This window comes from Tachysurus fulvidraco, chromosome 8, assembly GCF_022655615.1.
Source record: "Tachysurus fulvidraco isolate hzauxx_2018 chromosome 8, HZAU_PFXX_2.0, whole genome shotgun sequence".
Lineage (NCBI taxonomy): Eukaryota > Metazoa > Chordata > Actinopteri > Siluriformes > Bagridae > Tachysurus > Tachysurus fulvidraco.
In genome coordinates, this window is record NC_062525.1 from 19,052,657 (window position 1) to 19,113,604 (window position 60,948).

The window sequence follows — 60,948 nt, forward strand, 5'->3', positions numbered from 1 at the left end:
ATCTCCTGGGCTTTGAGCCTATCTCTACTAAATTAAGTCCCCTCTCAGGATGTATTAACACTCTTGGACTGGACCTAATTCAGTTTCACATTGAACTATATATTCTCTCTCTCTCTCTCTCTCTCTCTCTCTCTCTCTCTCTCTCTCTCTCTCTCTCTCTCTCTCTCTCTCTCTCTCTCTTCCTTAGGGAGGAGCCCAGGGAGGTTTGCCTGTCTTTTCAAATCACACATCCATCACTCTGGCACTCAAGCAGAGAAGGGAGGGTCTGGATGACTGGATGAGATGAGGGTTGTGTGTGTGTGTGTGTGTGTGTGTGTGTGTGTGTGTGTGTGTGTGTGTGTGTGTGTGTGTGTGTGTGTGTGTGTGTGTGTGTGTGTGTGTGAGTTTGTGTGTGTGTGTGTGTTTGTGTGTTAGTGAGTTTAATACCATGGACTGTGGTCCCTAGGCTGATTCACACCCACGTCAGAAAAGGAACCATCTGCTCTCTTCAGAGGATTTGCTTCAGGTCAGGCTAACCAAGAACAAAGACAAAACGCTTCCGGCAAGCAAAGCGAACCTCCTTTGAATTCTCTGAAACACAGGTCTATCTTGTTCAAGTATGAAGTTTTTACCTAATGAACAGTCTACTGGTTTTATCTGTTAATCTGGGCAGAGTGTAGTACAAAAGGACTGTGACGTGTCATGTATCAGTGGCTTTATACAGCTTATGTCTCAAAGGATATGCATCTCTCAACCCGTCTGTGTTAAGAACTCACTGCTTATATTCTGTCAGTCCATCAGTCCTAACCAGACTAGGACACTGTGCCCCAACTGCTCTCATCCTTCACAACCCTGACAATCAATCCCATCCTTGACTGGCCTGTCATTCACAGGAAAATGGACAAATGGCTGCCATCAGGCTCTAAAGGAACTAAGGCAAGTAATTCATAGGTACAGTCTTGCCTTCAGCACCTGATGATGAGTTTTATAGAGATATTAATACAGAGGTATATATGTGCCAGGACAACACATCTAGAAAAACATGTACAAGAAGACTGAAGACAAGAAGTTCACTAGAAAACTAAAGGGACTTCTTCAATCATATAAACTAATTTAATCAGATGAAATACAATAGGTCTCTTGTTTTATCTCCTAGAGCATCTTTTCATTTATTGATATAAGCGTGATGGCATTTGGTTTCAGTATAATCCACTGTGTTTATTAAACTGTAGAGTAGACAACATATTTAAATTATGTGCATAATACGAATTAAATTTAATATCAGGGATGAATATATAGTATTGTGTGTGTGTGTATGTGTGTGTGTGTGTGTGTACATATGTGCATTTGAGCATGTATGTCATTGCTGCACTGCAATGTATTTAACTAACTAGATGAAATTCTTCATCCATCATTCATCATTGATGAGCAAGCAGGTCTCACATCAGTTTTTATTTTTAATCAGTGTTGTTATTTGAGTTGTTCCAGAAAAAATGTTTGTCTGTGGATTTTGTGTATCGTGTATTAACTGGTCTCTGTCCAAACTTGTCAATATTCTGGACATAAACAGTGGATGTCACCTTGATGCTGCCTTTGTTGTTTGACTGAGAGAAAACAAATAATCCAGTGCAAACGCCACACATCACGAACACAGTTTGAACGGACAAACAAAATACAACAGTTTGGTTTGTCTCACATGTACAGGTCCAAAATCTGAATGATACATTACATTAAATTCCATCATTTTTGAAGTTGTAGATTTCATATTGTAAATAACCTTTGTGAATTATAAATTTAGTTATATATATATATACACACACATAAAACAAAATAAATAAATAAAGCAAATAAACTCACAAGGAGGGGGGCACGGTGGCTTAGTGATTAGCATGTGCCTCACACCTCCAGGGTTGGGGGTTCGATTCCCGCCTCCGCCTCGTGTGTGTGGAGTTTGCATGTTCTCCCCGTGCCTTGGGGGTTTCCTCCGGGTACTCCGGTTTCCTCCCCTGGTCCAAAGACATTTTGGCATCTCTGGGAAAATTGTCCGTAGTGTGTGATTGCGTGAGTGAATGAGAGTGTGTGTGTGTGTGTGTGGCCTGCGATGGGTTGGCACTCCGTCCAGGGTGTATCCTGCCTCGATGCCCGATGACGCCTGAGATAGGCACAGGTTCCCCGTGACCCGAGTAATTCAGATAAGCGGTAGAAAATGAATGAATGAATGAACTCACAAGGCTTGAAAAAGATAACTAGTAGTCAATAATCAAACTTGATGATTAAAGAGTGGCTCAGGGAAACTTCATTAATGCAGTGTGTTTATGAGTCTCACTTCTAAGGAAATGCTATCAAGGGCACATTAAGTCAACAGTGATAATTACAGACCCACTGTGAGTTATTTTTTGAGAATCTAAAGAGCACTGAAATTTAGTGCGATTCCTCTGATGGTGACGTTGATGTTGTTGATGATGATGATGATGATGATTATGGGATTTTTAATTACAACTAATAGCTAAGGGGAGCAAAAAAACAAGATAAATGTTGTCTTCCTGCAACACAGCTACAGATATAAATTTACATATCACATGCGTACATAACCAATGATCTTTGGATGTTTACGCAAACCCTAAATATTTGTAAGCAGATCTCTATTCATGGTGGGGAATATGTGAAAATGATTAAAAACTGCAAAACCAGAGTTAAATCTCTAGGAGGAAACATCACATACTGTAGCACCACACATTAACTTGTATGAACAGCTTTGACCTACAACAAATGTGAGGTCGGTTGAGTCTTTTAATATGTTTAATTAAATCAGTGGACCACCTGATACATTACTTAGGCAGATACGTTGGTTCATAAAGAGATAGATGGGAATGGCATTTGGCATCATAGGACCTGCTCCAGTCCAATATTCTACAAACGAGCAGTGAGGATGTTGTGGATAGTCAAACATTATGGTCATTATGAACTCATAGTTAATATAGACACTCTATAGTTTACTTGGTTTTAAATATGATTATGTTCTGGACAATTACAAATGGCCCAGCTTTCAGTGTTTTAATGCATAATATAACACATCACATATGATGTTCTATTGACAGCTATTGATTTAAAGCCCTGATTTGAAACTTCATTCAAATTTCTATATGACATTAGCTGCAGCCAAGTGTGTGTGTGTGTGTGTGTGTGTGTGTGTGTGTGTGTGTGTGTGTGTGTGTGTGTGTGTGTGTGTGTGTGTGTGTGTTTTATGGGAAGGTGACATGTGGCTCAGTTCTGTAATCTTATTCTTAGATGTGAGCAAGACAGACTAAAGTATGCCTTCAGCATCTCCTAATCACTAGGGACAAAGGAAACACTGTGTGACAAATGTACTGTGTCACATTCTTTCCCCAATACAAGTCTTTTCTCCCTGAGTTTGACCCAGGCACTGGCAATGCTTCTGAGATGCCTTCAAAATAAAGCTTCTGACAAGCAGCGAGCGAGCGAGCGAGCGAGCGAGCGAGCGAGCGAGCGAGCGAGCGAGCGAGCGAGCGAGCGAGCGAGCGAGCGAGCGAGCGAGCGAGCGAGCGAGCGAGCCAGCCACCCACCCACAAACCCACCCACCCACCCACCCACCCAGCGAGCGAGCGAGCGAGCGAGCGAGCGAGCGAGCGAGCGAGCGAGCGAGCGAGCGAGCGAGCGAGCGAGCGAGCGAGCGAGCCAGCCACCAGGCGAGCGAGCGAGCGAGCGAGCGAGCGAGCGAGCGAGCGAGCGAGCGAGCGAGCGAGCGAGCGAGCGAGCGAGCGAGCGAGCGAGCGAGCGAGCGAGCGAGCGAGCCAGCCAGCCAGCCAGCCAGCCAGCCAGCCACCCACCCACCCACCCACCCAGCGAGCGAGCGAGCGAGCGAGCGAGCGAGCGAGCGAGCGAGCGAGCGAGCGAGCGAGCGAGCGAGCGAGCGAGCGAGCGAGCGAGCGATGCCACCAGGCGAGCGAGCGAGCGAGCGAGCGAGCGAGCGAGCGAGCGAGCGAGCTGAGAGAGCCAGCCAGCCAGCCACCCACCCACCCACCCACCCATGCGAGCGAGCGATCGAGCGAGCTAGCGAGCGAGCGCTAGCGATCGATCGAGCGAGCGAGCGATCTATCTATCTATCTATCTATCTATCTATCTATCTATCTATCCATCCATCCACCATTCTATCTATCTATCTATCTATCTATCTATCTATCTATCTATCTATCTATCTATCTATCTATCTATCTATCTATCTATCTATCTTCAGGCAAATTTATAGCTGATGCAAAAGAGTAAAAAGAAAATGAACCTATTGACATAAAGTGCATGTGTGCAGCCTTGTGTAAACAGTGCAAGACAAAAGATAACCAGACAGATACATAAAGATAGCACCGACCAGTATACAGTCTGTTGGTATGCAAAAAAAGTCGTAGCAGCATTTAATTAATTAATTTATTTATCGTCATGAATTTTGGTACCAGATGAGCCGCTTGAAGGCAGAAGACAGCTGAAGATTAGTAAAAATCTTTCCACATGCTCTTTCTTCCAGTCTTCCACATTTGATTGGCTTACAGTATAACAGCCATAGATTCATAAGGAGCGATTTTGTGGACAGTATTAAAAAGGAATTGCAAATTATATTTGCCATTGCGTGCGTTTGCTACTAGTCGTTACGCGAGCGCACACTGTACGCCATATTTCATGCCTTTTGCGATTGAATTTCCCATGTCTCTGAGGGTCTTTCGAGTTACGACCCTGCCATATTTTAATTTGAATAGCAATCCACTATTTGCTATTTCACCTCGTCTGGCGTCACGGGCAGAGCCTGCCAAAACTCAAATGTAATCGCAACTCCTTCTGCATTTGCGTTTCCAATGTCTGCATGTAAACCTGTCAATCATTGTTGAGGGGTGGGATTATATTAAGAGGTGTGTTTGCATCTGTAAGTGACGTCAGTAAGGAATTTTGCTTTTCCATTTGAAATTTGCCATACATTGTGAGTTCGCTTAAACACAAATGCAAAATGGCTTGGTGAATCCACCCTCATTGTATTTTATTTTTTGCACTATTTAGTGTAAACCCTGGAAGCTGTTGTATGTGAGATTCTCAGGAGACTAATACATTAACATCCATTCAGTGATCAATACTGTAGCTTCTTGGACACACTGATGTTTCTTTTGGACCCAAACAAAACATCAGTGAACCCAGAGGTTCTAGCCCTTATTCCTGACCTAATATTCCACTTGTCTAGTCAGTACATTTGGCCAGTTTATGTTTCTAGATTTTGACATTTACGGCATTTAGCAGACACCCTTATCCAGAGTGACTTACAACTGAGCGTTAAGGGCCTTGCTCAGTGGCCCAGCAGTGGCAGCTTGGTGGACCTGGGGTTCAAACCCATGACCTTCCGATCAGTATTAGCTCAAGATTAGCTCAAAACCTTAACCACTGAGCTACCATATCCCTAGATGTTCCACTGTCTGCGGTTATGGGTTAATCAATGAGTGTAACACTGCACGGGTATCAATTTCTTCTCTTGGACCATATTTTCTTATTATTCAAGCTCATAGTGTCATAGCTCATGTGTCAGTCTAAGCTCCTAGTCTATTATCAGTGTCTGTTCTGTTTGTACTACTCACTCAGTCTTTGTCTCTGATCCTGCCCCTGTTTTTGACCCAGTGATTGCCCCAGCTAGCTCTGATTTAGTCTGTGGTCACTTGTCTGTTTTAACAACCATCTATTTTATGACTATTTTTTCTTCTGTTTTAAGCCCTGCCTTCACTCTAGTTATTGATTTTTCTTGAAGTGCTAGACTTATTCCGTGTCTTTTCCATGCTTATTCCCATGCCCACCTCAGACTCAGGCTCTGATCCTCTGTCTGTTTTGGCTCCTGTTTCTGATCCTTGAGTCAAGCATATCCTTGTGTCAGACCTTCATGTATAACCTTAGAATCTTCCAAAGTGTTCACAGGCTTATCTTGTGAGGATTCACCTTCCCCAGATGCAGCGCTCAAACCCAAATCCTTCCAGTTTCTAGCCACATTCTACTTAGAATTCCACTCACATGCCCTGTTTTCTCCCCAAAGTCAGCTTTGGTCATCAAAGATTCAATTCATACCTTATCTCAGTGCATGACCGCAGCCCAGTAACATGTCCTGCTCTGCTTTGCTTTTTTATGTCTTAATAATTTAATCATGTTTTGAACCATATGGCTATCCAAACACATCCTTTACATACCAATTCAGTTTCTGACATTCCATATTTGTACATTGTTCCAGATCTTTTTAGCATCTCACGTAATGCAATTTATCATTATCTTCATAATTCATGATGCTGTTTATCCTTATCTGCTTCCTGCTGTACCTTTTTTTATGTGTCCTTTGTCTTTTTTGTAAACTGTTTATCATTGTTTTTTTGGTTCTTTCTAGATTTCTACTCGTTCCATCTTTACGTTGTGATGATTTGCTTTCGACTCTAACCCCTGTTAGATTACTGAGTGTACATTTGCTTGTGTGTCTGTACCATGTTTGTCTTATCTCTTATCTTGAGTATGCACACAATGAATTATTGTAGAATAGACCGAATAGATAACACGGTTCTCCACAGTCCTTTTTTAGACAGATGAGGGTCACCTCTGAGAGCAGGTATATGATGTGTAATGTTTGAGAGGTCATTTATTATACTTATACCGTATGTGGCATTTGATTCTCAGTTGGAAAGCAGAAATCATCGTACCCGAGGGTGTAGCTTTCCTCTGTTGCATTTGTCTTCATCCATGCCAAAGGCAAACAAGACGATAGCAAACTAGTTTAACAAAGACAAAAAAAAAAAGAAGACTAAATTAATAATGTACAAAACACAAGAAATAATAAAATATCTGCCTTAAGGATAAGATGGTTCATTTAAATAACTCCTTAAGATAATTAGCTTGAAAGAGAACACAGTTCCTTCAGTTCATCCCATGAGTTATACTACACAGTCGCAGTGAGCTCAAGCTCTGCTTTACTAACTTTAAAGTCATGCTCTGCTCAATTTTTTTTGGGAATGTGTGTCCAGTTGGTTGATTAAAGTCCTTGCTAAATCTATAGAGACTGTCTAGTTCATAAGGGACCATCCACTGTGGTCTCGCTTTAATTAACTCAATACTCAACACCACAGATGCTCAGATCCACAACTGTGTCCTGATAAATTTAAATGAACCTCAGTGACAGATGAACTGGGTGGAAAAGAATTTTCTTCTCGCTAATGATGATTTTCCATCTATTTAACTGGTGTAGTTGTGCCCTTGTCAAAAATACGGCTAAGGGTTGCTATGAGTGAATGTGTTATTTTTAGATTTAAGAAGCTTGTATTGTTCTTAAATAAGAAAAAAGGGAGAATTAGGAGACCATTTATACCCAATTGTAGCCATTTTCTCTAATCTGTCACTGCCACATATAATGATACGTCTAGTGAGTATTCAGACTTTATCCACTTTTTTCACATTTTGTTAGAAAAAAACATGAATTATTAATAATTTCTATCCTTTTTTTTAAGTAAATGGTATTTTAGTGTTACTAATATGGTTTCTAATCAGTTTCAAAATCATACTACACAATTCATCCATTTTCTACCGCTTAGGGTCACGGAGAGCCTGTGCCTATCTCAGGCGTCATCGGGCATCGAGGCAGGATACACGATGGATGGAGTGCCAACCCATCACAGGGCACACACACTCTCATTCACTCACACACACAACGGACAATTTTCCAGAGATGCCAATCAACCTACCATGAATGTCTTTGGACCGGGGGAGGAAACTGGAGTACCCAGAGGAAACCCCCGAGGCACAGGGGGAACATGCAAACCGCGGACACACACAAGGCGGAGGCGGGAATCGAACCCCCAACCCTGGAGGTGTGAGGCGATTGTGCTAACCACTAAGCCACCGTGCCCCACCATACTACAGAATAAAAAGAATAAATAGATTTTACAAATTATGGAAAATATATTAACAACAAAGGTAAATAATGTAAATGTAAAGGTAAATAAAAAAGTAAATAATTATTTAACAATAAACAAATTAAACTATTAATTATATAATGTTCTAATATTCTGCTTACAATGTTTACATGCATTCATGTTTCATAACATTAAAAACAAGTATAAATGGTTAAATGTATGATATCATCATCAGCAAGAAAATTATTAGCAAACTACTGTGGTATTAGAGAAATAAATCACTGTGGGAAATTCTGTTTTAGGAAAACGTTCCATATTGTGCTAGTAACAAATCACATCGTTGATGAATATTAAGCAAGCCGTGATGTGTTTTACACTTTTCATATCTCAGATAAATTCATCACAGATAAAGCTAAGTTTTGAAAGAACCTTAACTAGCTTCCTTAAGGTGTAAGGAAGGCTTAAATCCAAGCTCCTCTGAGACTATGTATTGCAACACACGCAGGGATTTGGGATAAAAGGGTGCCTGAGCTTATTACAGATCTGTGAGGCTTTTGGGTCCAAATTAAAAGCACCCCACTGTCCACAGATGGTTTGGCTCCACAGACATGACATCGAACAGAGCAGTACATGTTTTCTGGTTAAACCTTTAACACATTACTTACAAGTTCTTATAAGCCATCTGTTGGATATATTTCTCATACTGTACTCTTTTAAATTGTTACACTACAAATGTGAAAACTCCTTCAAATGTGGGTCCAAGGAAGTTGGAAGAGGTTTTTCATACTATTTGTGGTTTTTATATATTATATATATTATATATCATATATATATATATGAAAAAAATATCCTTGTGTACTGTTACTTTTTTTCACCAATGATATAGCGATTTTCTTTACATCACAATTTCTAAACAAGACAAAAACATAAACAAACTGTTTAGACTGGCTTCATTATTTGCATGGATTATTTATGTGATTCAGGTTTGTAAAAGTGGCCTTGTTGTGCTATAATGTGACTTTAATTGGCCCTTTATTCTGGATGTGTGACATCCATCAGACACGGCCATCTCAGGGCAGTTCAGCTCACTCCCAGTTTCACAGGTGGCTGTGTTTATTGCGCCCACCTATTTGCTTCCAATCTGTCAGCAGCAGGGCAATGCGTAAGAGGAAAAGGGCATTTGGCAAGCCATCTTTCACATGACACCCAAACGCTGCGTCCCATCTGCCAGACAGGCGTCCAGGCAGGGACCAGCATTTGGCAAAGTCTTATCTGAGACACTAAGACTCTTCCCTGTTTCCCTTGCTGTTTTTTTTCTTCCTCCTTGGTCATCTGTTCTGCCATAGCATTGTCCTTTCCCAGTTTCAGATGGAATCTTTAGTAGTTCAGATTTTGGGTTTAATTTAATTTACCCTCTTAGGCAAAGATTCAATTGATACCTTGTCTCTGTGCATGACTCCAGCCCAGTAACATGTCCTGCTCAGGGGACTGGATGTCGTCTAGACTATTAAGGGATCTAGACTCTTGAGATCAAATGCAAGCATGTTGGAAAGAATTTGATGCATTTATTATTTTTTTTATTTTCAGCCCTCAGGTTCTATTTTCTAGTTTAAACAGAAAACAAAATGGTTGAAACAATTCTATTTAGAAATTATATTGTGTGGCTTTGTGGTTCTGTTTTTCTTTAAAAACGAGAAGAACAAACACATGTGACACTCACGCCTAAAGCAAAATAAGAAAACCACTTTATTTTTAATTTATTTATGTGTGACCAGAATGGACTTCATTTTCAATTTGCTTGTCAGGTTGCTAAACACAACCAGTCATGAGCCTCTACAGGCCAGGGGATGGAAGTGGCCTAATTTGGGGCAGTGATTATCAGCCTGTCAGCTAGCCTTATTAAAGGTGCGAGTGACCTGCCTGCCCACCACTGCTTCGTTGACTCATTCACTCACTCACAGTCAGCAGGTGTTAGTGTCTAGTGCACAGTTTATTTTCAAACATCCACACCTCCATTTCTGTGATTTCCAACATGTGAATTTGTCATGTATATATAACCTAACATGCCAGACTGTTCGACATGACTTTCTTTAAGGCTTACTGAGCCATCTTAATAAGTGCAATATATATCTGAACAATGTGGTTTTGATCATTTAGTGCATATGCATGAATGTAGATATGTCTGAAGAGCATTTCTGATAGCGAGCTAAGCAGTATTACATTATTATTTTATATACTGTACCAACAGGATTAGTTGCCATGAAGATAGTGAACATTAGACCAACTCTAAAATGGCGTAATGACACTGTGTGAAACAAATAATAAAATTTTTTTAACATGTTTTTAATCTATTTCAATAATATTCAATCCAAATATCTTATTATTTTACACGCCATAGATTATATATTTAAGTTAATGAATATATATAAAAAATGTATTGTACAATTTAAAATAAAAATAAATCAATCAATCAAAAACCGATTATTTGGCTCAAAAACCACGACATATAAAGCTAAATATATTAAAAAAATGTTTTTAGTACATGCAACATAAAAATATCAATTACAAAGTGAACTTAAGTGTATGCATTAAGTGAATGAAAAACATAAGTCACGTCAACTATCAATTTGGTTTAATTTATGTAAATTTAACATAAAGTTTAAGCCACTTAGGCAACTTTGAGCCACTTGATATGCAAATGTTCTCCCATCAAAGAATTGGAGTTATTTTTGAAAACGCAATGTAAAGAAGGTGAAAGCTACGTCAGGTAAACCTTCTTAAAATAAACAAAGTTAAATAGTAAAGTTTGACTTTTTAACATTCGTTAAACACACATTTATTGTGTTAGTTACGTGTATTCCTAAAGTGGTGCATTATGTTGTTTAATATGATGTTTCTTCTTCATTCATATTTTCATTTGGCATTGCAAACAAAGTATGGGAGGTAACTTTTCTCACATAATTTTAGTTAAATTAAATTAAATTCATTCATTCATTCATTCATTCATTCATTCATTCATTCATTCATTCATTCATTCATTGTCTACCACTTATCTGAACTTCTCGGGTCACAGGGAACCTGTGCCTATCTCAGGTGTCATCGGGCATCCAGGCAGGACGATGGGTTGGCGGTGTATCCTGCCTTGATGCCCGATGACGCCTGAGACAGACACAGGCTCCCCGTGACCCGAGACGTTCGGATAAGCGTTAGACAATGAATGAATTAATAATAATAATAATAATAATAATAATAATAATAATAATAATAATAATATGCTATGTAAGGAATACAAGATAATGGATTGACACATAGCCTTGTCTTTCAGCTTTAGAGCCACGCTGATATAGAAAATTAAGCAATGCTTTCTGAACCATTCAAGAGCTTTGTGTTATGTAAGGGACCTTTATTTATACTAATAAATGAGTTATTACTATAAAAACAATAACTTATCAAAGCAAGCACATTAATATAAACCTGCTGTTTCAATGGCATCTGGAACTACTATCAGACCTGTGCTATTATACAACATGAACATATATTATTATACATAATGAAGAGCTTCTCATTCTCTTCAGTGCAGCATTATGGTAGCAATACACACATACTGTATAAGAGGAAAAGACATAAACCACATCTACATAAACTAGCAGAGTTTTCAAACAGGATAAAGCAATGAATGACTGCAGGTAGATTCTTTAAATTATACATCAGAGGAGACATCTGTAAGATCATGATGGAGGGACTATTTTACATAATTGGTGTGAGGAATTCTCTACTGATAATAAGCTACCTGTAAGATGTGCTTGTGTGCAGGGACTTAAGGTGCTAATTGGGTTCTGTGTATACACTCCCCTTCATTTTTTTTATACCTGATGAAGATCTACACCAAATCTGGTGGGAGCATCGGATGAAGATCTATGATTACAAAACACGTCGTGCATCTTATTGATTTTCAAACCAGAAAAATGAAGCCTTTCATCAGAACCTGAGCAGTAACATGAGCTATTGATTTTCAGTAAACAATGATCAGTCTACTTATTGAAGGTGCTGTAAAATATCATCCAATCATAAATGCATTTTTTTGATATTTATTTTGATTTTTTTTTTGTACTCCTGTAAGAAACCTTGGTAGCACAATGATAATGGATCACATTCAGAATTAAAACAAATACTTCTGTCTGTGTTTGTTTTCTCAATAACAGACAACCTTGGTCATGGAGGGGAAAACTAAGGTAAACGCTTGAGTCAGCCCATTCTGTATGAATTTACTGATATAAAGAGTATTATGTGGAAAGTACAAAATATTACCTCTAAAATCCAGGCTGTTCCCTTGTGCCCATTTCCTGTCACATAGAATACAAATAGCAACACAGAAACAAAATAACCCTCTCCTGTGCACTGTCCCTCAGTTTAATGTCCATGTATTTGACAGTGTGCAATGCCCTTGGAGAATGTATTGCCCCATCTGATCACCCATTAACTTTTAGACCCACACCTCATTTAATCCTATTTGTCTCAACATAAAGGTCTCAGCCTGGCTTCACCCAGTTTGAATCCAATGCATTGTGAACATGTCAGCTCATTTGACATGAAGGGCAGGATGCACAGTCTGGTGATGTTGTGCTCTGCTTACCGCTGTTAGCACATGTTTCTCAACAATTTAATCTAGTTTGCTATAAGACCCCCCAAGACAGCTCATCTGTATTAATGGCTGCTAGAAAATGTCTCCCGAACAATGTTGGGTAAATTAGGCAGTGCACTTTTGGAAAAAGTGCACTCTTTTTTTGGGCCAATATCTGGGAAAGACCCAGTGTGCATACGTATATGGAAGGATTAAGTGTGAAACTGTGGACTGATGTGTGAGACGGTGAATATTTGCTGAGAGAGAGATGGCATCGTGTCAGAAGGGTGTAATAGAATAGCTAATGTGAGAAATTTCCTGGTGTTTCTTTAAGGGAATTGAGATGATGCTTATATCACATCAGAGAACTTTCACTTAAGTGCCACAGTGGTATACCAAAGACCATCAGAGCATATCTGACCCTCTGCACAGGAAAGATTGAATTCCTCTCTGCTATTATTATTATTGCATGGGGATGTAGAACAGTCGAATGCCTGGTTCATGTGTTTAGTGGGAATAACCACCATGCAGAAGGTGGTAGTAAAATGTCTTTATAATTGATAATATAATAACATATGTGATTATAAAAGTCAATTTTAGAAGTTTGTGCAGCTTTAACTGTGCAGTGTTATACTTTTCTCATACCACATGCCATATTTTTTCTGTGTTATGACAGAGCAACACATCATACCGTTTGTGAGTACTGATCGGTTTGGGTAACGATTTCCTGTGTTGTTGTAAACTTTTCATAAGCTTGAAATGTCTGCAATGTAGGGTGCAAAATATCAAACGTTATTTAAATATGCATAGCATTTAACAGACAGTCAATTTTTCTCTCTTTGCTGAAAGAGCATGCACCTTGGTTATTTATAATTTGTTTAAACTTGATTAAACCTTAGGCAGTGAATACACAGAGAGAGCAGGACTTCTTGTTCTGTAAGTCTGATATGTCTGTAGACTTTTTAAATCACAACTTTTGGGTTGGTATCAATCATGTATCTGAAGAGGACAAAAATGACAGATTAACTTCAGTATATTCCTTTAGGGACTGACGATGATTTAAATTGGTAATTAGAAGCTTTTTAAATACAGAGGAATAGTGAATTTTGTGTCAAGTTGCATCAAACTTTTAACTTCACAGTAAATCCGCTTTGCCTTTGAGAGCTTTTCTTTGACCATGTTACATCTGCACACAGGTTGTATCCGTCATTTGCAATGCTCCCCAGGTAAAAGATTCAGGCTGTCCATTCAGCTTTCTAACAGCTCCTGTCTGTCCTGGCTCCATCATTCACAATGTCTCCACTGCCTTGTCTACTGTTCTATCATGTCAAATTTAAAAAATTGATCGTTGACTGATGTTGTCAACATTAATTGGTCCCGATGAGGCACACTCATGTACACATCACCCTCCATCCGGCATTAATCCTGGTACAAGCTGGGCCACACAAGAACACCTAGCTTATCAAAGCATATGTGATTCTTCCATGCATCAGTAAACACCCAGATTGCTCACAAAAGCCCAAACTGACTAAATTGTGATTTTAAAAATTCTAAAAACAACATATTGCAAAACCCTTAAAATTTGACACAGTATTAATGTGCACTGGTGTGACTTAGTGTGTTTCTTTCCAACAGAGCTTCGCTGCATACTAACAGCACGGCATCATCAGTGCAAAACAAATTTATTAAAACTTTAAACCCAGTGACAGGTCCTGACTCTATAACTACCTATGTATCTTTCCTAGCTAGAATTTTAAAAGGCTTAATTCTCTCTTGGGTCTCCAGCCCATCTTTACATGATCCCTAAACATGTTTTTTCAATTCACTGCTCATCCTTGACTTTGATCCTCTGACTTTATGAAGCCTCTCTAAAAGTAAAAAAGAAAATCTTTTTTAAATGACAACGTTTTAAGATATACACTTGAGGATGAGGGTCAAAATCATTCAAGTCCTATTGTAGTACACATACCTCGATACGTACAGTAACTAACGGAACTAACATAACATAATTTATGTTAGTCCCTGTCATTTGTGTTAGGTATCATGTTGTTCCACTCATTACTGCTCTACTCCCTGGCTTACATGTAAAATGACTGAAAACATGAATTTGAAACATATCATGATTGTTCTTATGCAACAATTAAAACTAATAATATACTCTATTTGGGTATACTTCTTATTTCTGAAAAATGTATATGTTTTATTTATTATAATCTTAATACTACTACCACTACTACTACAGTACTACTACTACAGTACTACTACTACTACTACTACTACTACTACTACTACTACTACTACTACTACTACTACTACAGGACTACTACTACTACTACTACTACTACTACTACTACTACTACTACTACTACTACTACTACTACTACCACTACGTCTACACTACTACTACTACTACTACTACTACTACTACCACTACGTCTACTACTACTACTACTACTACTACAGTACTACAACAACAACTACTACTACTACTACTACTACTACTACTACTACCACTACTACTACCACTACGTTTGCTACTACTACTACTACTACTACTACTACTACTACTACTACTACTACTACGTTTGCTACTACTACTACTACTACTACGTCTACTACTACTACTACTACTACTACTACTACTACTACTACTACTACTACTACTACTACTACTACTACTACTACTACTACTACTACTACTACTACTACGTTTACTACTACTACTACTACTACTACTACTACTACTACTACTACTACTACTACGTCTACTACTACTACTACTACTACCACTACGTCTACACTACTACTACTACTACTACTACTACTACTACTACTACTACTACTACTACGTTTACTACTACTACTACTACTACTACGTCTACTACTACTACTACTACTACTACTACTACTACTACCACTACGTCTACTACTACTACTACTACTACTACTACTACTACTACTACGTCTACTACTACTACTACTACTACCACTACGTCTACTACTACTACTACTACTACTACTACCACTACGTCTACTACTACTACTACTACTACTACTACTACTACTACTACCACTACGTCTACTACTACTACTACTACTACTACAGTACTACAACAACAACTACTACTACTACTACTACTACTACTACTACTACCACTACTACTACTACTACGTTTACTACTACTACTACTACTACTACTACTACTACTACTACTACAGTACTACAACAACAACTACTACTACTACTACTACTACTACTACTACTACTACTACTACTACTACTACTACTACTACTACTACCACTACGTTTACTACTACTACTACTACTACTACTACTACTACTACTACTACTACTACTACAGTACTACTACTATTACTACTACCACTACTACTACTACTACTACTACTACTACTACCACTACGTTTACTACTACTACTACTACTACTACTACTACTACCACTATGTCTACTACTACTACTACTACTACATTTACTACTACTACTACTGCTACAACTACTACAGTACTACAACAACTACTACTACTACTACTACCACCACTACAGTACTACTACTACTACTACTACTACTACTACTACTACTACTAATAATAATAATAATTATGTGTTCCATTTATACTCTGTAAAACACCTTATCAGGATTCAGATAAAGTACACACTTCCCAGTCTTAATATAGTTCATGATTATTCATCTGTCCTAAAATTTAATAATTAAATCAACCCTTGAGGCTAACAGAAGGAAGGTGGAACAAAATTAATTATCGGTTCTTCGGTTCTTAGCATAACGTATTTTGTGAAGACATATAAATCTAGTGTAATAGTAATGGTTTAATATGTAATGTATTAGCCATGGTGATGTCTCATACCACTAGGATGGGAAGTAGCACTTTATCAGAGAAATCACAATCATAATTTGTCATATTTAATAAAAAATGACAGAAATTACACACTGGATGGCCTTTTCATGGCATTCTTTTAGACATCCATATTAACCTCTGCATAAGTGAGGTTCAACTCCATCATCTAAACACTGCTGGAATGCTGGATATATCAGAAATGCTGGAAAATATCCAGTCGAACCACCCAGTTGTTTTCTTACCACTTACTATCATTTACAGGTGCACATATTGAACTGAGAACACTTTTTCCTGATTCATGAAACTTAATCATGTAGTAACTAGGACACTTTCTATTACAATTACTAGCATTTTACAGTATACCCCTTTTACTCAAACTTATATTAACTTGATTTTACTGCTCAATAAATTGACCAAACTTTGTCTTTAAAAGTACCATAAAAACTTAAGCGCAATGCATACTTTCAGACTAATATGTAGTTTAAATATAACATGTAGTTTACAAGAAACCTACAATCATTTATATGTATATATCTAGTACTGTATATTAATGCAATTATTCTTCAGGGGATTCTACAATGTAATATGTTTTCAATTGTCTCATATAACCAGAAGCAAGGACAGAACTATGTAGAGCTATGTTTAGGTGTACTTAATGCAATATGAAGCACGCCTTTAAAACATTCAATAGCATATATATTTTCCATAACAGACAGCAAACCTCTCACTGTTGGGAGAAAACCCAACATGTCATTGGGTTCCCTGCAGGGAAGGTGGGCAGGTGATCCTGCACACCTAGACCAGTGAAATAATTTTCTGTACAATTAAATGGGTCTCCATACAGTATAATGTCCCTTTGGACATCTAGTATAGTACAACTTTAAATGATTATTTAATGACTTAAAGCACATATCTAGGTATCTATTCTAATGATAACAATTTTTCAAATTGCTTTGTTTTCCCTCTTCTTACTGCCTAAGGATTTTATACAAACAGGGAAATAGGTTAGATTTGTGGAGCGTGACCAGATCTGAATAGTTTCTGAACCCTACAGCGTTTGTGGTGAAGGTATGGTTAAATGGAGCAGTGAGAGGGATATACTGAAGCTAAGTTGTTATATATAGCATTTGTGTTGGGTGAAAAAAAGGCACAGCATTATTTGTGAACACGATAAGACAAGTTTAGAGACGAAGAGGTTTCCTAGTAAATTTCAGTTCACGGTGTATTTCTTTTGTAGTGACAGCTGTGAAATGCTTGTGGGGGTCCCGAATGTCTACATACATTTTAGCAAGTGTAATTTTATTTACATACATGATTGCCGTTTCCTTCTAACATATCTGGTATGTAATTGCATGTCCTTCACAACCTTCTTTTTGTGACAGCTTTCTGATTCAGCCATGAGAATGATTTCAATTCGTTCTTCTTTGCGAATGCCATTCTTAAAGGTTATCTGAAAAAAATAATCTGTAATTTAATCTAAGCATGATAATCTTTGTAATACTTTTGGGACACCGTACATAATTGGTGCATACCTGAGTAAGATTTTCTAGGCTGAAATAAAGGACAGGTACTGTATTTGCTACTTTAAAATAGGCTAACCTTACATTTAGCAGTTTCTAATAGTATATTTAAAATAAAGAATTTCATTACATGCTTATTTATTTAATGTTTGGCAAGCGAGAAGCTTTGTGTATTATCAGGGCAGGTAATCAACAAATTACTCACAGTATTTGCTGTCATTGAGTCTTTTAATGATAAGCTACAGTATGACTCTTTCTCAGTCTCTCCATTGAGCAGTAATCAAATTCAGTCTAAAAGTAGCCAGCCAAGATGAATGTGACATTACATGTCCTCTATAAACACAAATGAAAAGTGTATTATAATTAAAAAAAAAGGAATAGAGCCAAAAGATGTTGAGCCGCACTAATAGCGGCAGCAGAATTCATGTCTCTTATTTCCATTAACCCTATAGAACTACAGTATGAACCTACTGTACAGTATATGAACCTTTTGTAAGAGAAAGTAAACATTAAACCAGTTATAACCAGTTATATGATACTATAAATTGGTGTCATATATCTCACATTGGTGCAACAGGTAATGTAATGTTACAGCTCTGGTTTTATCCTGAACTCAGGTTATTATATGTGTGGAGTTTTGCACGTGTTACCGATGTCTGGGTTGGTTTACTTTAGATTCTCTGGTTTCCTCCCACCATGCACTGAAAAATATTGTCTATGTGAAATGAGACGGAGCAAGTGTCTGAACGTGTATGTGTGGTATTGACCCCCAGTCCTTCCACTGCACCCCATTACAGTGATTTATTATTATTATTTTTTTTTATATTATAAGCTTTCATCTAAATATTTAAAAATATTTTTTAGCACAAGAATTTGGAACACATTAAAGTATCATATATAACATAAGGTCAGGTCAGTTATACTTAATAACACTGAAAGGTCAGGTCAGTTATACTTAATATCACTGAAACATGTGCAAATTCGGTTTAATTATATTACATACAGTAAATTGCATGGATTTACTGGATCATGGATTTACACTGTTTCTGGATCTATTCTGGCAAAAAATAGCTAGGTTTGAGTCCTCGTCTATGCTATTTATAAATAATAGGTAATAAACTGAGATCAGCTTATTGCTTAATTTAATACTCTATTATAAATAGTTTTCTGTCTTTGAAAAACAAACAAACAAACAAACAAACAACAACAACAACAACAAAAAAACAGAGAACGCAAAACAGAAGGTACAGGAGGGTATTTACAGTATATATAGTCAAGGGCACTGACATTTTGCCCTTGATAGCTCTGGATAATGTCTACAATCGCTGGGAAAGGCCAGGGGATTGTGGAATAATTTTCTTTTGGGAGATCTTTCTCTAAGGTCCCAAAATTGAATGTCCTGTAAACATGCTCTAGGTTCCTCTTTGGAACCTTTGCACTTTTTTCTCTAGACATTGCCTAGTTTATCATGATCACTTTATGCTAACTATCCAAGACAAAAAATGGATGCTGGAAGTAGAGTCTTTATAAATATACAGTAGCACCTACTATAATTATCAAACTGTCACGTAACTACTGTACTGTATGTCTTTGGAAAGACAGTTCATCTAAAGAGCAGTCTTTTGTCCAGACTCGGTGGGTGGCTCAGACTCTTTTTAATTAAAAAGACATTTGTTACCAAGTGCTGACTGGCAAACCTGTAAGTGTGGATTTTCTTTCTTTGGACTGACTGCATGACAACCTGCGGCTTGTTAATTTGCTGCCCTATTATGAGCCAAGGCCAACTGCTGGGACTGTCACCTTGGAAGGACAAATAAAGAGACAATAAACAGTTGCAGGGTTTATTCAGGCAGCTCTTGGCAGTTAATGTCTTATTAGTTTTCACTAGAGAGTCTAATATGATTTGTCAAGAAACTCAGCCAAGAAATGTTACTTTCACAAGAAGAGTGACATAGCAGACTAACCACAGACTATTTCTGCTACTTTTCTGCTACATTTCATGCGGTTTTCTCATTTACTTACCACTAAAGTTTCCACACAAAAGTCTAGTTTTGAGTCTATTGACATCTTCTTCCAAAATGAGCAAGGTGTCTGGACCAATCAGATTTCAGCTTTCATTGTTTAGAAGACTGTGGCCAGAAATGTGTACAAAACCTCACATGAACACACGATCCTTGTGGGTACAACCTTTTACACGATTTTGTATATTTACTCATTACATAATTTGAGCACCTTGTTTTTAATTTGATGATTTACATATTATATGTATGTATATGAATACTACATGAATTGTGTTTGCTTGTTGACAAATGTTAAGAATGATGTAAAGTTCTGTCTCACTACTAAACATTATCCTCTTAACACATAAGAGAAAATATAATTTAAAAGGTATTCCTTTAGAAAATAAGGCCATGGCACTCTGTCATGCAGGAAAGCTGGCTTATTTGTTCCATTCTTTTGTGTTCTTTTGAATTGCTCCTTTGTTTGAGGCAGCCAGAACTGATGATGAATTGCCTATATGTGGCATGAAACCTAACCAGGGCACTGTTGATACATGGTGATATTGGTCACTGCAAACACATCTTGAATTATTTTTGAAATGGAAACCATAAGCTTTGTGTTCTGTTTCATGGTTTGGCTGTAAATATTTAGGCTGAAATAACAATGAAGCATAAAATCTGGGCTGATGATTTGGATTTGTTTAATTAATTATTTGGCACATTGACCTGATAATACAGTATAGACATTAGTATCAACATAACATACTGTATGAAAAGGCAAATCTTAAGAAAGCAGGAATTGTTTCCATTTGACTAGTTTAAAAAAAAAAAGAGAGAGAGAGAGAGAGAGAGAGAGAGAGAGAGAGAGAGAGAGAGAGATCGAGAGAGAGAGAGAGAGAGAGAGTATATAGAATATATATTTCAGTGTGAAACTGTTATTTTGTGTTCAGCATATTTTGGAGAGAGCATGATAATGGAAATAATTTCGATCTGTCTGTCTGTCTGTCTGCTAATTTATTTTGCTGCTATTTCCTCTCAAGGAAAAAAATATACAGCCGAATAAAGTGAATACATACAGTACAGTTTTCATAAACATTACACTGTATAGAACTCCAACACGGGGGGCACAGTGGCTTAGTGGTTAGCATGTTCGCCTCACACCTCCAGGGTTGGGGGTTCGATTCCCTCCTCCGCCTTGTGTGTGTGGAGTTTGCATGTTCTCCCCGTGCCTCGGGGGTTTCCTCCAGGTACTCCAGTTTCCTCCCCCGGTCCAAAGACATGCATGGTAGGTTGATTGGCATCTCTGGAAAATTGTTCGTAGTGTGTGAGTGAATGAGAGAGAGTGTGTGCCCTGCGATGGGTTGGCACTCCATCCAGGGTGTATCCTGCCTTGATGCCCGACGACGCCTGAGATAGGCACAGGCTCCCCGTGACCCGTAGAAAATGAATGAATGCATTTACATTTACATTTACAGCATTTGGCAGACACCCTTATCCAGAGTGACGTACATAAGTGCTTACATAAGTGCTTAAATCTCTAACAATGAATACATTGAATGAATGAATGAATAAATGAAAGAACACTCCAACACAATATACTGCGCTATGTGCACTGTAGCATACTGTAGCTATAGATGTATCGAACACACACACACACACACACACACACACACACACACACACACACACACACACACACACACATATATATACAGTATATATAGTATCTATAGTACCATATACTGTAGATTTGCTATTCATATTATATCTGTGCTATGTATACTTTTTTATATTATAACTTCGTATTTTATCTTCAACAATTTGTGCATTGTCTTTTATTTTTGCTGCTGGAGCACTTTCTCTTCGGATCAGTACAGATTTATCTTATTTTAATTGTTCAAACAAATGATCCTATAATAACAAAATAGTGTGGGATTCAAAAGTCTAACAGTGCTAGTATAAATGATTCTGTTTGTTATTCTTGACATGGACTCGCTATATATGTACAAAACCTCCAATCTGGACCCATCTTTTTTAATAGAAGTATTATCGAAGAGTTCATTTATTTCAATATGGAATTATAGAGTCAATCACGTCTCAGAGTAATTAATCACTAGTAAAAGTTGGTGAAGTTTTCTTTTAAAGCTTTCTTTTCTCTTCTTCCTTTATCCAGCTTGTCTTAACTGAAAGCCCTCGGCTGAAGGTGACCAGCAACAATGACTAGCATTGACATCTGTGGTAATGGATTCCAGGGGACAACGTGAAGAGAATACATGCTGCCCTGTAAGTATCTTTAGTGTACGTGTGTGAGTGCATAAAAGTGTACTTGCATGTATATCCCTTTGTAACGTTTAATATTGGCAGTGACAATTACATGACTAAAAAAAACGATTTCGTGTATTGCTTTCAGGGTAAATTAAGGGAAGAAATGTTAAAAGAACAATATATAAGTGTTATAATGATGTTACTGCAATCTTCGCCCACAATGACCAAACTGGTCTTTTAATGCTTGTGTAAATTATTAATATTTCATAATTTCATAATTTTATCATCTTCACTGCAAATGAATCTCATGGACAATATTGCTTTTGACTTTTAAACGTTGACCATTTGTCTTCTTAGCCACCTGTGGCTTGATATATTGCAGGCAGCTTTGTTCTATGGCCAGTTGCCCACCTCCAGGATGCTTTTAGAGCCAAGAACTGAATCACTTTTACACTCACAAACTGCCTCAACAATGTATTTTTAACACAGAAAACACAACGCTCCATTTTATAGACCTAAAGCATGCTTTGGTTATCTCTTCCTTGCTTCCGTGCCTTCAATAAAACTTAAGTGTTTCTTTCTGCAGACAACTGCTGCTGCAAGTGAAAATTTATGAGGGAAGTATAATTGTTGTGCAGTAAATAAAGGCATCGCTGAACAGTAATGATGAAAGTGGGTTAGTGTACATGCTTCGTATTGTGCTATCATTCATACGGAAGAAAAAAAGCAAACGCTGGTAACAGGAAAATGAAAGTTTCTCAGTGTTTAGATTCTCATATACTGTACACACTCCATGAGAAGAAGGTTCCTTATCGGGTGATAAGAAAAGCTTCACTGCATAATTACCTCAGCGCAGGTCACCTTGGGCTTTGGAGGAACACGTTGAGGTGGAGGCATTGGACATAATGAGGTCCAGGAGTGAAGGACAATTTGGGTAACATTTCATGCACTTTGCATAATCACTGTACGGATTGATTTTAATAAGATATTTATGAAGCTGCTTATAACCTTTAGCATTCACAATGGAAGGCTTTTACTCTGTTCGAAACATTTAAGGGTCTTTTTATTTAGCTCTCCATGTTCATCTTCCTTTCTCTACCACTGAAGGCTTTACATTTAAAATGTAGGCTAATATGGGGATGTTATACTGTACTGTTAATCACCAATAGAGCTCTACAGAGGAAAATACAGAGGAAAAATACTTACAGCTGTAATAAACTATAACTGCAGATTTCATTTTATTTGTTTTAAGTACAGGTACAAATGAGAATGGGAGTGTGAACATGATTGTAGTTATTGTAAAAAATAAAATCTCATGTGAACACAAAAATTACTAAAACATTTAGAAGAGAACTTTTTTACTGGTCAACACGTAAATTTTTATAGTGGTTCTTATATAACGAGGTACATAATAATGGACATTGAAGAACTATATTTTAATCACAATACCTAAAGTATAAAGTAATACTGAATGCAGAAGGTAGCATTCAGACAAGTCTTTTAGTTACCCCTTTTTAAAAAGCCACAAATTATATGGTATCTATTAAATAGGCTTTTGTGATTTATTAAAGCATCGGAGGTACTTGATAATACTAATAATAGAATACCATTTGATTCACCCTACAATGTGTGGGAAGAGAGGGAACATGTGTGTGTGTGTGTGTGTGTGTGTGTGTGTGTGTGTGTGTGTGTGAGGGCTGGAAAATATTTTTGAATGTCTTAAGGGCTTATAAAATTAAGTGTTATAGCTGATTACCTGGATCATTGCCAAATTTATTTCAAATAAAAAAAAGACACTTCACTACATATAATATGAACTATTTATATCACACTAATTGTTTAAAAATTCTTTTACAATCTCTGTATTATTGCACTTTGTTGAATAAAAGAAAGCCCAAAGTTTATCAGTGTGCAGTTCTTTTTGGAAGGAATCACAGATAGTTTTCAAACTGGTTTCTGCAATTCAGTTTCAAAGCTTGGCACTGCAGATAGTTGTGTGGAAAATAAATAATTACGTTTGAACGGTCAAACCTCAGACTCCAGACTAGAGATCCTTCCCCATGTCAGAGGTACACCTGCGGAGCCGACCCTGTAAAGCACCCTGCTGCCTGGAACAGGGAGCAGATGGCCATCCTGCAAGTGTACAGAAGACCTATACCCCCTATACCCACTGTCACTGGGATGGCCCATGCAGGGGAAAATGTTGCACAGTTCTGCTGGTCCATATGGCAGTGGTCTCTGGTAGGCAGGAAGGTCAGGGTAGGAGTATTGTCTATGTACAAAGCTGGAAGCCCTCCTCACACCCATGGCATTATGATGTACTGCTTCCCTGTAAGAGGGCAGATAGGTAGATTGGGAATGCCTTAACTTATGACCCTTTCTTGGCTGACGGCGGTATGAGTGAAGGTAAATGTGTTCCACAGGCAAAGGGTGGTAATTGTTATTTCTCCCTCTTCCATAAACTTCTGTGAAAGGAAAAAGGTCTGGCATGTTAACTCGACATGAGTCTGGGTCAAAAGGCCTTTCATTTGGAAACCGCACTCTTCCTGGGCCCCAGGTGGCTTTAAGGAATGAGGGCCTGCGATGGATTTTTCTCTTTCCTATTAAAGGCATGCCATCCCCATAATCAACATACGTCTTAATGCAGGAATTACAGGAAATATCTCCTGGATGATAAGGGCTTTCCATTGAAGAAGGGTGTACATCATGTGCAAAATGGTTTGCTTGGACTTCTGCTTGACACACATTGTGGCCTTTGTCATCGTGTAATCCTCTAAGATCCACAGACTCCTCAAGACAACTTTGGGCTCTCTTTTTCCATCTGGGTCCTACAAAGGTGTTGCAAGGTTCCTGATGCTCAGCAAATATGTCTGGTGCCTGTAGATCTTTATGTGACATGACACGAGGGGGCATTTTGGCTGACTTTTGGGGATGCATGTCATATGTTGCTAAATGAGGTGTGCTAATGCTAGATATTGGTAGCAGCCCATTATACATGCCACCAGTTCGGGACGGGACGGTGTAGTGTAGCGGAGTTGGGTGTGGTAATAGTCTTTGGGTAGATCCATGTGGTGGACTGGTAGTTTCGGTATAATGTTGTGGGAATTGTGGTGGTAAAGAGCGCTGCCCAAGGGATGAGTGGTTTTCTGTGATGTTAGTAATGTAAGACAGATGAGCTGGCAGGGTCTCAGTGGTGGTCACCTGTGGAATACGGGCAGGCAAGCTTCCACCTTTCCGACCCCAGTTCTCAATGGTTTTTGTTGCCTTGTCCAGAGAATTCTCAACCTTTGCTGAGGATACAATGTCTTTGGCAGTCTGAAGCATTTTAAGCATGTTCGCCTGGGCATAGTTTGCTGTGATGTCAAGATTCTGCAGGTTTCCTGATCTTCCCATGTCTTCAACACCATTAAAGCAGCTGTAAATTCCCTAAGAATGACATGTATAATAAAGACATTAATAAACACTCGAGTGTAATTTTGTGCCAGCTTCACAATGATGAACTTAATATGACCAATTTAATGAAAGCAAACTAATATTTTATATATATATATATATATTGGGTAGGATCTCTACAGATCTGTCTTTATTAATTTTCTTTTAATCTTTGTTAGTCTTTGTCTCTTTGGTCTTCTCCAATGATAATGGTCTCAGTAAACACTTTGATATCTTTTGATAACCTTCTTCAGCTCTGAGAAATGTCGATATTTTCGGTTTTGTGTGTTGTGATAGCTTTTTTCTTAATCCCGCTGACTTTCAACTCGACTGCTCACAGAAAACTGCTTTAGAGTTTAAGCCTGTTTGAACCTTTCATGCCTAAATAAACCTTAACAGAGAAAACATGACAAGTCTAAATCATTAGACACACTAATACAAAAATGCAAACAATTAGAGCATTTCTATGAGGATACACAGATTGAGCTGGTTGTTAAAGATATTGATTCAATACTTAGGCCGTGTGGTAGAAGGATTTTAATGGAAATCTACCATTAAAAATGAAACATAGATATTTTGTGGTATTGAGCAAGACCATACTGTGCTCAATTTACAACCACACATTAATGTAAACTGGGAGACTTGAAACCAACAGTGGTATTTTCACAGCAAAATTGTAAAACATAAACCTAATGCTTCAGTATTTAAAAAAACTTTTCATTTGAGTTTGCTGCCTTAGTATGGGGAAAAAGCTAATTGGTTTTATGAAACAACATGCTGTGGTTTGGCATACACCTACCCTGCTTATGGCCAGAAGGAAGTCTAGACGTTCAGATTTGTGCACACAGTGTCTGATTTTCCAATAAAGCAGATGTTCCCAGGCAAAGACAAGCAGACTAAGACCCATAGCAACCAGTAGCATGTAGAAGACGCCTGCCATGTTGTCTATGTCCAGTTTGGAACTCATCACCTCATTCTTCTCATTCTGGCATATTCCAGACAGCCATACAGTTTCTAGCCTCTGTGTGTCCCCTTCAAAAAAAATGAAAAGTAAGCTACTTACAAAGATACTAACACTGTTCAACATGCGAAATCTACCGTATTAATAAGTCAAATGTAGTTGTCTTTGTGCTGTATTTAAAAACGATACATTGAGAGTTTATTTTCTAACTATAGAAAATGTGTACTGTATAGTCTGTAATTTTTGAAGGCATTTAATCTATGACTTTAATAAACCTTATGACTTCCTGGGTCTTTGATGATATTATAGAAAGCATGAGAGAGGACAGTAACAGCTTCACACTGTGATTGAGGATATTAATTGTGGAACATATCTGATCCCCTGATGATGATTTACCATCTCCCAGGAACTGGAGGAGAGCCAGGTCTATGGGGCGTTTCCAGCGGGAGTCCTTCTGCAGAGCAATGCCATAGCCTGTTGTAGCAAACACCTTCCCACTGCCAATGGTCACCAGCTTGCAGCCCTCGTCCTTGCCAGCCATGTAATTAAGCACTGCAGCATCATATATGAAGGCATCCAACTTCCTGCAGCAAAGACGACGTGACATTTATCTTACTGATAAGCTCACGATACAGTAATGATTACATTGGGTTACATATAATTACATATACTTACATCAAACAAATAATTACTGTCCATTTATTTGACTTAATAGTGGCCTGTTGAAGGTGTATTAAACACCAGCTGCCTTGAATTATTCAAAATCACAATAAAGTTCAGAGAAAAACACACCCTGTTTTGAGACTGTTGAGCGCCTCTTCCACTCCTTTTTGGTTGTATTTGGTCATGTGGCTGTGCATGTCTGGATAATTGCTGCGAATGTTTCTCTCAGTGCTGCCATTTGGGACTGTGCCGAAGCGAAAAGGGGGGTAATGCTCCTGGGGCTTCTGAAACTGCAGGATAAGACAAGCTGTGAACTTTGGTTAGATGTCTGACTGTTAGCTGTAGGCTGTGTCGAATTTTCACCTTTCCGGCTCCCACAAAAGTAAAGCCTACTTTGTCAGTAACGCGTCAGTGCATTTTTCAAAGTCACAGTCACACTTAATGCAGAAAAATGAATGAATTCAATGAATAACAGGTGCATTGAGTTACAGTACCATTCATGAAGGCTACAGCTTCCAGTGAATTTTCCTTCACATCTTATTGACAAATGGTTTTGGCAAATACATGTATGTGTTAGCTATATGGTATACGGGTATATGGGTGTGGAGATATATTGCATTTGAACGGTCTGGACAATCTGGTAATTTCCTTCCAAAGTCGATCTAATCCTTCTAAAGTAGAATAGGATCAGTCTGCAGCGTATAAGGTTTAAGAACAGATTTTTAAATCCATCCCAGCTTTATGCTGAAGCACAGTGCCTGTGAAATCTGCATACATTAAGCCAACTCTGTATCACTGCTGTCAAATCTATTAAATTTGCCTCCTGGGGTTTATTCACTTTTGTAAAAGTGCAGCTCATGAAAGATATTATCTGAAAAAAGTATCTCAATTGTGGTAATTTATTTAACTTTAATTAAATCCGGGAATATATTAACTTCTCTAAGCAGACTTCCTTTGCCTCTATACACATATACAGTATATATATTTCACTATGTGCAATTCAGTGCATTAAACTGTAATCGTAATTCTTTAGAAACCGTTTGAGTGTCTTACCTTTTTGTCACTGAGCCCAGATACAGTGTCAATATACTGCTCTTGGATCATGAAGGCAGCTAAATTTGCAGTGTAACTGGCTAGAAAGATGACAGCAAAGAAGGCCCAAATTAGCACCATAATCTTGCTGGTTGTTCCTTTAGGGTTTTCTATAGGGACAGAGTTATTGAAGACAATTCCCCATAGCAGCCAGACTGACTTTCCAATAGTGAATGTGGGACCCCCGGGCTCTGTGGGGATAGATGGAAAGAGAAAAGAGAAAACCACTCATGCATTACTTCATGTCATGGCTAGTATTCTATGTAGAATTGATATATATATAGAAATGTCAATATGTGTGGTGGTCTGTGAAAACTGGTCGGATCTTGCTGCAGCTGAGATCCAGGAAAACAGCCAAAAATGACAGCAAAAGATCATTATATCATGCCAGTAATATACTTTGAGTGCATGTCTATTTAAAAAAAATCATACATACAGTATATTTTAACTAAAGCAATGTGAAAATAATTTTACTTAGGTTACTGGCTAACCTTTGCTCGTCTGCCTGTCATCATGTTGGTAAGGAGACAGCAAAAAAAAAAAAAGGCAGTACTGTACATGCAGTCAGTCTCCCTAACAATATGTAAAATCGCCCTGTAAAGGCAGTTTTCTGATGATTTGTAAAAATCATTTGAGCATGATCGAATCAGTTTGTTATATCAACCGTTAAAATATCTGTGATGCTCTTCTGCTTTACATCATCATCAAAACAGAGAAGTGTGATTAGCACCTGATCGTACGAGTTTTACGTTTTAAAAGAAGTGTTAACATGTTTATATGACCTAATTTTACTTTATCAATAATAAGAAATTTAGTTGACTGAAAAAATCAGTGATTATTTCCCAAGGAAAAACAGTCATCAGGTGAGTAAAGAGACATCAATAAGGCCGGTGTTCAAATGCAGCAAGTAACAAGAGGATGAGATTGAGACTTGAGCTTTAGAATTTGGTGCTAATGTTTCCTCACAAGTAGATAAGTTAATAATATATATAAAATGTATAAAATGTATTTGCTTCCTTTTGATATTACAGACTTTTGAATAAATATAATAATATATAATATACAGTATATATATATATGTGGTTCAGAGGTTCATCTTTAGTGATGGGAGAACCCTCCCATTATTGCAGGGTTCTACTGAGTCTTAGTGTACGATTAAGAACGCATATACAGTATAGACTAATTAGCCTTGATTTGCCTCATTTCTTAAGTTCTTAACAAAACTTTGACAGAAGAAGAAAAAAATCACTAACCTTTGGCATTGACTAGGCTACGGTTGTACCCAACAGGGCTAAAGTACTCAAAGATGAAGACTGTTACAGCCACAACAGTCAGGCACATAACAAACATCATGACCCACACCGCTGGGCTATAAGGCTCTGTAAGGAAAGAAGCATATTAACCCACATTCCACAACCTCCATGAGAATACAACACAGCATTATTATTAACCACTGCAGTCAGAAATGATGAAATCTGTTACTTGTTTTAAGTCTCTATCGGCCCATTATAGGATGAATAATGGCTTAATAAATGATTAAGTTTAAACACAAAAACAAAACAAAACAAATGGTAAGGCTTGGTATCTAAAAGACCAATGGGATTTGAATGTCCCAATTTTAGTTTAGATCCTTCCACCATTTCTGTAGCTGAACAAAACTTCAATTAGCAGTAAATATTTAGTGCTGCCTGTTAAGTCGATGTGACTGCCAAAGGGGAGAATAATTATGAATAAAACTTTTGTCACCTAAAAAGGCGGATGGGGAGACAGTGCCATTGCTTCTAGCTACCATGACACTAATCCCAGTCTCCACAAATGGCACTGAAAAGTCAATGATCTCTGAACGCTCCTCATTAATAGTGAGTGATCCGATAGCCATATCTGCACGCTTGTAGAAGACCTAGAGATCATTAAAGAGAAAACAGATCATTTGTTATACAATTAATTATTACTAATTAATGGCAGCTTCCTTCATTGCTTAACTGTTTTTTTGTCATCTAGTTGTTGTATGTTTTTTTGCATGGCATACTGCTTAACAGCTAGAACAGCATCACATTTTCCACAGACAGGATAAATGAGGTGAGGTAACATCACTGTGTGAGCTAAGTGTGTAACAGCATAGACATTTGATAGCATTTCCTAAGGAGAAAGACGGAAAGACATGGTCAAACAGTTATGTAGTAGTAATTCAGTTCATTTTATCACTTGCTTTTTCAGCGCACACAAACATTTAAATACTAGGATTATTAAATACTAGGAAATCTTTGCTCATTTTTAATATGGGACATATGGTGAGATGCAGGTGATGGAAATGCTGAAAACATCAGCAGCTGTGGAAGACACTTAAACACCGGATGAAGTGACACTATACGCGGCAGGAGTTGACAGGATGAATGTCGTCAAGACAGTATTTTAAATTCAGTTCACCCTGTGAACACATTTAATGAAACAGGTTGCATCTCACATAATAATTAGACACAAACAAGCAGATTTGCGTTGAGGAAAGAATGCTCCGTTAGAGGTTATTGCCAGTTTTGAATTAACATGCTCACTGCTAATACAAATGAACTTCAATGAGAATTTAATTCTGTGTGTGTGTGTGTGTGCGTGTGTGTGCGTGTGTGTGCGTGTGTGTGTATTTGTGTGTGTGTGTGTGTGTGTGTGTGTGTGTACGTGTGTGTGCAGCTCTTATACCTCGCCTATCATCCCATTCCAGATGCCTCGGACCAACTTCCCATGTTTACCATTGGTGACCAAGTAGAGATCATAGGAGAACTTGATGGTGCGCGAGAGCTTCTTGAGAATGTCGATACAGAAGCCCTTGCAGCACAGTTTGGTGTAAGGCTCAGAATGACCTATACCACTGCAAAAAGAGGTGAGAAATGTTTTTTTTTTTGGTGATTATGAACAACCTAAGTAGTATGTGCAATTTCAACAACACTTTTACAGTTTAACAAGTGCATTATGCGTAAAAACTGAACACATTGAACATATTGTACAATGGCGCAAAGCATTTAGTCAAAGATTCGTGGAACTTAAAAACACTGTCCTGCATGTTAACATAAATCAAACATCAAAGTATAGAAATTGTTTAAAATCCGATTTCCAATTCCGGGAAGCAATTCCGAATACATGAATTGACTCCACACACTTAAAACCTTAAGTGGCAGCTGTTTTAAAAAGAAAATCTTTATATAAATTGTTAATTTATACAAAAGTATGTATGTTTTTTAAAGTAAACAAATTTATTTGATCAATTTGCCTCTGAAACGTGGCATCTTTTAGCCTGCACAAGTGCATCAATATCAGGCATTATGTCCTGAGTAGCAGCCGATTTTAGAATCTCATTTAAAGATGGGGTCTCCGATATTTGAGAAATGCTTCAGAAAACTGCGTCGGGCCACCAAACTAAACAAAAATCAAAACAAACGTGTAGCCAATGAGCAGAAAGGGGCGGGGCTTGTCAATATGTGCGGAGCGAGTGTTCAGTGCGCATGTGTGACATTAGCAGAAAGCGATTTTAACATTGACATGGAGGATAAAAACAAAGAAAGAAAGTGAAGAAAGGCTTACGATAAGACAAGAAGTAGGACGTGTTAATATAGGATCAGCTTTCCAGCGCTGGAAAGCTGTTATTAATAAACTATTATTAATAGTATATTAACGTTAAGTTCAGTTCTTTGCAAATAGATAGTAAGTCATTTTACTTATTGCAGATTAAAATGTACAAATACTGTATATAGACAGACAGAAGCATTTGGACTTTTGTAAAAAGATTAATGTGGGATTTTTCAAAATGTGTCAAATAAGTAATTGTGAAGCAAAACATAAGGTTGTAAATGCAGGCTTTGTTTTAAATATTAAAACCATCCGTTTATTTTCAACTTTTAATGAAAAATATCCCAGATTTCATGGTCTCAGTCATTCAACCCTTTACATGCAGGCAGGCAGAGGGAGAGAGAAAGAGAGAGAGAGAAATACAGACAGAACAAATAACAGAGAGAGAGAAAGATTTATATGTTGATCTATTGATCTATCAATCTGTCAATCTATTATCTAAATCTTAGACGTTGCGTTCCTGGGTTCCACATCTACACACACAAGTACATACTGAGTGCGGGTGTGTTGAACATATTCGGCCTCAATTCTAAAGATTATAATCATAGCAAAAGTTCCATATCCCCATTCAAACACTGTGGTTTGTTTGGGTATTAGTTTGAGGAAGCACTGAACAGAGAAGCTCCAGGAGTAATGATCAGTGCATCACCTCTATCCCTCACCAGACCTCCCACCAACTGTGCTGTGGAGGAGGAGAGACGAGAGGCCAAGAGGCCATGACAGGTGGACACCAAGCACAACAAAGGGAAACAAATGAAGAGTTGATGTGATGATGAAAGTCTCTGAGTGGAAGCAAGCCAGGCAGAACATAAACAAGCTTGTCCCCTGGTATCTCATCTTTCCAGCTGAATGTTGCACTGGAGATTTTAGGTTAAGTGGGGTGTGAATTGTAGCCAGATTCTTTAATCAGTCAAGGGTTTATGTGAGCTCACACACACACATACTATAGACACACAAGGCACTTATACTGTGTGTATAGGTCGAGACTGAGGGAGTGAGGGCACTGTAAGAGTATGAGAAGAAAATTGAGGTCTGAGTTCATCGGTTTCTTTAGTGGACATGTGCACACATACTTCTTCTTATAATTTCTGCTCTCACTTCAATTTCTGGGAGATACAGTATATCTCTGCTTCCATTTGTGACCTGTTGTTGCACAGTTAGAGGAGTAGCACTAAGACGTTGTAGACACAAATATTCAGTATAAAATATCATTCACTGATTATTTCTTCCAAATTTATACCATAAACAATTGTGATACATTTGAGTGTCTAGTTAATTAATAGTTTAATGGATCTCGACAGAAGTTTGATTTCACTGTGTTTCTGCAAAGGGCCATTGCAATAATACATAATCCGAGGATTCACTTTAAAATGTGGATAACGATTCCAAGACTTCCCAAACAGTACTGTCATTTAATATGGAGATTTGTGACAGCCCATGGCACTGATGTCATCATTAATGTTATTTATCACCATGCCCCTCTAGGGCATCCCATCTTCCCTGAGGGGTGATTACTCCATTCACTGATTTATTAACTTGTTCTTCCCTCAGCATGCTGTCATAATGAAGCAGTTGTCTTTTTCCCCAGGGCACGAGGTGCACCTCACTCACTGCGTGTTTCCTTTTACTGCCTCTGCACAACTCATTCAGCCTTCTCTCATTCAGCACAGCAGATGAACAACACCCGTTCTAATGTCATTTATGCCTGGAAATATGTCAGCGATAGAGGAAATAAATACACACAAGATCTGAAAGTCTGAGAAAACTTGTGGAATTGGTGACTGTGTTAACTGCTTTGTACCAAAGGTCAGATTTTCCTCACTTGTAAACTCTTCTACTGAAGAAACTCTGATGGATATGATCTAAAACAGATCATAAGGCTTTCACAAACATTTAGAGTCTGTGTGTACTGTATAATCCATGAAATTAGAGATGAATGACACATTTTCACAAGAGAGCACAGTCTTTTGGACCCCACTGTATATTGTACTTGAACCTTAATGACTGGTTTTATTTGCAGAACTCAGTTCATGCCGTTCAATCACTGAAAATATTTTGCATTATATTGCGATAATGCAAAATAATCTCTAATAACAGTAACCTTACATGGAGTGAATGAGGTCTAATTCAAAGCATTTATTATGAACTGTTTTTATGCTGTTGTCAGGACTCAGCCTGGACTTTGGCCACGTGCATGTGTTTATGTTCTTCGTCACGTGTCTGCTCCACCCTTGTCAGCTCCTCCCTTTTCCACACACCTGTTTCCTATTGTGATTACCCTGTCTATATACTGTGCTGCGTTGCCTTGTGCAGCACAGAATCTACTGTTGTCTTGTCCAGTCTTTAGTCTGTGTCATGTTTAGTGTTCTTTTATTATTAAACCCTGTTTATTTCGCCATCCTGCGTTTAGGTCTGGTTTATTCCTCGTTCGTGACAGCTGTCAAGATTTGAGTCATTCAGACCCAGTAGTGACTAAAAATAACTTGTGTTCAGATACATGTTTTCTATAATACTAGTAGTTTTTCAAATGTAAGGAATAAATCATGGAGTTGATCATTTGCTTTAATACTGTATCATGTCCTGAACTGTTTTAATCCGCTGATACAGTACTGCACAGTGATTTACCAAAGATTTTCCTTTTATTAATGAATGTCTTGTGTTGTAACCGGTTATATTTATATTCATTGTTTTGGAATTTCTGCTAAACAAGTTTGTTCTGGTTCTCTCTTATGTTATAGCATCTATAAACTTTTACATCATTGGTTCTCTCTTTGTTCTCTCTATTGAACTAATGAAACAAAACAAAGCATGCTGTTTAACACTGAGAAAAAGAACGTCCTCGCTCCTAAAGCTAGTCGTATGGCAGAAAATGTACAAAGAGCTGACACTCAGACTTCTCCTACAAAAGTTAAATAAACATGTCTTTAGAAGTTCACTTTCTAACCATATCAACTGTAATGTCTTTTCTGCTAAATAACATGTTTCTTATTTTATTATTAGATTTGGATTATGTGGTGTAGCTGTTGTTCAATTCCCTGTGAATGAACTGTTACTATAGAAATGTGAACTCATTAGAATTTGTGCATTAATAGAAATCTATTATTTTTGCTTTTGACCAATCAGCTTTGAGAGTCCAACAGCACTGTGGTTTAAAATTCTAATACTTCTTCTTTTTTTTGTCTAGAAGCCAGATGTATTACTTTTAAATATTTATTGGTTACACTTTCTATATCTTCTGCATTCATAATGCTAGATAAATGCATTTACAACATGTTATATGACATTTATTCTACCTTATGATTTCTGGAATTAACCTGCGTAACAAATCCTTACTTTCACGTTCTATTTTTATTAAATCGTCCAGTCTGGGAGTGCAGAGTACTGTATGTTCTTTCCACCTTGCTTTCTACTTAAATAAAGCTGTTTTCACAATGGTCACAGCAGCTGCTCTTTGTTTTCAAAGGAACACTGAAAGTCATACTAATACAGTACATAATGTAACACAATATAAGACAAAAAGCAAAACTTTTGAAGGCTTACACTTCGGTCCTGTTAGCCTGGCGACGACAGGGCACGGTGTTCCTCACACATGTCCCTGTGCTTGGATCGACACTCTCCACAATGACAAAGGGCCTCTCCTCTAGAGTGGCCACTGTCAGGTGACGGTTATCAGACACAGGCTCCAAGAAGCTGCCATAGCGAGGCCAAACTGGGTACCGCATGTGCAGAATTCCTGCTTCATAACTCCCTACCTGGGGGAAAAACAGATAAATAAGTGACTTCACTTTACAGCCTTAGGATGCTACTGTAAGGCAGAGAGAGAAAAGGTGCCAAAAAGGGCACTGAAATGCAGGAGAGTGGCAGCAGTAATAAAGAAAAGACATCCCATAATTCAATCGAGCATTTACTCCCCACAGGTAGCGCACATCGGTTTCATGCTGAATAAATCATTCGCTCTTCAGTATGATGCACTCAAGTAGTGCCCTACTGTCAGGCATAGTATGACGAATAACTGGCAATAAAACATGAAACTTGTGCTCCTTTCATACAAGATTCCATTTCTTCCCTAAACCTGAAGTTTTTTTTTTTGTTTGTTTTAAGTTTACTGAAATAAATTTCACCAGAGTACACAGGTCTAAATCTGGCTTGCTGTGTAAGAAACTAGGAATGACCTTAACTCTCTTGCCGGGTAGCTGGGAAAGACCTTCAATCCTTCTTGGTCATATTTATTGAGCAGACAGAGAAAAAGGATAAAAAGAAGGAAGGAAAAGAAAAAGCTGGAAAGAAGTATTTGCTGAGTTGAAATAAGACAAACATAAGAGAAAACATTATATAGAGAGCAAACAGTCAGCACAGTCCAGATTTACAGCTTCTTGAAACGCTATTATACAACCTTCATACAAGCGTCCTGCTGACCCATACCTCAGAAACCATCCACAAAAAGAAGCAGAGCCAGAGCTGCCTGCTTGTTTGAATCTAATTTAATAGAACTTAATTAATCATTTAATGTGACCACATTATTAACCTAGCTGTGTTTTAAACATAAAACTTTATACTGCACGTTAAGTAAACAGCTTCCTTACTACTTAGCACGAATGGACCCTAAACATGTGTTTGTCTTTACCTGCCATATCCACCTAGCACGACTACGCTTCACCTTAAAATATTTATGTACTAACTTAGATTTTATAATCAATGATATTATCTCTTATGGGGCAGGGTGGCTTAGTGGTTAGCAAGTTTGCCTCCCACCTCCGCCTTGTGTGTGGAGTTTGCATGTTCTCCCCGTGCCTCGGGGGTTTCCTCTGTGTATTCCGGTTTCCTCCCCCGGTCCAAAGACATGCATGGTAGGTTGATTGGCATCTCTGGAAAATTGTCCATAGTGTGTGAGTGTGTGAGTGAATGAGAGTGTGTGTGTGTGCCCTGCGATTGGTTGGCACTCCGTCCAGGGTGTATCCTGCCTCGATGCCCGATGACGCCTGAGATAGGCACAGGCTCCCCGTGACTCGAGACGTTCGGATAAGTGGTAGAAACTGAATGGATGAATATTATCTCTTCTGAAATGTTTGTTGATTTACCAGCTATAGTAGTCTTTTTATGCTCTTTTTATGCTTTTTATTTATTCACATCCACAAAAGTATTAGATAGCTATTTTAATGCTACGTTTATGGCTACTTTAATTAAAAAACAAACAAACAAAAAACCAGCATGAACATTTGTATTCCAAGCTAGTGACAGCTTTTATAAAATTGCAATACTTACTACTTTTACCAATTTTGTTGTCAAACTGGAAAAACGTCTGAGTCAAATAACACTTTTGTTCAATTATGGTTATGTTATGACACTTTCTAAGCTGACTTAGACCTTCATGACATTTATATTCCACTGCGTTTGTGGTGTATCGAGGTTTTTTTTATATTTCTGCTTAGATTTTTTAAATATAGAAATACTTATGATTCTATGACACTGTAATAAGCTACAGTATATATGTTTTCTCTGGCTCTTTAATAAAGAATATTTCATGTAGCTATTTATATCAGTGGCTGCTGATGATTATTAAAATAGGACAAGCACAACTTTTCGTCATGGTACCACATATACAACATGAATAACATTTACAGTAATAGGCATGTTCTTATGTTATCGCACAGGGATTTGGAATATTCATTCATTCATTCATTCATTCATTCATTCATTCATTTTCTACCGCTTATCCGAACGTCTCGGGTCACGGGCAGCCTGTGCCTATCTCAGGCGTCATCGGGCATCGAGGCAGGATACACTCTGGACGGAGTGCCAACCCATCGCAGGGCACACACACACACACTGATTTGGAATATCAGACTAAAAAATAGTCACAGTTATCTATTATTACTGTACACAGACAGCTAAAACAATTTTTCTGCCTTTCCCATATGGCCTTAAAGCAATCATCTATTATTTACAGTATATGAACATACCAAAAATATATAACAATGCCCTGATTCGGTAATGACAGAATTATGTATTACAATTCAACCCAGAAAGTGCCATAACACAATATTATGGCAACGAATAAACTGTCACTTAATTCAGGTGTACTTTTAACTTAACAGCTGAGTGGAGCTTTTATGGCCGCTCATGCCTGTTGGAATAAGTCTTTCTAAATGTTATTCTAGCTTATCTCAAATGTCAGAAATGGTTATGTAAGGTCATGTAGACCTACTATAATCACAGCTATTAATAAAGTCTTACCCATCTGCTATTGTTCTGCTCATCTGAATGCAGAGGCAAGAATTGGAGATAGTCTATAGCCTTGTAATCCCTGTTTGATCATAATTAACAAACATTATAAGCCTCAGCAACAGGGATTTATTGGGGTATTATTCACAAAATCAGCAAAGCAAACAAACCCAATCTTGTGGCTTTTAGGTGTGGGCAATGAATGAGAAAGGCTTGTAGCATGATAGCATTGGCTCTGTCTTTTGAACCATGAATAAGCATTACTTGGTGGATGGACATGAATGAAGGAGATAAATGTGATTTAATTCAAGCAGTATCTTGGCTGTTACTTAAAGGATAACTTTATAGGTAACAATAAAGTAACGAGAACAATGTAGTAATTCTTAATTCACATTGTTTGGGAAGACAGGTTTTTGATAAATACAAAAACTAGTATTTGTATAGAAATATGGGTGGTAAAGTAAAAACAATCTTCCTAACAGAGTATTAGGTTAATGTAGAGTGAATGATGAATCTACTCCTGTCGCAAATGAAACACTACAATGCAAAGGGGAAAAGTGGATGTTGTAGCCTAGTGGTTAAGGTGTTGGGCTACCGAACGGAAGGTTGTGAGTTTGATACTTATGTCCACCAAGCTGCCATTGCTGGGTCCCTGAGCAAGGCCCTTAATCCTCAATTGCTCAGTTGTATAAAAAATTAGATAAAATGTAAGTCGCTCTGGATAAGAGCGTCTGCTAAATGCTGTAAATGTAAATGCATTACCTTAAGAGATAAACATTCTCAACGATCCTCAGTCTAAATGACTAAACAGCTCACACGATCATGCGTCCAAGCATTCAGTTTCAGTATTTGAAACAAATGTATCTGTAATTTATCCACCTACAGTATTTGTTATATGGAGACAGGTTGCTACCTTAGAGCTCCAGGCTTGTTGTATCTGAGTTTCCACTGTGTTCTCTGGTTTCCTCCCTCCTCCCCCCAAGATCATGAATGTAGTTGGACTGATTACTCTAAATTACCCCTAGGTGTGAATTCTCTGGGGTTACTTAAAATAGACAAATTATGTATAAAGTATCCTGTCAGCTAGGTTTTTGTGTTAACAAATTAAAATATGTTGCAGTGATCAAATTGAAAACTTCAAAGATTGATGATACTAAGCTAAGTGCTAAAGCGTACCTATTTTCATTACCAGTAAATGCAAAAAAAGTTCAGAAAAAAGTTCAATAAATAATACAAAGTTTCCAAAGATCAAGTCCCCAGATGCAGAAGATATTGACAGTCTCTGGGATAGCTTCTGGCTGGCACTTTAAAATAGTACGGTGGTGATTCATGCCGCTAATGTGAGCAGGATCCAGGCAGCATGAGCGTCAGAAGTGGCACTGAGAGTGTTGATAGGAAAACAAGCAAGGCTACAGAGAGAGCTAATTTGTAAGGGAGAAGACATGACTTTTTTTCTAATTTAATACTGCTGATCTACAAAGTATTTTTATCTTGTCTTTCTGGTCCGTGGTTAACAGCACGCTTATTCTTATTATTTTATCCTCTCATTCACCTCAAGGAGGCTCTGATTGACCTATTTATATGCACATCTGCTTCTGCAGTCAGGTAGTGTTAGCACACTGCCAGCCACTCTCCACATGTCTCATGTCATCAGAAAGAACCATAGCCTTGGGGGTCTGACTAAATGAGGGCAAAGGAATTGTTTTAGACAACAAACTGTAATTGCATCATCTGCTGTCCTGACAGTGACAAATTATCTGTGCATAACAGTATAAGAATAATTATTGCTAAATTCAGATCCTAACACTTGTAATTTATTGCCTTCAATGGCAACTTACCATTTAGAATCCTCTGGATTTATGCATAAATGTGACATGATCCCCATTTACATAAAATCTTTTTTTTGTGTGTATGTGTGTGTATTGTGTTTAAACCAGCCACATATTTTATACTATGACACCTCTATTCAACAAATGGTCTTAAAACAATCTGAGGGAACCTAGATTAGATTAGTCTAGGTTTGATTCTGTGTCTTAGTTTGAACCAGAATAAAATGCGTAAAAAGGTAAGTGAAAGTAAAAATATGAAATACAAAGAATGATAGAACATGATTTTGTTACATGGTACTGTATTTCATGGTTCATTAGATAGTAGGGATTTGAAATATACTAAATGTCTTCTTTTTTAAGAGTTTATTTTATTTTATTCTGTTTGTGTGATTTGGATAAACCATGACATTGTTAGAAATAATCTCAGAATCTTCCAGACATACTACAAAAAAAAGTGTGTTGTGCCGCTGTAGAACCATGTGAAACAGTCCTTCCAGCTTTGTAGAGTATGCAGTCAGTCAGAAGGATGTTACTCAGTCTAGCAATGCCTTACTTTAGACTAATAGTACTAGTTGTACTAGGTTGTACTACTAGTTACTAAAAGTAATAGTTGTGAAGTCTTATCAGTTCCCTTTCTCATGCTATGAGCTCCAGTAACTGTTCATTTAAACTTTCTCCAAACATCTCTTATATATTAGAATTTCAGCTTTAAGTCGTGTTGAAGTTGAACAGAAATACATAAAAAAATTATTTAGCTAAATAGAACAAGTCTAATTAGTCTCTAATGATTATTCAAGTATTTTCTGTAAATTTTCATGATCGTTGAAACCACAATTGAAAAAAATAGTTTTTAATGATTTCTGTATATTTGTTTGCTCTACTTTTTTATTGTACAGTTTTCTGTATTGCTGGCCATATTCTATTTATTGCTTTGTCACTGTGTAACTAATATTTTCTCCTATCTGACATGCTAAGTGTAAATTTCCACGATAAGTGTAGCAGTATGATTCTGGAGGCCTATTTGTACTGGGGGAATGACAATAAGCCTACTTGACTTTGAATTATTTGGTTAATTTAGTTTTTTCTTAAGGTAAACAATTAAAATGGCTTTATACAGTACCAAATTTTAACTTTTATTTTTGCCCACCTGGAAACCTTGTGTGAGAAATCTATCATGTAAAAAAAACAACACAAATTCCATTAATTAATGAATTAATTAATTCATTCATTCATAGCCATTGTGTTGAGATGTAAACATTTAGTGATCATGAAAGTCAAAATTTTACCTTACCTTGTCCCAGAGTCTCTCTCTGTCCAAAGCAATGATCACCATTGAGGGATTTGTGAGATAGCCTTGAGCATTGAAAGACAAGTCTCTGTGCTCCCATGTCACATTGAGCATATGTCTATCAAAAAAAGCAATGACAGTATTAGATGTTGCTATGTCCTGCCAAATAAAAAACATTCATCAAAGGCAGTCATTATTTCTTGTTTGCATGTCCTTGAAATGATTTACCAAGTGATATATTTACATTTACAGCATTTAGAAGACACTCTTATCCAGAGTGACTTACATTTTTCTTATTTCAGTTTATACACGTGAGCAATTGAGGGTTAAGGGCCTTGCTCAGGGGCCCACAGTGGCAACTTGGTGGACCTGGGATTCAAACTAATGACCTTCCGATCAGTAGTCGAACGCCTTAACCACTGAGCTACCACATCCCATATACTAATATACTGATATAAGAATCTATGAGAGAACAATAAGTGTGATGGACAAAGGGAATGGACGAATATTATGATATATTAGAATATGTTATATGAATGTGGTAAGTTAATAAAATAACATTAAAACATTAAAGAACCACTGCCATGCTCATTTCTTGAATGCCCTTCACAGTTGCTTTTGTAAAAAGGAAAATTTCTACTAACATTCAAAACACTTTGCCAAGCACTATAATTTTTTGTTAAAAACATTAAATAGACTGCATCTATGAATCATTAAGCCACAATTGCCCAATCTTAGAATATAATCAATGGAAATTCAGTCTCCCGTGTGCCTCAGAAAACTCTTGATCACAGACGGTCTAGGGAAGCAATTGAAGCAGTCTTTAATGAGGTCAGCTGCTCCCAGGTGAAAAGCTGATTTAACTAGGAAATCTCTGAATCTCATTAGAAAGGAGAAGACTGATCAAAAAGCACCTATGTGATCTTTCATTTTTGCCTGTGGACTATTTAGCATGAACAAAATTCCTGTGTTCACATAAAACGTATATCAAAAAAAAAAAAAAAAAATCTAATCCTAGTTAAACTTTTCTGTATAATTACAACTACCAAGAATGATCTGATAGGATCAAAAACATCTCCCAAGTCAGGAATGGAGCATAAGGATGTAGGGCAACTGCATAAAGAACTACATGTATTATTTCATAATACAGTGCTGTTGCTCTGGTTCATATAGTATTTGTAGAAAACTTTGCAGAAGTACAAGAAAATGGACACTGAAAAGAGTTCTCCATAACAAGTAGGTACATGAAAAATATCAGTGGATAACGATTACTTTCAAGCAAATGTTGAAATCTCACCTAAAAAGTGAATAGTGGTCATAGGATTTTGTTGAACTGTTACATTGACTGTGCAGTTCAGGAACAAGTCCTCTATGTTTGTGGAAACTGTACACCCCCTGCACCACCACAGCCACTCCTTCCCTCACCCTTTGACGCAGAGTTTTTCTCCAGTGATCTGAAATTATGCTGATGACCCCGATTGGAAAACTGTCTGGAGGTGAAGCCTCTGGGTTTCCTACTGCCAAGCTGGGGATGACCCAAATGTACCCAGGACCCAAGAGTCCGACATCAGATGCTATCCTGAACAGATACTGAGCCTCCTCGTGTGAGCAGTACACCAAATACACCTGAGCGTCCACCTGTTGCAGCAGACGCCGTGAGCGGATGTCATTGGCACCCACTGACATCTCGAAGCTTAGCACATCCTGCAGCTCCCAAAGAAAGTAGCTGGAGTCTGTGAAAGAGCGGATATAGTCCACAAAGTTTTCATAGCCTGGATAAAGGCTGGTGATCACCACAAAGCTGCCCCAGTTGTATTCCTCCATTACTTTGAACATAGCATTGATCTGCTGCTCAATGGAAGCTCCCATCTGGAGGAAATTCGAACCGTCAGCCTGGAAGAAAAGGGTAGAGAAGGAAATGCCAATATTGGTAAAGCGATTTTGTAAATTACAATGAATGGGTTGGATGCTAGAAATGTTAGAGAATGGTCAAAGTAGACAGACAATTGTAAATTCAATATTCCATATGTTTGTTCTTAGGTGATATTAGTTGGGTTTAGCAGGCTGCTTTTATTGAACAACGATCAGTACACCTAACAACTCAAGTTACGCCATAATATTATGAATGCGACCATGAATGATCGTCTATCCTTTATTCATGATAGAAATAATTGGATGTTCTAAAAATCATTGGGTAGTCTGAGTTGCATTCTGTTTATTTCAGAAATATCAAGATAAGGAATGCCCTGAAATGTGAGCTGCATCATCATCATCATTCTGACAAAAGCTGATATAAAATACAAATATAGCCTGTGCTTAGGAGGACAGCTTGAGAATAATTTAGCGATGAATGAAATATCAGCTTTCACTGATGCACTTGTTTACTTTATAAATTATGTCTTAAGCAAGTAGAAAGGAAAAATATATATATATATATATATTCCTTTGTATGGAAACACATTTGAGTCACAGTTTGTAGTCTTTGGGATTTGTATTAACTATCACGTTGTATCCATGAGGCACTGTGAACACTTAACCTTGAACACCTTTCTCAAGTGTGGAGGACTGGATCCGGAATACAAAGATAAATTGCTGGAATATTGATCCTAGTGAAGAATTGCCACAAGGCACAATCATGATTTATTGCCCAACTTTTTAACATTTTTTTCTTTTTCCTTTTGACAATTTGGTTTCAATATCTGCTTGAATGTGCAGATGTTATGTACAGCAGTTGTTAAAGTTGCAAAGTTATACACAAATTACACCGGTACAGATCCTTCTTGGCACTTAACTCTGTCACATTAGAAGATGTCTTTGTGCCCTATTCTGCCAGCAGCCCTTGCCTCTCAAAGGTGGCTGAAAATGCAGGAGGGAGATTGAAATGGCCAATTAAGCGCTGGTCTTAGAAAAATGAGTGGAAAGGTCTCTTCTTGGCAGGAGCTAGGAGACATTTTCCCAAGACTCCTATCTGACAGGAGCTTGCTCAAACCCATATACGCTGATCCAGTGTCCTTCAGGTAACTTCTACAGCTTACCTAAAGTAGGCTGGCTATGGGAATGAGAAGGGTTCAGGCTGACGAGAGCTCTGGGACTCACTCTTACTTTTTAGAGCAACTTTTCTTTTTTTTTTTAAAAAGTAGAAAAAGATCACCGAGGTTCAGCCCTTCAGAGCCTGACGCAGAGACGCATCCAATTAATTGAATTGAAAGTAAAAGGATTGTTCCAGCATCTAGCAGAATGGAGCTACTTTACTGGAGATCACTGAATGTCTTTTTGAGGAGTTCATGTCATATATTCCTACTGTGATCATATACGATATAATGAGCGGTAAAAGAGAACTTGAAAAAATTATCTCTTGTTCTTGAAGGATCCCATACCAGATGGTTTTATTCTTTAAGCAACAGGAAACTTTTCAAAGTGATAGCTTCATAGTGATCGTTTTTAAGGACAATATATGAACTAGTATTAATTAATCTTTAATCTATCAAATTTTATTATAATACCTAAAATAGCCATTTATAGGTATGTACAACGACATTTTCTTCAACATGTGCAAAAATAAACAAGCATTTTTTTCAATTAATATAATTTATATATAAGCTTCTCAGGCAACAGAAACTCTAGATTCTAGTTTGTAGTGTACTAATTTTCCACAAACAGTCATCAGACATAGTACTATACATGTAAGTGTTATAGTGTGGTCTATTTTTAACACTGTTTTCCTTTTACTGTTTCCAAAGGAAAAAACAGCCTGTTTGTATTAAATGAACATTTTATGGCAACAATTACAAAGTTATTAGAAGAAGTGGAAAGAGCAGATAATTGCATATCAAATACAGGAATAGAAAATGCTGCAATAAAAAAGCCAAAACCCATCTGCTGGTTTTTAACATGCATAAAAATATATGTAACAAAAGCTCTACGTTTTCTTAGATTATCTGAAGACAACCAGAAACAGGAGACAGGTTTTGCTTTTTAAAGACTCCTATTATCACTCTTTATAATTCCATTATAATATTAAGGATACAAGCATGTTGTGTGTCTGTTTCTGTTTCTGTTCCTTTTTTTTAACATTTCATCACTTGTGACTCTCATCATATGACATACAAAGTAAGCATAAACTTTAAATAGCACTTATTGGATTGGAAATCACTGTCTTCTTTATTCAGTACTAATTTAAAATATAGTGGGGGGGGGGGCATGGTAGCGGTAGGGGTTAAGGTGTTGGACTACCAATTGAAAGGTTGTGACTTCAAATCCCAGGTCCACCAAGCTGCCACTGCTACCCTCTATTGCTTATTTGTGTAAAATAGGATTAAATGTAAGTTGCTCTGGATAAGGGCATCTGCCAAATGCCATAAATGTAAAAGTAAATATCATAAAACCTACTGAATTCAAGTCTTCACGGATCTCATCGGTTGTATTTGGACTATTTCTGAGACCCTACTGAGAAAATGGTAGTGCAAATATGAACATGAATGATTAGGTATGTAACTTAATGCTTTAAACTGTTTAAAGCTGTATACTAATTAAACAAATTTGTGGAACTTGTCTGTTTAAGATTTGCATACATCTAGAAAAATACGATAAATCGAGGGATATTTGACTTTTCTGTCACTTGTATGTCATAATCCTAGCTAGATAAAATATTTATCCAGAAGTATAATAATTTTTCCATCTTTCCCATCTTTTCACAAACACCAGTAATCACTTCTATTTGTCTAAAATTAACTGTAGGCATACATTATATCTCTATGTGACTTACGGATAATCTTTTATTAATGAGTTTATCAGCTTCATATCTCTACAAGTTTTAATAAAATTAAAAATTTACAAATTTAGGTCGAATCTGTCCCAGCAAGGTAAATATAATTCATGTGACAAAGTGGGAGTGCTCAAGAGCATATATTTGCACCCTAATCAACTAGACATTTAGTGCCTTAACATTTAAATACAAGCTTTATGGTATAGGCCCTCAATTACCACAAAAATGTCAATTTACCTTGTGAGGGATGACTAGGGCAGAACCCCCATTGATGCCAACTATGGGTATTGAAGTCTGGGAGGAGAGAAAGTCTAAGATTTGAGCTACAGCCTCTGAGTCAACATTATCCTCAAACACTACACCATGGAGGCTCTCAGCAGCCATCGTCTGACAGAGGCGTGTAAGCAGCGCACTAGGGCTTGTATCATTTACTAGCACAGTGATGGGGTTCACATCCAGCGGCAGGTCGAGGAAGTTCTCCCGGCTCAGACGTCCCTTTATTTCCCCTTGGTGGCCAGAGCTGCTGAACACCACAGCCACATTAACTGTAGGTGGGCCAAAGAAAGGCCGAGCCTGGTAGTGCAACATGGCAGTAAACAACAGGAGGAGCTGGAGAGAGAGACTCAAACACCCCTGATGAAAGGCCATTTCAGGCACCTACAGCCTGCAAAGACAGAGAGAGAGAGAGATAGAGAGAGACAGAGTGAGAGAGGGGGGGGGAAAGAAATAAACACATGCAATAAACTACAAGTTAAAATATTCAATGTGTAATTTCTATTACACATAAACACTCATTGCATGTGTCCAGCACGAAGTATATTGAGTACATGCTGTGTATTTCTGCACAATGTGTGTTTGGTCTTGACTACACCGCTGCTTTGCTCTCAGTGTGTGTGTGTGGGGTGTGTGGAGGTAGTTAGCAATATGAGAAGGAAACACACTGAGAGCACAGTGAGGGATTCACAGCAAACTGTGCCCCACTTCCCAGTGTTCACTCTTAGACTCGACTAACACACAGAGGGTGTCAGATTGTGAAGCAATCACTTACAGAGAGAAGCACAACATAAAATAGCTTCTGGTTTTTTGTGTGACATTCTGTGAAATCATTCACACTTCAAACAAGGAATATTAGGACATTGTAATGACCCTAATGGTTAAATTACACAACACTGATGTGATGGCAGGTCACCAAGTCAACATTTAATATGAATAGAATTTAATATAAGAATAGAAGTACCACAATAATAGCATAAGTAAACATATAATAGCAGTGTTCAGAGGTATTTATTTCACACGTGTTAATCATTGTGAGACTAGGTACAGTAAATGTATCGCTTCCTTTTTTTTTCAAACTAAGATTTGCTTTGTATCTGAAAATGTTAATGAGTGTCTAAAGGAACTGAGCAGTGACAGGTGTGCTATGATGTGCTGTTCGAAGAGTCTTATAAATCCCTAGTCATTTCAGATTGTCGCATGTCAGATTATTTTACCACAGACACACAGCCTTTCTCCTATATATTATCCAATAACAATACATGATCCCAAACGTACATGCAGGCCAGTATGAATGTTTCCCTTCCAGACCTATGTACAGATATATATCTTCATTTCATCATATAGAACACACAATATTTCAGGGAACTTCTGCCCAGTGGATAAATAGGATTATATGTGATGCATGATGAAGTGAAAAAAATACATGAAAACTCATTGATGAGGAAAAAGATCTAAATAAACCGATAGAGTTTAATCTCCACGTTCAGTGTGGATCTATATCATGTGCTGCAAAGCTGAGATCTTAATTTTAATATTAATCCACCCATTTAGACTAATTTCAATTAGTATAAGCCAAGATACGTCAAAGAACAGGGCCTGCTGAAATCAATTCCGGATTGAGTCGTAAGTGAATTCAGACTGTCAAGCTCAAGATCAATGAGAGCAAGACAGAAAAGCAAGACAGAAACCTTCTAATCAATTTTAAGGCCATGCCTTTACTTTAACTAGTTAGCTTTGTTAGCACATTAGTGCTCCATTGATTGCATTATGTTTTCTATATTATTTTTGTGCATGTGAAAAGAATAAACAGCACAAACATCATGTTTATTAACTCAGACAAGACCAAGGCCATATTTACAGCAATGAAGAACCACCAAACTATCAAAATGTTTGAAACATGAAAGTATGTACAGGTAGAAACATAATTTTCCCCATATTTTTGTAAAAAAAAAAAAAAGCCCCGTAAGTCTGTGAAATGATGTATGAAATCTGACCACATGTGGTCAATGGAGACATGTTTAGAATTGAAGATGTGAATTTCTATGTGTCTACTTGTGATCACCCACAAAACATGCTGAAAGGTTTTGAAGACTGGATCTGTCCTACAGCCCTAACTTTGGGTATGTCAGTGTCACTATCTTGTAAAAATGAGATGTGGCAAAAATAAAATCCAAACTAACGTAGGATCAGAAGAAATGTACAAGATTGTGGCATTTATAATTCACAATTTTATAAAAAATAGAAACCTTTCAGATGAAACTTTTATGACATCATCCTCATCATCATCATTTGGCAGATCCTCCTCCTCCTCCTCCTCCTCCTCCTCCTCATCATCATCATCATCATTATCAGAAATTAATTTCATTAAAGCTGTAATTGACCAAGCATTTATTAGAATTAATAAATATTAACGTTGTTATAAAATCATGTCGTGTTTTGCATCTGTCATGTGATCAAAAGGTATAAATATTTCTACTGTAAATATTGTACATATAATCTGTTTATACAGAGCTACAAAATATCCCTAGTGTATGAATTGAACTAGTGATAATCAGTATGCGGCTAATACACATTGTTTACTGGAGCAGATCCAAAGTAATATTAGAGCTATATTTGGATGCGTATTCCTGCCGCACAGCACACAGGGACTCAAATCTAAACTCTACATTATATCCCTCTATTTATGGATCAGATAAAGGGATCTGTTTTAGAGAGGTTCAGTCCAGCAGAACTCCTGGACTCCTGGAGCACTGCTGATACTAACTCATTAATTAATTAAAAACGACCAAACTGGCCATTATCTCATGTGATGCCCTCATGTGATGCTCTCACAACATGCTAGTCTCGTCTTTTAGAGCCAACGACTGATTTCCCCACACAGTTTGAGCTGTATGCATTACAGCAAGCAGTTGCTTTTTTTCAAGTATGAAGCCAAACAGCATCACAGCCTAATGAGATGAACCTGATTTAGAAGCGTAAAGGTTATTCCCATCAATCCATGCCAGCATTTTACAACTGCGACCATATAACCTATTAAGCAATCAGAGCAGATACAACACACATTTAAATTACAGTGGATGAAAAATGTCCGTTACTATTTGCAGTTTTGTAATAGTAGTAATAGGAACATACAATATTTTGAACTCCACGATCAAAAACAGATCCTTGTTTAATTGGAGATCACCAAGAAGTGTCCGGTTCGGATGAAACAGATGGCGAGGGAGATAGAATGACACAGACTTCATCTAAATGAGTTTCAAAACAAATCTGTGCTTGCTTAGAGGATTCCTAGGTACAGTATTAATCCACCTTCATTGTTATTGAATCATCTTCGTTTGAACACAAGCAATATTGGAAACCTGTATCCTTCTTATGTTATGCAGACAATGTAGAATTTTCTATTACTTGCATTTTTCCCCATGAACCAATGAATGAACCAATGATAAAAAGAGGTAAAGGCAAAGAGATTGTTAAGTAAATGATGTATGAATGTCAGAGACTTTAATAATGTTCAGGGCATCATGACTTGTTCCTATCTGACCAAGAAAATAAGCTTTTCCAATCAATGGACTGAATAAAACTGGCAGAAAAACAAGGTCCACGATTCTGCTTTGTAAACTGAAATGAGTTTAAAGCCATGCTGAGCTAAAACACGGTATGCATCATACATAATAGAATTCACTATTTCGTTTATCTTACTGTTCCCCTGAAATGAGGAGGATGATTACATTTTTCTGTCCTGCTTTTATGCTTTATTCTTATGTGTATCTTCCCAGAATCGAGTACTAAACCGCACCTCTCAGTGCTGCTGTCGTAGTAATCTCAATAGTATATCTTTTGTGCCTTAGTACACAAATAAATAAAGTTACAAGGCATGTATTTTTTTATATACAGTATATAAATGTATCACAGATCTGCCCTTATTTGTTATAACCATGTAATATTTTAATTTCCTAATTAATAAAACTATTAATTGCTTTGATATTGTGTGCTTGGACTGTTCTCTATTTTGTTCACTTGTCTGAAGTTTAGTCACAGCTTAGTTTCTTTTTTTTTTCACTAGTGCGTGTTTTTGTCTTCGATTAAGGACTATTCCTTTTTGACATTGCCTTTATATGTACTGACCCCATATCGAACCATGACAATGATTTTTAGATTGCCCACAATAAAGAACATGCACTTGTATCTTGCCTCATCACACAGCGTGTTACAGAAAAAAAAAATAATACATACTAAAGGTACAAAAGGTGCCTCTGAGAGAGTGCCAACCCGGCAATAAGGAAAGGTACAGGTTGGGATCCTTTAGTTCTCAAGTGTCTACAGTACATGGAATACACATACAGTACTGTATAGCTATATTCTTATATCACTTAAAGTGCCTAAGATTAGGGAATATTACCGATAATAGAATACAACCAAATTTATATAATATTTCACATCATGGTCATTAACGAATGTGAATTCATAGCCTTCTTTTAGATTATTTAACACATTTCAAGATTTCAAATTGTATAAAATATCATGTTTATTGTAACAGTAGAATACTAGTTATTAGATAGATCTGACTTTATTTATTCGCTAAGTGTAAATAAGTAATTGGTGTTAACTTTTTATTCAATATCTATCTATCTATCTATCTATCTATCTATCTATCTATCTATCTATCTATCTATCTATCTATCTATCTATCTATCTATCTATCTATCTATCTATCTATCTATCTATTTATTTATTTATTTATTTATTGTGGTTTCCCAGAGTAACACATTAAAACACCTGCAGCCCTGCTTTGATGGCAGCGATAACACATAAATTGTGAATGGTGTTAATATATTCACATTATATGCACATTTCAGCATGTCGGATGTGCTGGAGATCTTCTCATGTCCTTCATTTAAACTCCTCTGATCCTTTTTTCCAAACACTTTGATGTGTTTGATCACAGCTCATCGGTGAAATGAACATCATAGCTAAGTGCATTTGTTCCCTTGATGAAACATGAGTGTTGTAAGGTAATAATTAAAAGAACATGAAACAAGTGAATTATTTGTTATTAAATCTTTACAAAATATGTAGGATAGGATAGGATAGGATAGGATAGGATAGGGTAGGATAGTTTTGGTTTAGGTGAAAAAAGCCACCTAAATTGTTTACTACTCACTCAGTCTCTTTACAATTTTTTATTTACTTAGTGTATATAATCTGTTTTAAATGAGCCTGTCATTGTGAATGATTTTCTAATCCCTAATTAGAATGTATTTGCTTCTTTAGTTACTCATCCCCTGTTTCTTTTTTATACCCCGTATCTCGGATGGAACCGAATACTTAAACATACTGACGTGAATGATCACTGGACATGTATTTGTCACACCTAAATTTACTTAGAATGAAAGCTTAAAATTATATAGCAGACAGCATTTCAGTGCTTCAACATGACTGTGCTACAGAGCATAAAGCTATTTTTTTCTACTCTGCAATTTAGGCTCTCCCTTTTCTCTGCTGACAACCACATTAACACCACAGATGTTTGAAGCAGTAGGAGAAAGAAATCCAATAGTATAATGCTGCCAGATGTGAAAACTTAACTGATGTACATGTACAGTGCAATTCAGCAACATGATCCATCACATATTTGAAAAGAACTGGTAATAACGCAGTCATGACGCAAGATCAGCTTTGGATGCCAGCTGCCCTCATAGCAGCTGATTCAATAAAGTTACTCCAAAGACCTTCACATGTGTTTGTGAATGTATAAATAATGAGTCCATCATTATTCATCAAACTATCATAACGCCTTATCAGGACATCGGCAGCTGAAGCTATAGACACTGGCTTGGTAAGTAAATAAATAAATATTAAAAAAAAAAAACAGCCTTACAAAAATCACAGTCCCTCACAACAGAAAATAATATGCTTCTTTTTTTCTGTATAATTTTATACATTAGGAATTTTTAGAAAGTGAAATCCCTAGTATTGGTTCTAACATGTCTGCAAAGTTACAAAGATTATATTACCTAGACCCTCTGAGTCTAGGTGCACTGTAAATTCCCTCAGGAGCAATAGGTTATATAGACACTGTCTAAATGGAGTACAGAGTGGACCATGACTTTAATAGCCTCGCGAGACTCTACTATCCTCATGTGAGAACACCATCTTTTCTTCAAATGACTGTGTGATGAAATCTAATTAAGAGCATCATATGAGGTTGGGTTGTACTCTTTTCTCCGACTCCTTCGTTTCTAAAGGCATTCATTAATATCCAGAGTTATCGGGTGCTTGTAAGAAAATTAACCAAAACTAATTTCAAGTTGCACAGCTTGAGAGTTTGGGTCTCAATAAGGATAGAGTTTACAGATAATAAGCTCATAACGGTTTGCCTGATCCTCTGTCCATATGGAGTGAGATAAATGAAGCTGAGGGAGATGACATGCTTTAGTATCACCATATTAGCATCTCTCTAGGTTTACCAGCAACATATTTTTCAATATATTTAGCCTCTCTTTGCAGCACAGTTTGATGCATGTATTTACAATGGGGATAATGGCTAGCTGAAATGAATTACAGCAGTACCTTGCTCATGTTCTTTAATATATATATTTATATATATATATATATATATATATGACTCTTTTATTTAAGCCATGCTTATCCCTTCTGGATGCCGCTGTAGTTTTATGTTACTGCCTATGAATTGCCTGCTAGGCATGGGATATGAGATGTCTAGCATGTTGGGCTGCAATCACAGTCAAAGCTAGAAGGACTGAGATAATACTCCTTTAATGCCATGGTCGCAGAGGTCATAGAGAACATAACCATCCAGGTGTTTCTGTCCTTTTTAGCCACTCAGAATACCCACAAGCGCATACAGTAGTAAATATGCGTGTTTTAATTACGAGCATGATCTACATTAATCATACAGCATGCTGGATATTCATACATCTTTAACTTAAATACTGAGTGTTTATAAAGTATACTGTATACTAGAGTTTTTAAAGAATCCATTCCACAGCTGTATTCTGATTGCTTTTTTCACCCTAGCATGCTGCTACTCATCTGAACAACAGTGAAATGAGCATATTAAAGCAGCTTGGTAAGTCTGCCTCAAAAAGCCATAAACCTGACATGATGATAGTGATTACATTCCTATCTAACTAGAAGAGACAAGATCTGTTGCAACATTAGAAATGGGGATGTCATCATCATTTATTACCTGCTTACCATTGTGGACGTAAGTGGACATTAACTGTTCATTAGACACCCAACAAACATGCAAATTAAACTATAAAATGTTGATGCTGTTTCTTTCTCTCAAGTATACAGCATGGTCGTATATTTGCAAATTAGTAATTGTTTACATGAGACAAGCCTTCGGGAAAAGTTTTGAAAGGTCGTTTACAACTACTTTTACAGCTGCATATATAATAAAAGAAAATGCGTTTGTAGTTTATCTACATTTTGTGAGATTACTTTAGACAGGTACATGTGCTCTATATAAACCACAAATGTAGGCATGGGCAATGATGCATACACAACACATTCTTCAAGGTTACACACAGGCAACAGAGGACACACACACATGCAGAATTGCATACAGATGTAGTTCACAAGCTATTACATAATCTGTATGTAGTCATGTGTGTTTGTCAAGTTCTCAGATTTCCCTTATGAATTCAGTAAATCCGAAATGCTTTAGCATATTCCTAATTCATGCAGATTTCCCAACTGTGACCTTGTCTGATTTGATGGAATAGACTGTACATTTGCAATGAATGTGATGTTTATCATATCTGCAATTAGATTATATCTTTATATTCATAGGAATAGTTCTAGTTAATCCTTAGCCCAGATATTTGATACAGTTAAAGACATACGTATACTGTAGTCATGCCATAAAGTTCTCTTAAGGATACACAAATTTTATATGAAAATACTTCACATGAATATACCTGTACAGTTTGTTGGCATTAGCACCGGTGTAAATTAAATTCCAAATACCATGTTTATAAATAAACCTTATTGCTGATTACATTACAAGCCTGGCTGTGTGTCACTCCATTTATTACAACCCTGCTGGCTGCATTGCATTTCCCTCTTTCTAGGAATACTATTAGAACAAGCTGACAGCGAGCAGCACACCTGTTACCACACTATAAGTCCCTCTACACAGACATCACCTTTGAAATGCAAAAACACAGTCTCTCTGTGCCAGCAGCAGGTAGAGCAGTGACTCCAGAGCATCAGCCAATGCATCCGAAATTGAGATCTTTATTAATATCTATGACACCGATGCAGAAAAGGTACATATAGAGATGGAGGGAGTTTGCTTACCTACACCGGCTGGATGCATCCGAGCCTGACCTCGAGAAGTAGGCAATTTCACTGCAGGTGTCTAGGGTTCCCTTCTTTTCCTCCCCTCCTTCTCTGTCTCTCTCCTCGGATGATCCGTCTCTCTCTCTCTCTCTCTCTCTCTCTCTCTCTCTCTCTCTCTCTCTCTCTCTCTCTCTCTACTCTTTTCTCTGTCTCTCACCCTCTCTTTCTCTTCTAACACTTTGTAAGTTCACTGGTGTTCCAGCCGAGACCTCGCAGAGATCCTTGGCATGAAGACAAAAGTTGTGTCTGCGGAGGACAAAAAAAAGGAATTTTTTGGAGAGAAGTGTCCCAAAAGAAGGACAAAGTCAGATGTTGGCAGCTTCACTGCCTCGTGATGGCAGTGAGAGATATCTGGAGGATTGCAGTTGCGATTTCTGACTAGGAAAAGGTGTGAGTGCAGGTGGTGAGGTGAACCAAGCTGAGAATGGAGATTCCTTGCCAGGACTGTGTGTAAATTTGTGTGTCTATGTGCCTGAGAAAAAGAATAAAATATTTATAAAGAAAGTTTTAATTGCCCTTGTCCCCAAATTGTAATGCTTTGATTTGTGTGAATGTTGTGCAGTACATTGTCATATTTACTCTTAATAATAATTCATTGATACATTGATAATTTACTCATATTTACTATGTGTTTAGTTTGTGCATTCATAATTAGAACAAACGTGTGTTAACTCACACATTGAATGTGAGCATGTTTACTCCAGACTAAACTTTAATCATAAATTAGCCACTATCTTCTTGCCTCATCTATTTCTCTAGCCATGTGGGACAAGGAGACTTAAAAAAAACAACAATCCCAACAGCAAAAAAACAGTCAATAATGAAAAAATGAAGACAAATGAGATAGATGTGTCATCTCTAACCTCTTTTATTCCAGCTGCTGGTGTCTTTTCTGAAGTGAAGCAAAAGTCCATGCAGATGAAGTTTATCTTGTTGGGATTTTTCTGCCACAGGTTTCACCCTTTTCAGTAAGGATGTGATTTGATCCAAAATCCACAAAGTTAGTTAAATCACACAAAAATAGATTCAGTCATTTGGCTGTGACTTTCCTAAAGCTGTGGCTCCAGTTTCTCAGTTCAGAACCAGTGATGCAGTGATGATAGAAATGCGTGAATAAAGGAGCAGGTTGTGGAGTTTTCGGTCCGTGTCCAGGTTTTCTGGTTCTGTGCTTCAGTGGCATGTCAGGGATGTTCAGGCACTTGCTGCTCTCCATGCGATGTAACAGCTTCTGAGCCCTGATAATCTGGCTGTACAGATTTATCCTCCCCTTCTCCCTCCCATGCACCCTCCTCACTACCACACACTCCCCCTTCTCGCTATCTCTTTCACTACCTGAACACCTCCCCACACCTCCCATTACTGATTCTATACTATTCTACTCATTAATGGAGCTTTCCCAATTTTCAGACATTCTTTTTTTTTTCTCTTTTTTTTACATGCTATTTTCACACCTTATACCTGTTTGGCATATGAATTTTTTGGAAATTAAGCCACTATCCTTTCTTCCTTTTTTGGTTTGTCTCAAGTCTTCCATTTTGTGGATTTTCTCCGTAATCCCTTTTTACCACCTGCACCGCCCACCACACACACATAGACACAGACACAGACACAGGCACAGGCACACACACACACACACACACACACACACACACACACACACACACACACACACACACACACACACACACACACACACACACACACACACACACACAAACCTTTCTGGTTTTCAAATGGTAGAAACCCTCTGACCAATTAAAAAACTGACCTATAAACTTTGGTGATTTAAATGATATCACTCCGTTTACTTTAATTTGGGAGTTTACAAAAGTCAAAAATTGCATATGCATCATATGATGTCAAATATTTTAGCCTGCATATAATGAGGTAAAAACTAATTAGGCTTAATACTTTGGTATCGTTTATTGTTCTTTTACAGCTGATTTTTTACCCCTCAAATTTACAGCCACTTCCCCCCCTGCCTTCAAAGGAAAGTCTGCAACTTGTCTGTAGTACTTTGTTCAACATATCTATTTTAACAAAAGCTAAAAATACAGCAGAAAGCAGACCAGGTGATGGCATGCTCACAGATGCAGGAGCTAAAGTCTCACTGGTTTGAAAATGCCTGATGATACAACACTACAAACCTGATGTCACATTAACATTATGTTACACATAAAAGAGTACTTTTGAAGGCATGCTTATATTCACCTTACATGACTTGCTTTGGTCTATCCACAGTTACATTTAGCAGATATTGAACTCATTTGTATCTGATATACTATAATGTTAGCTAATGACCGATTTAATGGCTTTGTCTGTAATTCTTGATTTAAATAATGAACTAATATATTCTGAAAACCATCAGTTGCGTTAAAGCCAGTATACCACCATTTAGACCTACATATATAGTTTGTCAATTTGAGGATATAATAATCAATCAAACTGAAAGGAGAACAGTGGGCAACAAGTAATGATGATAATAATAGCATTTAGCTGTTGTTCTGTGTTTCTGGACACTTGCTGGTGGCCATTTCCATACAGCATGGCATGATTCATTCAGTGCATTCCAACTCACACATTGTTCTGCTATCCCCTAGCTATAATTAATCAATTAATTAATTAATTAATTAATTAATTAATTAATTAATTAATTAATTAATTAATTAATTAATTAATCAATTAATTAATTAATAAAGTTTATTCATCTTCAGTATCCACTTAGATTTCTGTGAACACTGGTCATGAGGCGAAAATACACTATGCTATGTTAAATGTCTTGTAGTTATCAATTTTACCATTTTGTACAACTTGAATGTTTTAAACCTTGTGAAAAGTTCTAAATATAGGTTTAGGGCTAGCATGAGAGGTTTCTTACAATTGTGTTTAAAGTCAGTAGAAAACCGAACACCCATGCTTATTCAGAATTGAATAATTTATCTTGCATTTCATACAAGGTATTATACTGCAATGTTATCAGTAAGTCATATTGTACGTTGTATTGTTACAGGAACGTGTATTATGAACAGCCAGATACAATGTCACTATTATGTATGTCCTGGGTCCTTCAAGTGCAATGGCAGTCAGATGGAAATGCCTTCATAAGAAGCTCTGGTGTGGTGTGGTGTTCTCACGTGTCCAAGGTGAGTCTGTCAGTCTGTCAGGTCTCCCAGCAGTAGAGTGCAGCACACCCCAGGCTACAGCTGTCTGACTCAGTGCATCAGATGGACTGTGTGAGAGAATAAAATAGAAATAGTCTGGAAATATACAAATAGTGCAGTGCACTGTGACAGATATTTTACTGTTGTAAAAGGCAGCTATAAGTAGAAAGGCTTTATAGAGGAAATACACTAGAAAAGTTAAATTAATTAGGGTTATTCCCGCTGCCAAATTTCCATGAGGAACATCTGGAAGACTGGCGTTTTAATCAATGGGAGCCATGAAAGTTTCAAATGCTCATTTGGCAATTGGGAACTTGAATATGGAAGGCAATAGAAAGCTTAGTCAATTAAACATTTGTTAGAGGTGTACCACTGAAAAAAATAAAAAAATAAAAAACAAAAAACAAAAAAAAAAACACTTTTTAAGCTCCATCCTAAGTGATAAGTGTAAATGATAAGTGTTACATACCAAACAAGCCATTTTGAAATCCAGCTGGATTTCCTAAGCTAAATTGCAATAAGTGTGAATAAATGTGTGTAAATACATATTTGGGTGGTGTGACTGTGAATGAATTAAGAAAGGAACATCATGTTAGGTAGGTAAAAAAATGTCATCTTTTCTACCTATACCATCTCATTGCTGTCATATACAGGTCCTAAACCAAAAGGAGAATTATGATTCCTTCATGGTGCTTTAATACAGCTGGATTGGATGATGACTCTTTGGCTGCAGACAACTGTCACTATTTTTTTCACTCTTCTGAGCAGGACCGTCACTGTTCCATACTTACTGCCTCTAATCCCCAGCAATAGCTGCATTAAACCCAGCAATGGATTACAAAGCTTCCTTTCATATACATCTATTTATTTCGAAGGCTCACTGATCTTTCCTATCAAGTTTTGAAAATTTATGTCTGATTAGGACAAACACAAACGTTACTTGATGTTGCCTATTTTATGTTCCAGCACTATACTTATTCCCAAAATTATGAACAAAATGGCTAGAGAGCTTAATTCTGAAGCAGAGTATTTAAAAAGGAAAGAGATTAGTGAAGGTGTGAATCTTCTCCTGACTAAACATGGGGCCATTCACAGCTTAGTCTGCAGACAGATCTTTACCACACCTTCTACAGTACGTGACACATTTAGATTCCAAAAATATTTTTCTCTTGATCGAGGATGATACATCTGTACTGAATGTGTTTTATTTGCTGACTGGTGATACTGGAGCAAAGAAACAGAAATACTTAATTAACTTTAGTACATGACAAAAACTACAAATAGATCTACTCAAGATTTACCTGGCATATACAGTATGTGCAAAATGTAGCTACATCTAACAAAGCTGTTGTCTTTTTTATATGTAAAATGTTCTCAATTGGTACCAAAAGTACAAATATTCCAAACTTTTGTTTCTATGTTTTGAGAAAATTTTCAATTTCATACAAGAGCTCAAATGAACTTAAAAAATCTCAACATTATAAAAAGTACACATAATCTAAACATTATCATTACTAACTATTTGCCACTAAGACTTCAAATGGTTCTAACCAGAAGTAGCATTCAAAGTATCAGACTTACATGCACACAATACAAAACATATATATATTAAAGAAATTGTGCATGAACTTTACAGAAAACACCAGTTTACAGACATCTTAAAAGCAGTCCATCCATAGTGTAATTAAAATGCAAATGGCAAAGTTAATAACTGCTCCCGTACAGGATTTAGCTACGTAGTTAGTGCTAAGGGACGATTGATTATTTTAACTGATCAATTTCGTCTGTTAGTGTGTGTTTGAGGAAATGTGTGGCTGGGGATCTGGTAAACAAGTGGATGATATTGATGAGGAAATTAGTGAAGTTATTTTAGACTCTCACATAGCAGTAAAACATTCCAATTGCTCTATTGACCTGGTTATATTGTTTTCTACATCGTTATCAAATGATCAAATTGTTCTGTGGTATCAGACAGTGAAGCATTGTGAAAGATGTTCGATAAAATTACGTGCAGTAGCCGATATGATGGTACAAGTGTGGTGCAACTCTGTACACAGCTTTTTTCAGTGGAAGCACAGTAAGAATATATATATATATATGTATGTGTGTGTGTGTGTGTGTGTGTGTGTGTGTGTGTGTGTGTGTGTGTGTGTGTGTGTGTGTGTGTGTGTGTGTGTGTGTGTGTGTGTGGAGAAAAAATAAATGTTTTTGAGACAATGAACATCCTGTGAGTCTATTTAGAGATAGGATTGCCCTGAACAAAACATATTATGGCTCAATGCAAAACATCTCTGACTATTTGATTACTAGAGGTTACTCTTTTTATTTCTTTTTTTTTTTTTTTACCAACCATTGTTATAAGCAGTAACTTGGCAGAGGCCCTTTAAGTCTTCTCCTGCACATGATTGATAAGGTACAATATCCATTCCAGCCTTTTTTTTTTTTTTTACAGGAAGCATACACTCCCATTTTGTAATCTGGTTTCCATAATAATTATCTTAAAATAGTTTAGTGATTCTGTTAAACTGGGATGAGATTGGAAAAGAATTTGGCAAGAAGAGACAAATAATGCACAGCGCATGCTTTCCCTTTCTGACAAGGGCAGAGCAGTTACTTAGATCAAAATGACCAAAAATTGACAACTGGACAAGTTTAATGATCATAAAGCCTGAGGTGGCCTTCTCAGGAAGCTTTTTTCCCCTCCTGGCCAGATGGCAGTCTGCTAGGCTGATGAGTTTTGGCTCTGTCTGCACAGACACACCTGCAGACTGTCTGCCTGGAACTTCTGTTCCCCACACTTAGAGGGATGCGGGTAAGGATAAGACAAATTGGTCACGATATATTGACTTAATAGCACCATTTGAACAACATTGCCTGTGGTGATCATTTAAAAACACCACTTTTGTGTGGCTATTAAGATCTGCAGGTAAACCGGTTCATTTCTATTAACCAAACATTATAAAGGCCAAATAACTAACGAATATGGAGTTCTCATGGCTTCTTCAAACAACACCAAATTTAACATGTGAAGCTGAAATCTGACCTCTTATATATTTAGAACCGAATAAGAGCACAAACATCGA

General features: G+C 37.3%; 1 protein-coding gene across 1 annotated transcript; it reads right to left on the reverse strand.

The window, feature by feature from the left end:
- Positions 1-23,183: 23,183 nt before the first annotated feature.
- grin2cb (glutamate receptor, ionotropic, N-methyl D-aspartate 2Cb) lies at positions 23,184-55,928 on the reverse strand. The gene is made up of 14 exons (XM_027140379.2): positions 55,568-55,928; positions 54,663-54,950; positions 46,296-46,722; positions 42,591-43,186; positions 41,297-41,411; positions 35,495-35,706; positions 31,031-31,199; positions 30,083-30,236; positions 29,590-29,715; positions 28,298-28,527; positions 27,374-27,534; positions 26,978-27,165; positions 26,420-26,652; positions 23,184-25,614 (listed from the first exon to the last, which is right to left on the reverse strand). Exons 3-14 carry the CDS (start codon positions 46,704-46,706, stop codon positions 24,214-24,216), a joined length of 3,996 nt encoding a protein of 1,331 aa, XP_026996180.1. The 5' UTR covers positions 46,707-46,722; positions 54,663-54,950; positions 55,568-55,928; the 3' UTR covers positions 23,184-24,213.
- Positions 55,929-60,948: the final 5,020 nt, after the last annotated feature.

Excerpts from the sequence above, each read along its gene's own strand:
- grin2cb (XM_027140379.2), bottom strand. The coding sequence starts at position 46,706 with ATGGCCTTTCATCAGGGGTGTTTGAGTCTCTCTCTCCAGCTCCTCCTG. Across the intron at positions 31,200-35,494 it reads CAGGCTAACAGGACCGAAGT|TGGTATAGGTCATTCTGAGC; the intron begins GTAAGCCTTCAA and ends CTCTTTTTGCAG. Across the intron at positions 30,237-31,030 it reads GGAATGGGATGATAGGCGAG|GTCTTCTACAAGCGTGCAGA; the intron begins GTATAAGAGCTG and ends AATGATCTCTAG.